A 60,948-nucleotide genomic window follows, 5' to 3' on the forward strand; every position below is an offset into this window, starting at 1 on the left:
CAGAGGATCCTAGAGAAGGGTTTTGTTTTGTCTTTTTGTCCTGAGAAATTAGAAAGCTTTTCCTCCCTAGACGATTTAGTTGGTCTGGAACCTAAACTACGAGAGTAAACCAGAACCTTAACTTGCAAGCCTCTGACACACTTCCACTTTCCACCCACCTTCCTTCCCACTGGTCAGTTTCCTGGGAAACATCCACATTTGGAGCACAAAATACCAATAACATGTCATTAGAATGACATCAACATGACAAGAACATTTTGTTAAAATAACTCCAAGTCCTGAAGTACGCGTGACAATTATTTTTAAATGGCATTAGCTCCACAAAAGGGAAGCACTAGTGAGACGCTTTCTTTTTTTAATACAAAAAAATATTTGACTTCTTAGGATGCTTATCCTCTGGATCAGAACGGTGGCTGAGGTTTAATATTAACTTTGGAACCATTTAAGTAAATTGTGTTACTCAGAAAGGATTAGTGGAGCCTCTGGGAGTTTGTGCGGAGACGGAATACTGGGGTAGCAGGACCTCATTTTTAACTTTTCTCCGAGAAAGAAAAAATGGGATGTCGCTGCTTTGGGAGATTTGGGTCCCTCGGTCTTGAGTCAAAGGGGAAGCTAGAGAGCACATAATATTCTTGCTCCTGGTACTGGCTCTGATCTCTGATTCACACGTGTGTTCCTGACTCTGCCCTTGGAGACGTCAGGTGCAAGCTGGAAATCGGGGATGGTGAGCAAGCTTCCACCTCGGAAGCCAGCAAAAGAGGTTCCCCCCACCCACGCACCCCCCACCCAAGACGTCCCACCAGCCGGCCGCTGGGCTGGCAGCTCTACACTTACTTGTATTAGAAAGTTCCGGCTCATCCCCGAGGCTCTGAAATAGACTTGTTTCTGCTCCCAGGAACTGCACCTCAGTGGTGAGCGATGAGGTTACTGTAATTCATGATACAAGGTGGAGCCCTTTTCTCCTGTTTAAAAATACACCAATCGGGTGTCAGTGGCCCCCAAACGTGGGTTATCGTAGCTTGCTTAGGAAGGAGAATCTGTGAAAGAGGCAATTTTCCACTTCTGGCAAGAAACCCCTGCTGGGCTCCCTGTAAGGGATTAAATATCAGGCAAGTACATTCTTGCAGTGTCCTTCTAGATTCAACTAGGAAGAAAACCTGGCCATCACTGAAAAGTTTAGAGAAACATAACAAATCGCTTCTCAGAACTGGTCTAGGGGAACTCTCGATCCAAGAATATACCCAGAGCAAAGTGCCTCAAAAACAGAGGCAGGGGTGATTTTCCTTCTTTTTCTTTCTTTCTTTCTTTCTTTCTTTCTTTCTTTCTTTCTTTCTTTCTTTCTTTCTTTCTTTCTTTCTTTCTTCCTTCCTTCCTTCCTTCCTTCCTTCCTTCCTTCCTTCCTTCCTTCCTTTCTTCCTTTCTTTCTTTTCTTTCTTCCTTCCTTCCTTCCTTCCTTCCTTCCTTCCTTCCTTCCTTCCTTCCTTCCTTCCTTTCCTTCTTTCCTCCCTCCCTCCCTCCCTTCCTTCCTTCCTTTTCCTCTTCAGGGAGTTGTGTTTACCACATGGTCTGTTTCCATGGATTGGGAGCATATTTTACCCTCTCTGCAAATAGAATATTTAAGATTTCTGAAATATTTCGACTTTCCTAGAGAATTTTACCCTCCATCGACTATACCTTGGTGGCTGAGTTTCAGTCTTAGAAAAGTCACATGGCGGTGACATCACATGTTGCATACTTGAGATAATCGGCACCTTGCCTGCTTATAAAGTGAAGTCTCACGAGGAAAATCGACTTACTAATTGTGACCCGGCCAGGACGCCTGAAAATTCAAGGAAACACACCTCTGGGAGAAGAAATGTATCCATACAGTATGCCTCTTACCGGTCTAGCTATGTGCAATTATTCATGTGTAACCTCCGACAGTAAAACCAAGGTAGGCTCAGGAAAAGAGGCTTATTTTGGCTTGAAGGTCAAGCACGGTTTTCAAATAGTTTCAAGTTCTAGAGAAGTTTTATTTCATCAGGACTTCTGAAGAAAAGGCTTGCCTTAAAAGAAAACCCCAAACCCTATTTTTCTAAGTCTCTCTTTCTGAATGTGAACTAGCAGAATCACAGATAGAATGCCTGATAGGAAGCGGGGGGCGAGGGGGAGTTGGTGGAAAACATAATCAGTGCAAAACACCTCTTGCGAGCGGGGCTCTGAGGGTTAGGTGTGGTTTCTTTTTCTTCGTGTACTCTCCTTTTTGGAAACATTCTGTTCAAAAATTTAATCAAGGAGTTCTCCGAAAAGTTCAACACAGAATTACCAAGTGACCAGCAAGTCTATTCCTAGATGGAACCCAAAAGAATTGAAAACAAGTACGCAGACAGGCAACTTGCAGACCCTTGTGTATTTCAGCACTAGTCACGGTAACAGAAAGTAGAAACAACTTAAGTGTGTCCATCCACAGAATGGATGAGCAGGATATGAGGTGTCCGTGGACAAATAAAATGTGGCTTGTACCCACAAGGGAGTACGAGTCAGCCTTCAAGAGGAATAAAGCTCCTATATATGCAATGAGATGAACTTTGAAAGCATGAAGCTGAGTGAAAGAAACCAGACACTAAAGAAACAAATAGGGTACGATTCTACTTACCAGAAATATCTAGACTAGTCAAATTCATAGATACAGAAAGGAGCTGTGGGAATGGGGACTTACTGTTTAATGAGAACAGAGTTGCTGTCTGGGGTAATGACAGATTCTGGAAATAGAGGTGATAGTTGCTCAGCATGGTTCACGTAATCAGCGGCACTGAATTGTACGTACCAAAATGGTTAACGTGGCTAACTTTATGTTATTTGTCTTTTACCATAATAAAAAGCATTAACAATTTTTTTATGCTTTATTTATTTTTGAGACAGAGAGCACAAGCAGGGGAGGGGCAGAGAGAGAGGGAGACACAGAATCTGAAACAGGCACTAGGCTCTGAGCTGTCAGCACAGAGCCCCACGCGAGGCTTGAACCCATGAACCGTGAGATCATGACCTGACCTGAAGTTGGACGCTTAACCAACTGAGCCTCCCAGGTGCCCTTAAAAAACATTTTTAAAAAAGATGCTATAAAAATTAAACCTGTTATCATTCTATGTAAAAACAGGTGATACTCATAGTATTGGGTATTTCAGCTTGCTTCCACTCACCTTCGGTTCTCAAATTTCAACTAAACTTTTATTATCTACTGTCTGGTATTGTATCCACAGACCTGCTCCTTAGTCAAGAAAGCAAGCCTAAGGGGGTGTCTGGCTGGCCCAGTCAGAAGAGCAAGTGATTCTTGATCTTGAGCTCATGAGTTTGAGTCACATGTTGGGTGCAGAGATTACTAAAAGTATATAAAGAAAAGAAAGTGAGCCCAAGGAATTTGACTCCTACATGTTGGTTTGAATGTGTTGAATCATGGTTGGTTGGCAAGCCCTAGGCACAAATGGTCTCCCAGGAAAGCCGGTAGCACTGGGTGTGCTTGAGAGACCTGGTGATGATGTCACAGGTGTGCAGCCTTGCAGACAGGTAGGGGTCATGGCTGAGAGTCTGGGCTCTGGGCCAGACTACCAGACTTGGTGACCTTAGACAAGTGTCTTAACCTCTCTGGGCCTTCCTTTCCTTATCTATAAAAGGGAGATAAGCAATGGCCACCAGGTTTCAGAGATGTTTTGAGAATCCATGAGTTGGTACATGAACACTGCCTGGCACGCGGTCACAGGTAGCTCTTTGGTAAAACACGCTATTCATAGCATCACCTTCAGCTTAGAATAATTTTGTGGAGGGGCGCCTGAGTGGCTCTGTGGGTTAAGCATTCGACTTCGGCTCAGGTCATGATCTCACAGTTCGTGGGTTTGAGCCCCGCATTGGGCTCTGTGCTGACAGCTCAGAGCCTGGAACCTGCTTCAGATTCTGTGTCTCCCTCTCTCTCTGACCCTCCCTGCCTCTCAAGAATAAATAATAAACATTAAAAAAAAATGAATGATTTTGTGGTGACTTAAATAATACACTACTACTAATATAATATGACATTTATAATATTATATATAGTACGATGTGGAAAGCTACTCAGCGGTGAAAAGGAATACATCATTGATGCACACAACAACTGGGATAAATCTCAAGATTTCATGCTGAGTGGAAAATAGCCCGTTTCAAAAGGTCACAATGTCTGCTTCCATTTATAGAACATTCTCAAAATGACAAAATTATAAAGACAGAGAAGAGGTCAGCGGTTGCCAGGGGTTAGGATGGTGGCAAGTGGGGTGACAAAGCGCGGAGAGGCCCTCATGGCACCGGGATAGCGGTGGCGGTTACCCACATGGCAGTGGCACGGAGCTTTCCACGCACGCAGGGTGTCACCTGCAACAGTCTGGCTTTGACATTGTCCCACAGTTAGGGAAGACGAAGGGTACCCGGGACCTCTCCCTGCTGTCTTTCCTACTTCCTGTGATACTATAATTACTTCAAAATAAAAAGGGTGTTGGGGGCACCTGGGCAGCTCGGTCGGTTAAGTGTCTCCGACTTTTGATTTCAGCTCAGCTCATAATCTCACATTTTAGTGAGTTAGAACCCCATATCGGGCTCTGTGTTGACTCTACAGAGCCTGCTTGGGATTCTGCCTCTCTCTCTGCCCCTCCCTTGCTTGCACTCTCTCTGTCTCTCTCAAAATAAATAAACTTTAAAATAGTAAATAAATACATAAAAGGTTTTTAAAAACCAATACTATGTAGGCAACGAGAACAAGTCAGTAGACTGAGTCCATTAAAAGGAGGACTAGCTACTTAAGAGTCGTCTTTTTTTAAGATTTTTTTAAAATTATCATTTCCAGTTTTATTGAGATATAATTGACACATAACATAAGGTGTACAACAGGGGCACCTGGGTGGCTCGGTCACTTGAGCATCTAACTTCGGCTCAGGTCATGATCTCAGGGCTCGTGAGTCCAAGCCCCACATCAGGCTCTGTGTTGACAGCTCAGGGCCAGGAGCCTGCTTGGGATTCTGTGTCTCCCTCTCTCTCTCCGCCCCTCCCTTACTCGTGTTCTGTCTCTGTCTCTCAAAAAGAAATAAATTGTTTAAAAATAAATAAATAATGTTTTTAAAAAAATAAAATGGTTACATTTTGGGGGTTTGACCCTGAGATTTCCTAGAGCCAAGCCATGAAGAGGAGAAATCTGGTAACAGACAGAACAAAGTCGGAGCCCAGGGAGGTAAGGAAAGGCTTTACTTGTCAGATGCTAAATTCTAAAAGATACTTCATAGGAGATATTTTACAGTGGAGTCATCATGGGAAAATATTCTGAAAAGCAATTTCCACATGCCCAGAATTGCTTTCTATGCCCACTTCTTATAGCGATTCTCAATCACAGTCTAAAAAGAGGGAACTAAAATTTATCGTGCAGTTACCAGGTGCTTGGGGGGCAGGGTGTGTGTGCATGTACCATTTCCTTTAATTACCCCCATTTTCTACATAAGAAACCTGAAGTGAGGTGCTCACTTGTACAGAGAAGTCAAGTGTCTCTTCAACTCAGAAACCCCTTTTCTCACAATGCCCCGATTTTCACCTACATACATAGTTTTTATCGTGGGCCTGGGTTTCCATAATCTGAGAAGCTTGGTTCTCCAAACTTAACTGTGCATAAAACGTCTCTGGAGAAATGCACAATCATGGGCCCCCATCCCAGGAAACCCTCTGTTCGTCAGTCTGAGGGGGAAGCAGTGTGTGCTTTGGGCATGCCAAGGTTTGCTTGCTCTTAGTCTGCTCTTGAAGACCACTGGCCTAGATTCTCTGGACTCTACCGTCAGAATGTTCTGGAATTCCCAAGCCTTGGGGGCAATCTGCTAAGGTGACCAACCATCCTGGCTTGCTAAGGACTGAGGGGTTTCCCGGGAAGTGGAAATTTTAGTGCGAAAACTGGGGAAGTCCTGGGCCAGCCAGAACCAGCTGGTCACCCTATGAGCTCAGGACGCCATAGAAGGGCCAGGGTCGCTCCTTCGTTTGCAGAAATGTCAGTAGGCCTTCGGGTTCTCCTCTGGGTGATTCCCCAGGTGAGGCTGGCTGAGCAGAGTGAGTTCCCCACTGTGGGAGCCCCAGCTTCATGCTCATTTCACGTGTAGTAGGGCAGGCAGAAGGGGCCATCCAGAGCCATGCAGAGAGCGCTTTCTGTCAAAGTCCTACCAAAGACAAATGGTTAGCATCTGAGAGCTCTTATAGGCTAAACCCTCTGAAGGTAAGAAATTAGGTTCCGGGGGTACCTGGTTGGCTCAGTTGGAGGAGTGTGTGACCCTTGATCTTGGGATTGTGGGCTCAAGCCCACATTGGGTGTAGAGATTATTTTAAACAATTAAAATCTTAAGGGGCGCCTGGGTGGCTCAGTCAGTTGAGTATCTGACTCTTGATTTCAGCTCAGGTCATGATCTCACAGTTCATGGGATTGAGCCCTGATCCCATGCTTGGAATTCTTTCTCTGCCCTTTCCCATGCTGGCACTCTCTCTCTCTCTCTCTCTCTCCTTCTCTCTCTCAAAATAAATAAATAAACATTTAAAAAATTAAAATCTTGAAAGAAAGGAGAGAAGGAAGAAAGGAAGGAAGGAAGGAAGGAAGGAAGGAAGGAAGGAAGGAAGGAAGGAAGGAAGGAAGGAAGGAAGGAAGGAAGGAATCAAGCTCTAGAATCTATTGAGATCCATGGGGCCCCTGGGTGGCTCAGTCAGTTAAGCGTCCGACTTTGGCTCAGGTCATGATCTCATGGTTCATGGGTTCGAGCCCCGCATCAGGCTCTGTGCTGACAGCCCGGAGCATGTTTCGGATTCTGTATCTCCCTTCTCTCTCTGCCCCTCCCCTGCTCACGCTGGCTCTCTCTCTCTGTCTCAGAAATAAATAAAACATTAAAAAAATTTAGAACCTAAAGAGATCCAGATTCAAGTCTCAGTTCTTCCTGCCCTTGCTAACTGTCAGGTTTGGACACATTATTTTAATCTTTTCAAGCGTCAGCTTCCTCATCTGTGAAATGATCAAATCTTCCCCCCTTCCCTTTTTGGTTCCTATGTCATCTATGTTTACATTTGACTTTGTCCATTCCTGCCTTTTATTCTTTGAAATTATTCTGTTATTCTTTCCAAGTTTCTTCAGTTCATATGTTTATCACCAATCTTTTTCCCCTAGGAAATGCATTTGAAAGGAGCGTGTTCGCCTCTGCGTACTGCTTTGTCCTCGTCCCACGGGATTTCATGTAGGGCGCTGTTCAGTTCTAGTCGGACTGTACTCTCCATTTGGACTTTTTCTTTAACTGGAGAATTCATCTGCAACATGTAGGTAGTAACTGCATCTGGCTCACAGACCTTGTGAGGTTCAATTGCGGTGGTGACAGTAAAACATTTAGCACAACGCCTGGCATAGAATAAGTGCTCCAAACATTGCCGTGTTGACCCCGCTACCTGTGCCGAGATGTACTGTATCCTGGGGCTCTTCCGCCTCTGATTCGAATCTTCCCGGCTTTCCTGCCCCTGGTGCCTTTCTCCCCATTTCCTGTAAACATGGCTGCCAGAGTCATGCTTCTGAAACCGAGGCCTAATCAAATCACTTTCTTGCTTAAAGAAAACCTTGCGTGGCTCCCTGTTGCCTAAGCAGGTGCATGGTCTTCGTGAGTCTCCTTAACCACCTCGGAGAGAAGCAGCAGGCCGGCTAAGACCTTTCTTTCTTCTTCTATTTTATTTTTAATTTTTTAATGTTTATTTTTGAGAGACAGAGCATGAGTGGCAGAGGGGCAAAGAGGGGGAGACACAGAATCGGAAGCAGGTTCCAGGCTCCAAGCTGTCAGTAAAAAGATTTTTTTAAAAAACTATTGGCTATTATACTGCTAAGAGCATTTATTGTTTTTAAATTCCCTCATGGACCACCTAAAATTATTACCACTGCTTACATTTTCTATACAGGTTTTTTTTTTTTCCAGTTTATTTCTTCATTTTGAGAGAGAGAGAGAGGGAGAGAGCGTGCAAGCAGGGGAAGGGCAGAGAGAAATAGAGAGAGAATCCCAAGCAGGCTCCGCACTGTCAGCGCAGAGCCCAGCCCGGGGCTTGAACTCATGAACCGTGAGATCGCGACCTGAGCCCAAATCAAGAGTCAGACGCTTAACCGACGGAGCCACCCAGGCGCTCCCGTTGCTTATTTTTAAAAATAGTTTTCCACTTTAAATCAATTTTTAGAAGGAAACCCTATGTCACTGCTAGGGGTGAAAAATCAAATCATATTCCATAAATAGAAGGTAACCATTTAAATACTTATTTATTTATTTATTTATTTATTTATTTATTTAATGCTAAATTCTGGCCCCATAGCATTGCCAGCTGCCGGCTCTGATGAGCCCTTGACCTGCTCTCAGCTCCAGAGGGAGATTTTCGAGTGTTAGAGAGGTGTTAAAGATATATTAGCGTCACACTGAGACTTTCTTCTTTGGCTAATCGTAAGGAGGGACCAGACAATGAGAAGGGTATTATGTTCTCACTTTGGGACTCTGTGTGATTAATGCCCTGTCCCTGTACCTCTCAAGTCCTCTCCCAGACCACAAACGGGGAAACACTTTATCATATCATCAAATCTCCATTCACACGGCCACAATCAGATTTTTGTCTAGCCGGGATCCCCACTTCCTTCGCCAGCCCCGGCCAGCACTCCGCACCAGCCCGCTGCCCGGCCCTCCCGAGCCAAGGTGTCTATAGAAAATGGTACGGCCACTTCAGAAAACACTCTGGCAGTTCCTCAAATGGATAAACGTAAGTTACCCTATGACCCGGCAACTCCATGCCTGGGTGTCTACTCAAGAGAATGGAAAGCGTACATTCAGAATAACCAAAAAGTGGAAATAAGCCCGACATCCGCCGGCGGATGAATGGATAAGTAAAACGAATATGTGGCAATAAAAAAGGGATAAATGTCTGGATGCCAGTACGACATGATGGCCCTCGAAAACGTGACGCTGAATAAAAGAAGCCGGTCACAAAGGATCACATATTGTATCCTGGTGACATGCAGAGCATGAATAAACCCATAGGGACAGACGGTAGCTTAGCGATTCCCGAGGATTAGAGGGAGGTGGACTGGAGGAAAAGAAAACGGAGTGCTAATGCGTAAGAGGGTGATGGAAATGTTCTGGAACTAGACAGAGGGACGGCTGCACAGCCCTGTGACTATACTAAAAGCCATTAAACTGTATTGTGTATTTTTTTAAATAGGTGAGTTGTATGGTATGTGAATTATATCTCAGTAAATCTATTTGAGATTTAAAAATCTATTTAAAAATCTATTTTTAGAATAGCTAACCTTGGGAGGGGCTGGATGACTAAGACGGTACCATTAAAGAATGTGGAACTGATCGATGCCCTGTCGGACTCATGGGCTAGGTGGGGGGCGGTCACCACGAGGTTTCTCCCCCAGCAGGGGTGAATTTGAATATGCTAAAAGCGTTACCTAGGAGAACAGTCTAGTACTATTCAGAGTGGCTGGGCCAATCCGTTCAATGAATCCATTTCAAAAAAACATTTTTGAGACCTACTAAGTGGCAAGTGTCATGAGAGCCTGGAGATACAGCAACGGAGGACACTGAAAAGGACACTGCCCTCAATGGGTGGCACCCAGCTGAGAGAGACAGCCAGAAGCAGTTAATACATACAACTATGTAAGATAATTTCAGAAAATGAGAGCAGGGCCAACAGAGTCATGCAGCTAACAGGAGACAGGGCCAGAGGAGGGGAGAGCCTTCAGCTGAGGTTCTACTTGGAGCTAAACTCGAATGAGGTGAAGAAGCCAGCCACGAGAAACTCCAAGGAAAGTGTGTTCCTGGCAGAGGGCACACAGCAAGTGCAAAGGCCCTGTGGCAGAGCCAGCCTTGGCACGGTGCAGGTTTAGAAAACAAAGCTGGTGTGGTTTGATTGCGAGCAAGGGTTGAGCAAGGCAAGAGACGGAAAGAGAGAGGCAGGAAGGGGTCCCGTTCACCTAGGCTCCCGAGGCTGTTGGAAAGGAGTGTGGATTTTGTCTCAAGTCAGTCGGGAAACAACTATAAAAGGTTTGAAGACAGAGGGACAGAATGCGATTTATTTTCTGAAAAGCACATTCTGAGTGTCGTGCAGAAAACGGATTGCGGGAGGGCAAGAGGGAGGCCAGAGACCAGTTGGGAGGCGATTGCATTTGCTTCCAGTTCTGTGCCGTCTTTATCGTCTCAAAAACAGGGCAAAGGGCCTTTATGTGTTGATACAGACGCCTAGCTATTTACAAACCTAATCGCTTTGAACAACAACGTAGAGGGGTGAGTTTGAAGTGCAGCCGGCCTCTGTGCCTAAATGTGTCCATGCGTGAATGTAAACTCAGTTTTTACTGTTTATTTATTTTTGAAGGAGGAGGGGTGCAGAGACAGAGTCCAAAGCCGGCTCCACGTGGTCAGCACAGGGCCCCACTCGAACTCCCAAACCGTGAGATCGTGACCTGAGCCGAAGTTGGACGCTTAACTGACTGAGCCCCCCAGTCGCACCTGAATGTAAATTCTTAATCTTTTTGTTTAAGAATTATTTTCTTAGAAGACGCCTGGGTGGCTCAGTCGGTGGAGCATCCGACTTCGGCTCAGGTCATGATCTCACAGTTCGTGGGTTCGAGCCCCGCGTCGGGCTCTGTGCTGACAGCTCAGAGCCTGGATCTGCTTCCAATTCTGTGTCTCCCTCTCTCTCTGCCCCTCCCCCACTCTCTCTCTCTCTCTCTCAAACATTAAAAAAAAATTAAGTTTAAAGGTTTTTTTTAAGTTTTTTAATTTATTTTGAGAGAAAGAATGCACAAGTGAGGAAGGAACAAAGAGAAGGGGAGGGGAGAGAATCGCAGTCAGGCTCCACACCACCAGTTCAGAGCCTGATGCTGGGCCCAAACTCACAAACTCTGAGACCATGACCTGAGCCAACGTAGGACACTTAATCGACTGAGCCACCCAGGCATCCCTGTAAATTCTTTTTTTATTTTAATGTTTATTTATTTTTGAGAGACAGAGAGAGACGGAGCACAAGTAAGGGAGGGGCAGAGAGAGAGGGAGACACAGAATCCGAAGCAGCTCCAGGCTCCAAGCTGTCAGCACAGAGCCCGACGCAGGGCTTGAACCCACAGACCGTAAGATCATGACCTGAGCCGAAGCTGGACGCTTAGCCGACTGAGCCCCCCGCAGGCACCCCAGCACCCCTGTAAATTCTTGATCTTGACCAGATGGATGCTTTTATGGGTGGATGACACCACTCACCAGGCTGCAACGTCTGACAGCGTGACCTTGGACAATGGCGGTGAATGTCGCTAACCTGCTCGCAGGTGTCAGAGGGTTTGAACAATCACTAAAGATTTGAAGATGATAAATTAAGGGAGAACACACACACACACACACACACACACACATATATATGTTATATAGATATAACATATGTAATGTTCATATCACACCCTTCATTTATAAATACATCAATATATAAATTAAAATTAAATAAACTTATATTTCTTATTTTAAATACAGTTTAAATAATGAATTAAATTATACATGAATGTAATTTATTTAAAATATTACATACATCTGCCCTTTATGTGCAATATCGTGTATTATAGTAATGATATGTTATATTAAGTATTGGTATATTATGTATTAACTACATGTGTGTATATATATATTCTTTGATCCTCTATACATGGAAATGTATCTAGTTTATAATTGCTGCATAAGCCCACCCATTCGGTTCCATTCAAATGCACTGGGGCTGACAGTTCTATAGTTAAGGATCAGCACTACCCTGGTCAGGTAGGAACATGGTTTTCTACCATCAACAAATCCAGGTCACTTTCTACATCTGCACTAAGTCCCGAAGTGTGCCTTATGGAACCGTTAAAATAGTATTTTTTTTCCTTTGGCTTTAATAATCCTACTTTGTTGATGCTGAAAAGCTTTACTATTCTCTTCTTGTGCTGCTGCTTCTAACCATTCACAGACCTGCTCCCTTCTGTCTAAGTGGACAGATCTGAGAGTATTTCATGTAGGATGTACTCACGATCACACTCTGCATGTGCATCAGCAAAACAATTGGGGCGGATGTCCTTCTGGAGTCTTCCTTTTCTCACGAGGCTTTCACCCTACAGCCAATCAGCTACTAAAACCTATTGATTTGTTTCCCTGCAATGCCCTGGGGATCCCTCTGCCAGTCCGACTCTCAAAGCCCGCATCTTCATGACCTCTTACCTAAATAACTGAGCCTCTTCCCTTCTTCCAGCCTCTCCTGCTTCCCCGGTTGAAAACACTATGAGTCAGTCTTGACAGCTTCCTCCTCACCCTCCCCTGTCCAAACCATCAGGTCCTACCAAATCCTGCTGCTTACAAATGTCCCAGGACTGACCACCCGTCTTCATCCGCCCACCGGCCTCATGCAATCTAGCTTCTTGGACTGGACAAATAAGTGCAGGAGCCTCCCAGCTGGTCCCCTGCTTCCATCTCTGTCCTTGTACAATCCGCTCTCCCTACTCCACAGCCTGAGTAGACTTTTAAAATTGAAGATCTGAGGGGCACCTGGGGGGCTCAGTCGGTTGGGTGTCAGACTTCAGCTCAGATCATGCTCTCCCGGTCCATGGGTTCGAGCCCCACATTGGGCTCTATGCTGACGGCTCAGAGCCTGGAGCCTGCTTCGGATTCTGTGTCTCCCCCTCTGTCTGCCCCTACCCTCCTCCCAATCTCTCTCAAAATTATACAAACATTAAAAAAATAAAAATTAAAAAAATAAAACGGAAGACCTGAGCATGCTGCGTCTCTGCTAGAATCCTTCTCATTGGGCCAAAAAGAAAGCCCAAACTCCTTGACATGACGTATGAAACCTAGGAGAGCTGGCCCCCGCTGCCTCCTCCAGCTGTATCCGGGCTCTGGCCTCAAGTATTTTTTCAGCCCTCCAAACACTTTAGGCTTCCTTCTTTCAGGAGAACGGGAATGTTCTTGTTCCTGCTGCCACAAATGCTCTTTCCACCCCCGAGTGCCCAGTTAAAGTGATGTGCTCTTCTGTCCCAGCTTTACCACCATTTCCCAGCAGAGGCCTCACCAGCCCCTCGGACACAGCATCAGGCTGCTACTGTAGCCATGTAAGTCCTCGCAGCTATCTTCCAGTGCACCCGTCGCCGCTGCAATGTATCACCTTTCACCCCCACTAGGCTGTAGGCCTCACAAGGACAGTGACTGTATTGCTGCAAAACAAATTATCCCCAAACATAGCAGCCTAAAATGCAATGATCGCATTGGTATTGCAGTGAGTCCAAATCTGGATGTGGCTTAAGTGGATGCATCCAGCTCAAGGTGCCATCAAAGTGCTGGCTGGGGATGCAGCCTCATGGGAAAGCTCAGCTGGGGAAGGAGCCCTTTCTGGCCCATTCACATGGATTCACTCTTCACAGGCCGTTGGACTGAGGGACACAGTTCTTCCCTGGTTGTAGGCTAGAGACCTTGCTCAGTTCCTGCCAGGCGGGCCTCTCCATAGGGCGACTCACAATATGGCGGCTGGATTCCCTCAGAGCAAGCGCATGCATGAGAAAGAGCAACAGAGGAGGGTTAGCAAGACGGAAGTCTCAGTCTTTGTGTAACTTAACCTTTGCATTCCCCCACTCTTGTCATATTCTGTGATTAAAACTGAGTCACTGGGTTCGGCCCACACCTAAGGGTACAAATCCTAGGAGGTGGGAATCATGGGGGCCATTTTAGACACTGCCTACCAAAGACATCATGTCTGTTTTGACTCATCATTATTTCCCCCAAATTATTTTCCTATGGGGCTCGCACATAGTAGATATGTAAATAGTCAATAGTAAACCCTAAGTGATTCTACCCAAAATACCAACTGAATCATGCTCCATCTGTGTTTTAAAAGGCCTTTAATGGATTCTTGCTTCCCAAACCTTGTTTTTATTTAACATCCTTTGTAGCCTGTTTATAAACTACTTTATAATTTCAGAAACTACTCTCCCTTAACTAGAAACATCTACTCAAGCTGACCTCCATGACTCTCCTCATAGACTCTTCTCTTCTGTATCTATTCATTCTGCATTTCATCTTCCAATTACTTCTTGCAAGTTCATTTATTTTTCACATTTCAACAAGTATAAAATTTTCAAAGTCAGAAATGTAGGACTTTTTATAAAGATATTTTATTTAGAAAACAGATGTGGTATGGAGGGAGAGGATTGCCAGAGCGGTGAAAATACCCTACCCGAGACTGCGATGTGTCATCACACACTTGTCCAAACCTGTAGAATGTGCACTGCCGAGAGTGAGCCCCAAGGTAAACTAGGGACACTGGGTGATAATGACGTGTCTGTGGGTGTTGGTCATTTGTAACAAAGGTACCAATCTCGTATTGATGGTGGGCAACACTGCATGGATGGGTGGATGGGAGATCTCTGAACCCTCCACTCAATTTTGCTGTGAACCGAAAACTGCTCTAAAAAAATAAAGTCTTTTTAAACAATAAAAATTAAAAATAAAATTGGGTGCACCTTGGTGGCTCAGTCCATTGAGCGTCCAGCTTGGGCTCAGGTCACGATCTCGTGGTTTGTGAGTTCGAGTCCTGCATCGGACTCTGTGCTGTCAGTGAGGAACCCACTTTGGATCCTCTGTCTCCCTCTCTCTCTGCCCCTCCTCTGTTTGTGTTCTCTTCCCCCTCCCCATCTCTCTCTTGCAAAAAAAATAAACTTAAACGAACAAACAAATAAATAAAATAAAAATGAAATTGATGTCCTAATTATTAAGTTTGTCAACTTTTTTAAATGTTTATTTTTGAGAGAGAGAGAGAGAGAAAAAGAGAGAGTGTGAAGGGAGAGGGGCAGAGAGAGGGAGACACAGAACCAAAGCAGGCTCCAGGCTCTGAGCTGTCAGCACGGAGCCCGACGCGGGGCTCAAAGTCACGACCTCAAGATCATGAGCTGAGCCAAAGTTGGACATTTAACTGACTGAGCCACCAAGGTACCCCTATTTACTAAAAGTTTTTTTTTTTAATGTTGTATTTATTTCTAGGAGAGAGGGAGAGAGAGACAGCGTGAGCAGGGGAGGGTCAGAGAGAGAGGGAATCACAGACTCTGAAACAGGCTCCAGGCTCTGAGCTGGCTGTCAGCACAAAGCCCGACGCGGGGCTCGAACCCACGAACCGTGAGATCATGACCTAAGTGAAAGTCGGACGCTTAACCGACTAAGCCACCCAGGCGCCCCTAAAAGTTTTTAAGAAAATAATAAAGATCTTCGGATGCCTGGGGGGCTCAGTTGGTTAAGTGTCCCACTCTTGATTTCGGCTCGGGTCATGATCTCACAGTTTGTGGGTTTGAACCTCACGTGGGATGCTCCACTGTCAGCACAGAGCCTGCTGCTTCGGGTCCTCTGTCTCCCTCTTTCTGCCCCTCCCCAGCTCACACTCTTTCTCCCTCTCTCAAAAAGAAATAAATATTTTTTAAAAATAATTTTAAAAAATTAAATAAAAAATAACAAAGTTCTTAGCACAGGACCTTAATAAATGTTAAGAATGAAGTAATCATGTTTCAAACTGAGTATTCATTGGCTCAGTGTTCACAGGGCTGATCACAGAACCTAGCGCTTGGGTGTTTAAAAACACATTTGGAAATAACAAACAAAAAACAACAAAAAGAAACAAAATTAAAAAACACACTTGGGAATTTATTTCAATTTCCAGTCTGCAAGTTATACTTCATACAGTCAAGCTCAATTATTGTGAGCTTCTTTTTTTTCTTTCTTTAAGTAAGTTCTGTGCCCAGCATGAGACTTGAACTCACAACTGCGAGATCAAGAGTCACATGCTCGATGGGGCTCCTGGGTGGCTCAGTCGGTTAAGCGTCCGACTTTGGCTCAGGTACCATGATCTCACGGTTCGTGGGTTTGAGCCCCGCGTCGGGCTCTGTGCTGACAGCCAGCTCAGAGACTGGAGCCTGTTTCAGATTCTATATCTCCCTCTCTCTCTCTGACCTTCCCCTGTTCATGCTCGCTCTCTCTCTCTCTCTCTCTCTTTCTCTCTCGAAAATAAATAAACAAAACATAAAAAAAAAAAGAGTCACATGCTTGAAACCAACTTGATAATAAACTATAAAAGAAAAAAAAAAGAAGAGTCACATGCTCTACCCACTGAGCCAGCCGGGGGCCACTAGATATATATTTTTAAATGCAGTGTATTACTATTATTAATGAGTTACTCATGAGAGGAAGCCAACTCATGCCCCAAATTATGGAGTAAACACATAACATACAAAAATGAGAAGCTACTTCCTCTATTTTAAAAGAAAGAGGAAAGAAAGAAAGAAAGAAAGAAAGAAAGAAAGAAAGAAAGAAAGAAAGAAAGAAGGCAAGCCACAGGGTTTCCCCCAGGGAAAGGGAAAAAAAACCTCCCAAACTGGCATAATGAGAAAGGTCAGAAGCCCCAAAGCCAATAGCATGGAATGATGAACTTAATCTTAATTCTCACATTACAATACTATAGTTTGCAAAACACTTCTTTCCTTCTTTATCAAATAGTGATGGGAACAGTCTACCATTTGGCACAGAGAAAGGTGAGAAGTACTTTATTAGGGAAGATTAATTAGAAAATGTAATATTTCAGCATATAACGACACCACGGATTTTCTTCTTCTTCTTCTTCTTCTTCTTTTTTTTTTTAGTACCAAAATAGAAGACTTTCAGTTCTCTTTTGAGTGAACAATCCATTTTGTTTTTAAATAATCTCAATACAGCAACGGATAGATCGAGCCTGGCCGTGAACTGGTTTGGGTAGAATAGCCTGCGAAGGTGAAATCCCAATTTCTGAATTGGGGCTCGACATACCAGCTTCTTCGCAGAACCTTCAAGGAGTCAGAGGTACCCCCAAGTTCAGCGGAATGAAGCCACCCTCACCCCCAGGCCACCTGCTTCCAGCTGTGAGAAACCAGCAACCATCCCCCAGCACCCCCTACCCCCCACAGCCGTCGCTGGTAGTCTGGAGACTAGTCTAAGCTCCATGTGGGGGATTCTAATCACGTCCATCATTACGGGGAGCTGGATTCTGACATGATCAATAGACGAATCGAGATCAGCAAGCCTCTTGAATTAGCGCCAGGACATGCAAGAGAGCCACTCAGTGTTTTCAGAAAGTATCTGCCCAGCTGGGCAAGGTCCCCAGAGAGTCAACTTTTTGTGTTTAAAATAGATGGGGAATTTAGACAAATTGGCACAATTCTAGACTCATTGCTCATTAATAAGCTCACTCATCACCAAACACCAGCCACTTGAAGGACTGACCGTATGGACAAAACGCTTCCCTTACCTGTGAAACTGGAATCTGTCCCACTGGGTGGCTGTGACAGTGGCACAAACTAGTAACTGCCCTGCAATTACTTATTTCCAAGTGTTGAGGCCTCGGGGGGCGGGGGGGGGCGGTACGGAGAGGTCTCGCGTGAGTGCCCCTCAATGTCTAAAAAGGACCAGCTACATAACTTACAGGGAGCTGTGTGACATGAAAATATGAGGCCCCTTGTTCAGAAATTATTAAGAATTTCAAGACAGCAGGGTGCCTGGGTGACTCAGTCCGTTGGGCGTCCGACTCTTAGTTTCAGGTCATGGGGTCACGGTTCTTGAGTTTGAGCCCCGCATGGGGCTCTGCACTGACAGTAGGGAGCCTGCTTGGGATTCTCTTTCTCTCTCTCTCCCTGCCTCTTCGTGTGATCTCTCTTTCTCAAAACAAATACATTAAAAAAAATTTCAAGACGGGAACAGCAGAGCATTAACTGTGGGTCCTTCTGACAGTGGGGGCCTGTGGACATCCACAGGGTACACACTGGTGAAGCCAGCCGTGTGTCTAATAATGCCATATATTCGCGATAGAATGCTGAGCCAAAATGTTCACTCACCCAGTGTAAGACGCTAAACAATGCCACAGCTAAGTCTCGCGCACAAACTAGATCATTCAGTGAGTCCATTGGGGCAAACATTGGGCGTTATGCTACAAGCTCACGTGTCCCTAGCTTGGGAGGTGAGGAGGTTCATAAATAAACTTGCAGCTGGGGGGGGGGGGGGGGTGTCTATGACACCCCTGAAATTGTGCCCCACGTGTTGTGTTTGCACGCTTTTTCCTGGGGAAACAGTCCTTAGAAAATCCATGACCATTAGGGCGTCTGGGTGGTTCAGTCTGTTAAGCGACCGACTTCAGCTCAGGTCACGATCTTGCGGTCTGTGAGTTCGAGCCCCGCATCAGGCTCTGTGCTGACAGCTCGGAGCCTGGAGCCTGCTTCCAGATTCTGTGTCTCCCTCTCTCTCCCTGTTCCTCTCCCGCTCATGCTCTGTCTCTGTCTCTCCCTACTCAAAAGTAAATAAACATTAAAAATTAAAAAAAAAAAAAATCCATGACCACAAAAACAGGCAGTGGGAACGCAGCCAGGCTTTACATCCACGAGACCTTTGTACTCGCCAATGCTCAGCACGGTGTCTAGCATCTCGTGGACGATCAGTAAATGCCACCCGGGGAAGGATGGCTAGAAGGAGAAGGCAGTGGGTAGGAATACACGGAGCTTCATTACGAAAGTGGCTCGTGTTCAAATCCCAAGTCCACTGTCACTAGATGTGTGACTTCATATGAGTCACTGCATCGCTCAGCCGCTCTGGAACTAAATGAGATCACTGGGCAGAGCCGCAGGTATGCTGTGAGCCTCCGTCTACGTTAGTGCTCATTTTACCCATCCTTGGACCTGCACATATTTCTTCTGCTTAATTTGCCCTACCTCCGAATCAGTCTAGAGAAGAAAACTAGAAGCTTCACAGCTTTTACACGGGTGTGGTATAGCTTCTGTCACATAACTTTATAGAGAAACAAACAATGATTTTTTAAGTTAACTTTTTTCCCTTAATTTTTCTTGAAGGCTAGAAACTAACTACTGACTGTAATTACCTAGTAGGAAAGCTATAGATTTTTCACTTTCTACTGTATCCCTTTCTACAGTGTATGCATTTTATTTGAAAGTAAGCAAAGGCTGGTTTGGCAAATAAAGCCCAGTAAAGATATGCATTTTATAGGTGTGTGGATCTCCAGGTGTGGATCCCAGAACCGGCAACATCAGCATTGCTCTAGAACTTGAGCGAGAGGCACAACGTCACCCCCACCCGGGCTTACTGAATCTGAAACTCTGAGCGTGAGGTCCAGCTACCTGAACCTTCATGAGCCTTCCGGAGGATTCCTTTTCTTTTTTTCTTTTTTCTAGTTTTTAGTGTTTGTTTATTTTTGAAAGAGAGAGAGAGAGAGCACGAGCAGAGGAGGGGCAGAGAGAGAGAGGGAGACACAGAATCTGAAGCAGGCTCCAGGCTCCGAACTGTCAGCACAGAGCCTGATGCAGGGCCTGAACCCACACACCGGGAAATCGCGACCTGAGCAGGAAGTCAGACGCTGACCTTGAATGACTGAGCCCCCAGGCGCCCCTAGGGGACTCTGATGCACGACTGGAGTTTGGAAACCTCTGCTCCAAATCCTGCAAGCTGCTGCAGAGGAAGCCTTAGCACCCCCTCAGATGTGTTCCTAGTGATGCGAAAAACTCGACCATCAGTCTCCTGCGGGGGTTTTTTATGGTTTTATTCTAGTTCCAGTTAGTGAACATACAGCGTTACATTAGTTTTAGGGGCACCATACAGTGACTCAGCACTTCCGTCCAAGACCCGGTGTTCCTGGGGGCAGGAGTAAATCTCTGTTACCAATTTCACCCATCCCCACACCCACCGCCCCTCTGGTAACCACCAGTATATGCCCTAGAGTGAGGAGTCTGTTTCCTGGTTTGCCTCGGTCTCTCTTTTCCACCCCCAATGCTCATTTGTTTCTTAAATTCCACATGAGAGTGAAATCATATGGCATTTGTCTTTCTCTGACTCAGTTCGCCTAGCATTATGCTCTCTATCGCCGTCCATGCCATTGCAAATGTAAGATTTCCTTCTTTTTTATGGCTGAATAATACAGTGTCGTCTCTGTTAACATCAATCACCTGCAAGGCAAGTATTATAGAAAGAAGTTAATTCAAGAGTCTGAAAAGCAAATGCCAAAGAATCTGGGAAGATCCTGAAGGATAATGGATCCTAGCAAAGTTCCTGCCAATCAAAGTCAAGTCTTGGTTACTTAGCTATTGTTGCCATTGGGGGGGTGGGGAGGGGAAGGGCGCGAGTCATAATGGCCAAGTTGCCTGATTTTCCTATTTTTCTAGGGAATGTCTGAATGTGTATATGACTTCGGCCCATTCCAAAAACGTTTAAATACTCAGCGAAATGAACCCAGGTCTGCAAATGCAGTGTGGCCCCTGGGTCACCAGATTGCAGCCTTCAATTCTAACATGGGAATGAGGACACCCTGCTCACTCGACCCAATGCATTCTCCAAAGTAGTTATGAACCCATGATGATATAAGCGGTGCTGGTATTGCTCATTCATCTTCTCATTTAACCTTTTCGTCACCCATTCGACAGATGCCATTATCACCCCATTTCACAGATCAGAAAACTAAGGCCCCCAAACCTTCCACACAGCTTTTTGCTCAAGGTCACACAACCTGTAAACTACCCTCCTCAGGACTCCTTTGCAGGGAGGGTGTATGTACAGTTCACACTCCTAACAGCTGCATGGCTGATAATATCATGGGTTCGTTCTCCTGACACTTTTGACCTTTCTTAGTCTTTCACAATCAGCCCTGTGCCTGCTGAATGGCCCCTCCCAGGCCTTATCTGTCCCTCTCAGCGCAGTGCCTTTTCATATCATCTGATATTCCAATTGCTTCTAGTTGACGGCTTCTGCAGCCATGTGCATGGCACAGACGGACAGGGTGACGCTCGTGTCCTTAAATGACACCAGAGTGCATTAGCAAGCAGATAAGTAGATGTTCAGGAAACGTGTTAGCTAGTTACTTCAAACAGCCAGAAGACGCTGACATTTCTGGGCGGAGGGCTGTGGAAAGTTCTTCCTGTTTTACTTGATGCTGGCGGCTGTACAAACTTCCTAGGTTTCTACTCTGAACTTATAGCGCCTTTATGGGTCAAAAGATAGAAAGCAAAAAGCAATGTCGTAAACTACATTTGGAAAGCTCTTTTCCCCTCTCGACGCCCCCAAAATAGATCGTGAAAAATTAGTGGAGGCTGTAAAACTGACACGCAGATCTGAGCCCTTAAGAAGCGTTACATCAGAAGGGTTAGGAAGCTGGGCTCCGAAAGCCCGTAGGTGCCATCATTTCTATTTCTATTGACTGTCTATGTTTGGACATATTTCCCTTTTTTTTGTTAAGTTTTATTTTTATTTATTTTTGAGAGAGAAAGAGAGAGTGCACGCAAGTGCGGGAGGGACAGAGAAAGAGAGAATCCCAAGCAGGCTCCACACTGTCAGTGCAGAGCTCGATGCAGGTCTCAAACTCACGAACCGGAAGATCATGGCCTGAGCCAAAGTCAGATGCTTAACCGACTGAGCCCCCCCCGGCACCTCCCCCCACCACCTTTTTTTTAAAGTAGCTCTTCACCCAATGTGGGGGCTTGAACTCACAACCCCAAGATCATGAGTTCCCTGTTCTAGCAACTGAGCCACGGAGGAGATCCCTCCCTCTTGTTTTACACACAAAAACCAATAGCAACTCACTATTACCAATCTAGCTTTATCCCTCCAAGCCCAAGTTAATTATGCTTTTCAAAAAATATTTTTCTGCATCTGCAAGGAAGAACATGTAACTCTACAGGTGTTTATGTTAGTAAGAATTAAGTCCAACTTCCAGACGCTGTGTTTTCTAAAGCATACATTTTCCAGGACATGGGTTTGCAGGCAAACCATTCTATTTTAAGTTATTACCAAACACACAAACGCTTACTCATCAAAATAGAAGCTAAGGAAATAATTTTAAGCATAATCGTGACCACACACTAGACAACTTCTGATAGCTGCCTTGAGCCAGGTGCTCACGGAAGCTCTGTGTACACTTCGCCTTGAATCCCCACAACAAATCCAGCTGTTCCTGAATAGCATAGCCTTGACCTGTGCGGGTCCACTATACGCGAATTTTTTAATATATATAAATATATACAGCACTATAAATATATTTTCTCTTTCTCATAACTTTTCTAACATTTTTTTCTAACTTACTGTATTTTAGAAACAGTATATAATACATATAACATACAAAACATGTGTTATCAGGCTTCTGGTCAATAGTAGCCTATTAGTAGTTAATTTTGGGGGGAGTCAAAAGTTATTCATGGGGAGCCTCGCTGGCTCAGTTGGTAGAGCCCATGACTTTTGGTGTCTGGGTTGTGAGTTCAAGCCCCAGGTCAGGCAGTGTAGAGTTTACTTAAGAAAAAAAAAAAGTTATTCATGGAATTTTGTCTGTGAGATCATTGGCTCTCCCACACCGTGCTATTCAAGGGTCAGCTGGAAATGGGATGAGTTATTATTAAATGAGTCTTATGGCTGAGGGAATGGAGGTGCAAAGCAAGTGCTTAATTTGCCCAAGGTCTTAAACAGTAGGGCAGGGCAAGTCAACAACTGAAGAGTTCGTTTTTCCTTTCAAAATTATTATCTTGTGTGAAATCACGGGAGCTTCGAGTCATGGACAATTCCTGGAAATGTGGTGACAAAGCAAAAGTTAGCTCTCCTCCCACATCCCAATTTCTTTGTCCCTTTTGTAGTATATATTTTTTTGGCTTAAAAATAATATTCTTCTACACGATCACAGAAGAATCCTCAAAATTGTGAAATGAGCACTGATACAGTGCCCTTATTTAATTTAAAAGTCTTAATCAGGGGCACCTGGGTGGCTCCATCAGTTAAGCATCTGATTTTGGCTCAGGTCATGATCTCAAGGTTCATGGGTTCAAGCCCCGCATCGGGCTCTGTGCTGACAGCTCAGAGCCTGGAGCCTGCTTCGGATTCTGAGTCTCCATTGCTCTTTGCCCCTCCCCACTCACACTCTGTCTCTCTCACTCTCTCAGAAAAATAAACATTAAAAATTTTTTTAATAGGGGCGCCTGGGTGACTCAGTCAGTTAAGTGTCCGACTTCAGCTCAGGTCATGATCTCACGGTTCGTGGGTTCGAGCCCCATGTCGGGCTCTGTGCTGACTGACAGCTCAGAGCCTGGAGCCTGTTTCAGATTCTGTGTCTCCCTTTCTCTCTGACCCTCCCCTGCTCACGCTGTCTCTGTCTCTCTCTCCAAAATAAGTAAAACATTCCAAAAATTTTTTAAATTTTTAATAAAATAAAAAAATAAAAGTTTTATTCAGTGCAGTGCCTGGCTGGCTCAACCGGTAGAGGGTGCAACTCCTGATCTTGGGGTTGTGAGTTCGAGCCCCACGTTGTGTGTAGAGATGACTTAAAAATAAAACCTTAAAAAAATAAAATAAAAACCTTATTCAATGTTGCCTATTGTCCGATTAACAGCCCTTAGAGGAAACACTTGAAAATCTGATCCAGGATCCTATTCGTATATCACGCCCAATTTTTTTTTTAAGCATAATCTATTACCTGTTTTTGACACATTAAACAAGACAGTGGTCCTTGGCATGGACACTCTCATGCCCTTTCTTTCCTTCCTCAAGAGGTTCTGTTTTTGTCCATTTTCCTCATACAGTCGCCCAGGCCCTGAGTGATAGGTGATTTATGTACGAAAATTCCACACACATTCCCTAAATACTCTGTGCCTTGCGTTCAGTGTTTTATCACTGTGAAGCACTGGTTATTCCTCTTTATGATTCAAACCTCTATGGTTATGATTAAATAGATCTTCCGTCTGTTTGTATTCTGCATTATCACCTGCGAAATAGATTCCAATGTGTGATTTGTTTTCTTTTCTGGTGCCACGAGCTTCCTCTACCACTTTGCTCCTACCTCAGGAATTTCCCAAATCAATCATGAAGACATGAAGACAACGGACGTGAAGAGCCCAGCCTCCAGAAAGAAGGAGTCGCCTGGGTAAACATTCCCTTCCCATCCCAATCCCATCATTTCTCCCCAAAAAAAAAAAAAAAACAAAACAAAAAAAACCCCCACAAAAAAACCCCACAAAAAACAAAAAACAGAAAACCCACACACAACACTTCATAGGAAAGCCTGATTTATTTTTGCCTCTGGAGGGGTTAGTTATCATCAGTCTCTGGATCGCTCTATCTCTGGCCTGCTAGTAGTTTCCAGATCAACCTGTGCTTCCCTCAAGATCCTTTCTCCGCCTCCTCGCAGACCTAATGGTATTTGGGAAGGGCCCTCGGTGGCTGAGCAGGTCCCTTTCTTCCTTCCCCTCCTTGAGGACACATGAAAAGCACCCGCAGCCTGATTTGAAGCTGCAATTCCACAAAGACCCAGAACCAGCCCCCAAGGTTACGACGGACCCCAGGCACAGGCTGCGTGTTTGGAAGAGCGGCTGGTGTCTAAGAATTTCAAGGTAAACAGCGCTTGGAGCACCAGTCTTTAAATTGGCCTTCGGGGAGCAAGTTAGAGTGACTACACATTTTTTTTTTTTTTTTTTGAGCATGTGGCAGGTGATTTTTCCCTTCTTCAGAACGAACATTCAAATCTGCTGTTGTATTGTTCAGCACTATAATCAGCATTATTTGAACAATGTAGCCATAACTAAGCTAGATTATTCTATCTGGACTTAATCTAGTCAGAACAAAGAAATCCATTCAGTGCGCCCTGAAATCCGATTTAATACATAAACATGAATGGGGAAAGTCAACATTCTGCGTAACTTGAATGCAATCCTATGGTTCTTAAAGTCCGGTGTGCCAGAGAAATGGCTAAGATGAAAAAAAAAAAAAGGCCACAAGCTCACACCTGCTGTTACCGTTTCTCACTTAAGGGCCTTCGTAATTCAGGAGGATGCCGTTGGAGCCCTTAGGAGCAGCGAGGATGAAAGGTATTTATAGGAAATTGCTTTCTGTATCACAGCTGTTTGCGTATTCCCACACCCCTCCCTCCCAGAAGCGATGCTCTCTAAACTGGTTTCTTTAATCAAGATAGAAACATAAACCAGTGTCCAATAAAAGAAAAAAAAAATAGAATACAGCCGGACACACAAAATAGCAAACTTCTAATAGCAGATAATGTTAGAAGCAAAATCAGAGCGCGTGATTAGAACATGCGTGTGCCTCGTTCCTAAGGCTGTCAGCGCAAGACTCACAAAAAGCGTGTCTGTGAAATAGACATGCACTTCTGCCTTCTCCCTCCCTGGTAAGTTGTTTCACTTAATAAGTCCAAGCATGTATCTTCCTTTCTGGGGTTTTTTTTTTTTCTTCTAACATTACAATCCAAGTTTTGGATTTGTTGATTATTATTATTTTTTAAATAGCCAATATGTTCCAGCCTCTCATGCAACCTTCGCTTTCTGCTTAGTGCTATTAATTATATTCTTGTTCAGTCTGCTGTAAGCTGCCCCTATCGGCAGAGATTCAAGGGAGATTTGAAAGAGCGAGCATATTTATCAAAGGAGAAAAAATGAAGAAAATAAAGACAGCACTAGAGCATATTGGATATATAAACTGTTCCTTCTGAAAAGATAAATGATTTGGTAATGAATAGATCCTTTAGGCCATAAAAAATCCATTTATTTTCTTTTGAATTTGAATAGAAGAGATTTGCATTTTTCCTGAGCAGTTACACTTAAATTAAAATGCAGAGCATGACGCTAGCATACAATCAAACTAAATAATAACCGGGGCATACTGTATTATTCATAAAAACAAAATTAATAGTTTGGGGGACAGGAAGCATTTTGGCTGAAAAAAATGTACATGGACACCAAACACCGACTGTCGGTGGAAAAAAATAAAGTTGATTTAGACTATGTACAAATTGGTGATGGAGTTTGGCATTTATTCTTAACGTTATTAGGGGAGGGGGGATGGGCAATGTGTTTATCTTGTAGGCAATGCCTAACATGTCTGCTTTTCTGAGAGCAAAATATTAAGAACGGTTCTCTGTATTTTGATATCTAATTATATAATAGTCAACAGTTTTTGGTTTTTTCCCTCACAGCAGAGAAGAATCATGATTCCCACCCCCCCCACCCCCAAAAATAAATATTTCAAGTAAGTCTGGCTGGGGTTAGTGTGACGACCAGGATTGGCCAAGAGCGGGAAGATTGAGCAATGACCCTCTATAATCTTGTGTCTTTTCCTTTCTCGGAATCTCCCCTCCCCCACTCCACGTGCCCGGGAGAAAGTATTCCAATGTCTTTGATTGTCACCATCCTAGGGTAGAGAGTTTGCCGAGAGACAGTCTCTCTAGAGAGTTGTCCCTGCTAGTCTGGTGAAGACAAAGAACAAAATACAAGCTGTAAGGGAAGGCTCAGAAAGAGTACGGTCTTAAAAATCAGAGGGGGAGAGAGAAAGAGAGAGCAAGTAAATTTCTTTGAATTGAGGTAATAGTCTAAGATAAGAGGGTCTCCAAGGTACATGTTCCAAACTTAAAGAGGAAAAAATAAAAAAAGGCATGGCAAAATCAAGACGCATATGGAGACCAGGCAGGGAGAGAGAGAGGCGGGCCAGGCAGCCAGGTGGGGGCCACGTAGCCAGGTGGGGGCCACGTCAGTCGGGAGGAGGGGCCGCCATTCCTTACCCCTGGCCCTCTATTGCCCTGGGGCTGTGAGTTCAGACTTGGTTTGGCCAAAGCTCCCATTTCGTTGAGAAAAGCCAGAAATCCAGATCTTTATGTAAAGGTTACTTGAGAGAAATGTTGGCAACTATTTCAAAATGTTTAAATACCACCTGAGCAGAACAAACCAAACCAAACCAAACCAAACACGTGTGTGGGCCCCCTTGGCCACGGCTTTGTTGTTGCTACTTCTGGAAAACATGAAGGATTGCTCAGAGCATATACTCACACCCTTCGGTTACCTATTAATAGCTCCTGAATAACTCTGGCTGATTAGACAGATCCTGACTGATAGCGCGGATTCTTTACTTTTTAACTTTGTCATATGCCATATATTCACCTGATTGGGGTTTTTTTTGAATATTTACTAGATGCCAGGAACTAGGCATTGTATGGCGTGCCCCTGTCGAAAGGGAAATCCAGTATTTGAAACCTATTCTTATGGACATACTCAGTCAGTAATTCCAGGAAAGTTCTATGAAGCAGGCTTGGAAGATGGCACTCACTCTCACATTAGCAACTTGTTCGTCGTTCGTGAAGTAATTAAATCTTTGATTCAATAGGCTGATTCATAGCTACTTAAAGACAGTCAGTGAGGATTCCCAAACCTTGGAAATCTTGGAAAAGATGAAACTCCATCTCATTTGTCTTTGTGTTACAGTACTGAGCTCAGATTTGATCTCTATGCTGCTTAAAACACTAGTAATTCCCCGAAAGGGACATTCATGTTTACCTTTTGGCATGATGTGGACAAGATGGGAAATTAACTGGTTTCTGTATTGTAGCCATTTTTCCCCATCTGGAAGTGATCCACTTTACAAAAAAACTAATCACTTTTTTTTTTAATGTTTGTATTTATTTCTGAGAGAGAGAGAGAGAGACAGCATGAGCAGGGCAGAGTCAGAGAGAGAGGGAGACACAGAATCTGAAACAGGCTCCAGGCTCCGAGCTGTCAGCACAGAGCCTGACGCAGGGCTTGAACCCACAAACCATGAGATCATGACCTGAGCGGAAGTCCGACTCTTAACCCACTGAGCCCCCCAGGCGCCCCGGGATAGTAATACTTTAAAGTGGAGATCGAGAGCAGTCTTATAAATGGTTTAAAAATTGCAGGTGTCAAAAGAAGCAATTTCTTGCACATTTGGAATGGGAGTCATTTGGTATAACCTTTCTGGAAGGCAACTGGCAAGATGAAGGCAAATATAAAATACAAGTACGCTTTGATACGGATTTCTTACCTTTAGAGATTTACCTTAAGGAAAACCTCTCTCAAGTGTGAGGCGCTACTTCCACACAAGCGTGTCTGAACAAGGCCCAATCTGGAATAATTACAAAATTGCAAACAACCCAAAGGTCCCCTCAAAGCAGACAAAGGCTTCCATAAACTATGACCAAGCCACACAATGGAATATTTGAAGCCATTGACAAAAATAATGTCTGCCTGTGCTTATTATTGCAGAAAAACGGGTCTATGACATACAGCACAGAATTCACGTAAAATCACTGCGTGTGTCAGAAAAGTCAAGAATGATGCTCACAAGATGCTGAGAGAGCCCTTTCCTATGTGGTGGAGCTTCACGATTTTTATTCTCTGTGTACTTTTCTCTAAAGCTGAGCACAGGTGGTTTAAACAACAACGAGAAATATCTCTTTTCCAAAGAATTGGGGACGCATGAAGCAGAGATGCGACACAGGGCAGCGTGGGGAAGAGAAAAAGCCAAGAAATAGAAATAAGAAAGCTGAATAAACAGCTTTCTCGATGAAAGAAGAGTGTTGACCCCAAATGGAGTGATCTCCGCTGTTGCAATTTCTTGAGGTTAGATTTCTTGAGGTGAGAATGGTTCACAGGTAGCATATACAGCCACCTCCCAGTACCACAGAGGCTGGCCTCTGCCCCTCCACCCTGGGGGGAGGATGGCATTTCCCTGAATGGGGACCCCCTAAAAGGACAGAGGGTCCTTGGTGCTTTTCTCACACCATACAAGCCACACACAGCACCTTTGTATTTTTTATCTTATAGATCGAATTCCTTTTCCAGGTCTTCTGCGTGTGGATCAACTTTTAAAGGCACCTCTGCACCCAGCCACAGGGATCAGTTGAAAAACCCCCGACATGGCCATTCGCCTGCCTGACCTGCTGGACTATAAACCTGCCCAGCTCGCAGGAAGGTGCTTTCTGGTTCAGGTGCACATATTCAATGTTTGTTTGAGTTCTTGCAGACACAGCAAATCAGCTAGAGGGTTCCAGACCATGTTAGCAGGGATAGAGTGAACTTCCAGCAACAATTGCTATGGTCAAGTCAGCAAAGGAAACATGCTGTGGATTCTCAAAGGGAGGAGATTGTGTTTCCTGAACCTATTTACCATGGAACTGGCCCCTCCCAAAGAAAAACTAAGTTTCTTCAAAAGGATAATAATGAATGAGTCATCCTTGCTTTAAAAAAAAAAAAAAAAAAAAACTTCCTGGGGCACCTGGGTGTCCAACTTCAGGTCAGGTTATGATCTCACGGCTGGTGAGTTCCAGCCCCTCTCGGGCTCTGTGTTGACAACCCAGAGCCTGGAGCCTGCTTCGGATTCCGTCTCCGTCTTTCTCTGCCCCTCCCTCGCTCACGCACACACACACTCTCTCTCTAATACAAATAAACATTTAAAAAATTTTTAATTTCTTATTTTTTATATTCCACTACTATTTCCTACTGATCCACAGCTATTTTATTTCTTCATCCCGCCATAACCTAGACCAGGGGCGTGCAAAGATTTTTGCATAAGGGACAATTCGGAAACACTGAAATTGTTTGTAAAGGTATATATAGTATGTCACTCAAAGTGAAATAGGTTTATTGCATTGGGTGGGAAATAGTTTTACGACAGGATTTACCTCCTTGATGAATTCTAGGGACAATGATTAGGGACGAGAACATGCCTGACATGTAATAAGTACCAATAAATATTACGCAAACACAACTATTCTTATAACTATAGTAACTCAGTGAGATGGGCCTTATTGGCTCACTCAGTTTACAGATGAGAACACAGAGATCTAGAACCATTAAACCAAGTCACACAAATTCCCACCGCAATAAACAGTGAATGAAATATTAAAACCCAGATCAACTGATCCAAGAGTTCAAACCAGAAAAAACTTTTTTAAAGATGTTTATTCATATAATGTATGTAATGTTTGTTTTGAGAGAGATTGAGCAGGGGAGGGGCAAAGAGAGAGGGAGAGACAGAATCCCAAGCAGGCTCTGTACTGTCAGCACAGAGGCCAAAGCAGGGCTGGAACTCAAGAATGGGGAGATCATGGCTGGATCCGAAATCAAGAGTCCAACACTTGAGCCTTTGAGCCGCCCAGGCGCCCCACAGGAAAAACTTTTAAGGAACATAGCCCTGGGCGGGGCAGAAAGCAAAATCCTCATTGGCTCCCTATTATTATGCTTATGTTGTGGTAAATGCTTTATTTGAGGGAGTGGTTCTCTGGGCTAGATTGGACTTCAGTCCCACAGATGAAGGCCTCTGAAGAACCAGCTCTGAATGGAGCACAGGTTTATAACAACCTGCAAAAGTGACATAAATTCTGTAAACGTGGACAGGCTCTTCTCCAATATAAAGCGGTCACACAGTCACTCATTCACTCATCCAACTGTATCTTTTTTTTTTTTAAGTAATCTCTATGCTCAAACGAGGGCTCAAACTCACAACCCAAGATCAAGAGTCGCATGCTCTACCAGCTGAGCCAGCCACGTGCCCCTCTATCTTGAGGATCTATTAAAACCTAGGTATTATGTCCAACATCATGAATAATACTATGCTCCGCCCACAAAGACAAGGTTCCATGATCCTTATTCAAACACAGTGACCGTCACCAAAATATTGTGAATTAAAAGAGGCTGGAATTTAAAATGAAGTCAGGTGTTTGTTTTTGACCATAAACTTGAAAATACCTGTAATGTATCCTCTTTGGGTCTGAACATGGATTTCTAGTATCCAGCCACAAAAACGCAACATCTTCCTAGGCAGAACCGATAATGTGTGAGTAGCACGGTGGGATTTAAAATAATGTGCTTGTCCATACAACGTTCATCTAGCTGGTGAATCTTAGAGGAAGGCATGATGTGAAGACCGAGGCTCTGGAAGGCTGAGTGACAGGCGTGAGGTCAAACAGTCAGTGATATTCACCAGGTATCAGTAGGATGTTATTGCTATCATTCTGACCCTCCATACCTCTAGGTAGCTGGGACATCATCTCTTTCTTACAAATTTGAAAGGTCAGATACACATTCCCAGGCAGCAGGAGGTATGCATGAAATTATATGTGCAGGACAACGTTCCGGATCTCTGCTGTAATGCTAAATTGAAATGGAAGTCCTGCTGTCCCGAGAAAGCCAGTTCTACGTACTTTGGATACCATTAGACATTAAAATATATATGTGAAGTTTGAATGTAATTTTAAGATTCCTCTGAAAAGAAGAGTTATGGGGCGCCTGGGTGGCTCAGTCGGTTTGACGGCCGACTTTGGTTCAGGTCATGATCTCACGGTTCCTGGGTTCGAGCCCCACATTGGGCTCTGTGCTGACAGCTCAGTCTGGAGCCTGCTTCAGATTCTGTGTCTCCCTCTCTCTGTGCCCCTCCCCTGCTCATGCACTCGCACTCTCTCTCAAAACAAATAAATAAATTCGGGGTGTCTGGGTGGCTTAGCTGGTTAAGGCTGGATTTTGGCTCAAATCATGATCTCACGGTTTGTGCTCAGTATGGGGCTCTGAGCCGACAATGCAGAGCCTGCTTGGGATTCTCTCGCCCTCTCTCTGCTCCTCCTCCACTCACGCATGCCCTCTCTCAAAATAAATAAATAAATAAATATTTAAAAAATAAACCTTAAAGAGCATTAAAAATAAAATAAAAATAAAGAGTTACAACACTTTTTCTTATAGAATTTGATCAACCATGATTGCCAGTAACAATGAGATTAACAATAATAATAATAATTAGTAATAACTAACGTTTAATGAGAACCTACTATGTGTCTGACACTCTAAGCACCTTGTATGTACTCTACATATGATCCTCACATGGCTTTATGAGATGAGTACTATTATTAGCTTTCTTTCATAGTTGAAACTGAGAAGCAGAAGATTTAAACATTTACTCCAAGTCATATGGCCTGTAAGAAGCTCATGATTAGGGGCGCATGGGGGGCTCAGTCGGTTAAGTGTCTGATTTCGGCTCAGGTCATGATCTCACAGTTGGTGAGTTCGAACCCCGCGTCGGGCTCTGTGCTGACAGCTAGCTCAGAGCCTGGAGCCTGCTTCAGATTCTGTATCTCCCTCTCTCTGACCCTCCCCTGCTCACGCTGTCTTTTTCTGACTCTCAAAAACAAATAAAAAACATTTAAAAAATTAAAAAAAAAAAAAAAAGAAGCTCATAATTAGCCCTGGAGATACAAAACCAGTAAGAAGTGATGCCTGCCCTTCAAGCTCAGAGTATACGGCGACCAAATAGAATGACATTTTGCCATTTGCAGCATGATGGATGGCACTGGAGTGTATGATGCGAAGCAAAATAAGTCAGTCAGAGAAGGACAAGTATCATATGACTTCACTCATATGTGGAATTTAAGATACAAAACAGATGAACATAAAGGAAGGGAAGCAAAAATAATATAAAAACAGGGAGGGAGACAAACCATAAGAGACTCTTAAATACAGAGAACATACTGAGGGCTGCTGGTGGGGTGTTGGCGGGGGATGGGCTATAAGGGTGATGGGGCATTAAGTAGGACACCTGTTGGGATGAACGCTGGGTATTATATGCAAGTGATGAATCACTAATTTCTATTCCTGAAATCATTATTCCACTATATGTTAACTAACTTGGGTGTAAATTAAAATAATAATATTAAATAATAATAATAATATTATTAATAATAATAATAATAAAAGTTTAAAAAGAAAAAAGGGGGCGCCTGGGTGGCTCAGTTGGTTAAACAGCCGACTTTGGCTCAGGTCATGATCTCACGGTTCGTGGGTTCGAGCCCCGTGTCGGGCTCTGTGCTGACAACTCAGAGCCGGGAGCCTGTTTCGGATTCTGTGTCTCCCTCTCTCCCTGACCCTCCCCTGCTCATGCTGTCTCTATCTCTCTCTTTAAAATAAATAAAACATTTTTTAAAAATTAAAAAAAAAAACTCAGAGTATAGACTGTTTCCAAAGTGGACAGGGTGGTTGGTGCCAGGCGATCCCCTGGGTGGCAAAGGAAAATATTAAAACTGCCATTTCTATTTCCTTATATAAAAATAATAAGAAAGACCTTAGGTTTTTATTTAAATTTGACTTGCAGATAAACAAGTCCTTTTTTAGTGTAAGTATGGCCCAGCTATTGTATGCTAATAGTCTTTGCTAAATCTGGAGAGCCTATCTGCTCTCCTATGTTTACATTCGGTGGTTGATGTCCCTTCGCTGATTGACTGATTTGTATTATTTAGTTTTGCCTAAACCAGTTTTCCCCACTGGTAAGACTTTGTTAGCATTATCTTCAGGCCCCGGTGATATGGAGCAGGTACTGAGCCCAGGTCCAAGACACTTTGTATATTTCACTCTCATTGATTGCCCTTTGGGACTTTGAGAGCATCAGGTGAAGAACTTTGGGCTACTATCCTGGGAGATGAGTGACCACCAGAAGGGAGACAAGCCGTCCCAGCTGAAGACGCCTAGACTCCCCAGCTGGACAGACAGCAGTCACGTGAGGGAAGCCATCCAGCAGCATGTGGCAGCTGGCCGGCTGGCCACAGGTGCTGGATGGAGCCCCACTGTGATCACCTGTCTGGCTTCACCTAGAAGAATGTGACCTAGAAACTGAATGGCTAGGGAAAGTCTGTGCCTAGGTTGGGGGGAAGGGTGTGCATATATGGGAGCAGAAGATACACGGAAAATCTCTATACCTTCCTCTGAATTTTGCTCTGAACCTAAAACGGCTCTCATACTGTTTTTAATTATTAAAAATTAAAATAGGGGCACCTGGGGGACTCAATCAGTTGAGCATCCGACCAGTCATGATCTCGCAGTTCGTGGGTTCGAGCCCCGCATCTAGTTCTGTGCTGACAGCTCAGAGCCTGGAGCCTGCTTCGGATTCTGTGTCTCCCTCTCTCTCTGCCCCTCCCCTGCTCATGCTCTGTCTCTCTCTCTCAAATAAATAAACATTTAAAAAAAATTTTAATAAATAAACTAAATTAAAGTAATTTTTGTTTTTATTACTTTTTAATGTTTTTATTCATTTTTGAGAGACAGAGTGTGAGAGGGGAAGGGGCAGAGAGAGAAGGGGCAGACAGAATCTGAAGCAGGCTCCAGGCTCTGAGCTGTCAGCACAGAGCCTGACATGGGGCTTGAACTCATGGACTGTGAGACCGTGATCTGAGATGAAGTCAGAGGTTTAATCAACTAAGCCACCCAGGCGCCCCAAAAATTAGAATAATTTTTTTTAACAGTTGGTTGCTTTAAGGTACTACGTTTTGGCATGGTTCATTACACAGAAAGAGCTAACCAATACACTAAGTAAAGATAGTTAGGTGGCTTGACCTTGCATTGGCCTTAATGGTTTGTTTGTTTTTTTTGTTTTTTTTGTTTTTTTTGCCAAGGCCCAGATTCTCAGAGGCTTTATGCTCTAAGGAAATTAAAAAAATAAAAAAAAATATATATAATTGCATTAATTTTTGCATTAATTTTTTTCTATTGTTCACAGAAAAAAAAGATTTTTTTCTATTGTTTTTCACTCCTGGGATTTTTTTAATGTTCACCTCTCTCCCACAGGTATATGAATTTCCTTGTTGTTTCTTCTATTACAGAAAACCTGGTGTATTTCACACACATGGTTAATTACAGGGGCAATATGTACACAGGCAAAACTGTGGTTGGAAACTTTTAATTGGGCATACAAGTGGCCACCTAGATGTTCAAATTAAATGGTTAGCCATCCAACCACTACTTTGTAAAAAGCAGGGGAAATTTCTCCCACAGCTGTTCATGATCTCAAATGATGTCTAAAGTTCAATCTATACAACAGTCGCTGAGATCAACTCTTCATTCCCTCACTCATTTGTTCATTCAACAAGTTCTTCTTTTTAAGATTTTATTTTTAAGTAATCTCTACGCCCAACGCGGTGCCTGAACTTACAACCCTGAGTCCAAGAGTCACGTGCTCCACCGACTGAACCAGTCAGGCGCCCTCATCAACAGAGTTCTTGATCGCCTATTGTGCGCCAGGCACTTGGCCAGGGGTATGGGATGCAGCAGAGAACACGAGCTAGCTGGTCCCTGAGATCATGGAGCACGTGGTCTACACACTGAAGGCTCTGAATCTTTGAATTTTCTTGGTTAAGGTCAACTCTAGAAAATTTTATTAGCCACCTACACTTTGAAGACTGTCAGATGAAATGAGACCAAAGAAAGAATTGTTAAAAGTTGTCTTGGCAATTCTTTAGGATACAAAATAATGAATTTTCCTGATAGCTTTTCTTTTTTAAGCAATTACCTGATTTTTGAATAAACAAAGAATATGTTGTTTTGAGCACTGAAGGTACATCCAGCCACATGATGCACTGTGTGGGGGTCTGAAGCTAAACACATTCAGTGCAGCTGGAGAATTGTTAACAACCATCCACATAACTGAGGCCTCTTGAACACTAACTCAAAAGAAAGTAAACTTTAAAAAACATTTTTTGGAGGGGTGCCTGGGTGGCTCAGTCAGGCCCTGTGCTGACAGCTCGGAGCCAGAAGCCTGCTTCGGATCCTGTGTCTCCCTCTCTCTCTGCCCCTCCCCTGTTCATGCTCTATCTGTCTCTCTCAAAAATAAATAAACATAAAAATTACTTTAAAAATTTTTTTGAGATATAACTGAGATATTACATTATGTTAATTCCAGGCATACAACATGATGATTCAGTATTTATATGTATTGTGAAATGATCACCACACTAAGTCTACTTAACATCCATCACCACACACAGTTACACATTTTTGTCTTGTGACAAAAACTTCTTTAAGATCTGCTCTGAGCAACTTTCCAATAGGCAATATGGTATTATTAGCTAATAGTCACCACATCCCCAGGACTTATTATTAGTAATTTTTGGTTGGAATGAGTTGGATGGCTTTCTCAGTTTTCCCCCCATCATCATGACGGGAAGCGGGCAAAACGGTGTCTAGATCCTTCACTCAACAAATAATTTTGGAGCTATGGCCATTGTTTGGGGGTTGTTCTCATAGCTGGGGACACAGCAGTGAAGAAAACGAGACATAAACTGTGCCCTCTTGGAGCAGACATTTTAAGCTGAGGCAATGCCTTAATGCAGTAAATATGGAAAATCCCTATCATTCGAGATCATAGTAAGTGCTGTCTAGGGGGATCGTGTAGCCCATCTGTGATGTTGGACACATGTTATTTTTTTTTTATTTTTTAAAATGTTTATTTATTTTTGAGAGAGAGAGAGAGAGAGAGAGAGCGAGTGGGAGGGGCAGACAGAGAGGGAGACACAGAATCTGGAAGCAGGCTCCAGGCTCCCAGCTGTCAGCACCAAGCCCGACGCGGGACTTGAACCCATGAACCATGAGATCATGACCTGAGCCTAAGTCGGACACTCAACCGACTGAGCCACCCAGACGCCCTCTGACACAGGTTGTTTACTGTGTGACTGCCAAATACTCCCGATACAATCCTAATCGTCTTTTTTGTTCTTAACAATTTATGTTTTAAATATGAATTTCACTGTTTGATCTTTTTTGTTTTTTTTCATGTTTATTTATTTTTGAGAGACAGAGCATGAGCAGGGGAGGGGGCAGAGAGAGAGACACAGAATCTGAAGCAGGCTCCAGGCTCTGAGCTGTCAGCACAGAGCCCAACGCGGGGCTCGAACCCACAAACCATGAGATCATGACCTGAGCTGAAGTCAGCCACTTAACCGACTGAGCCACCCAGGTGCCCCTTGTCTTTTTTATTTTATAGCGAAGCAGATGCTGACCACAACTTCTGTCTTTGTTCAGTTCGGACTGACAGCTATGTGTTGAGCTCTGACAGGCACAGGGAGGGGAGAGAGACAGTGGTGAAGAACACATTTCCTGCCCCTAAGGAGTAGCAGGCCCATAAGTAAATAAATTCAGTATAACTTGGTCGGCCCTTCCTGGACATAACTGTAACACCCATGTGTTCTGGAAACTGCTGAGGTTCCTCTTGAAGTAGAGGAGGGAGTGTCCAGTGAAGAGGCATGGAAAGGACACTCCAGGTGGCTAAAAACAGCAGAGCAAAGGCCAGGGGGCTGCCATCTGCTCCAGAGGAACGCCAGGAGTAGAGATGGGTAGCTCTCTGATATTCACAGATCACAAAATGTGAAGTGGATATCGCCACAGTACGGGAAGCTACGATGGCAAAAGCTTTTCTATAGTAAATCCAAAATTCAGTATGCCACAGTTTCTACTTTCATAGAATTCTTCGACAGAGAAGTATAATGGAAAAATAAAACCATCTTTTTTTTTTATTGTAAGGGACTTTATTTTTTTAATGCTTTTTATTTTTATTTATTTTGGAGAGAGAGAGAGCCCATGTTGGGGAGGAACAGAGAGAGAGACAGAGAATTCTAGAAGGCTCTGCACTGGCAAAGCAGAGCCCAAGGTGGGGGTGGAGTGGGGAGGGGGGGCTCGAACCTATGAACCTTGAGATCATGACCTTAACCCAAATGACGCTCAACCAACTGAGCCACCCAGGCACCCCTAAACCATGTCTTCTTCACTCCCATTGAAGTTTTTTCCCTTTCAAAATCTTTTAAATAAAATCCCTCTTTACCATGGAATCCATGCTATTGATTTGTTTTAAGAAAAGATCTCTCCTAAAGAAAGAAAAACCATCTTTGATCTCACTTGACAAAAAGAACTAATCAAACAATACAGTCTAGGAGGGGCGGGGGGGGGGGGAATAAGCAAGCTTCTTTGAGCCACATCAAATATATGACAGAGAAAATGCTTAATTTAAATGCTGAAAACTAACACAAAACAGCTTGAAATGTAATAACCTCTGCTGAATAAGTGAAACCACATGTTGATTTGACATGATTTTCCAAGACACAATTAAAGGTCACCTCGTGTGCACACATCTATTCTGCACTGAGCCGCTTGAGTTTGTTTTCGGCCACAGCGGGGCAGGTGCCGCAAGCCGGCCCGGTCCGCGGAGGTGCCCCCAAACCCGGGGTGAAGGTCATAAGCGCTCCACGGCCCCCGAAGCCTGAAATCTAACCGGCCCGGGAAACCCCAGCCCCGGATTTCGGCCGTCCCTGCCCTCAAGTCCTCGGAGACAAGAACTAAATGCATTTGGCAATCCTTGCTAATTCAGAGCCAAGAGCCCTCCCACGGAAGTGGCCTCACTCAAAACTGAAAACCCAGCTTCCTCTCGCCCCTGCCCACCTTTACCTTCTCCAGGCTCCTGGGCCCACGGAGAGAAGTGTGGGTGCTCCCCTGGGGACCCAGGGGCGTCCCAGCCCCCCCCCCCCACTCCGGAGGTGCATTTGAAATGATCGCCAGGCAGCTGGCAGGTTTCCGTTCAAGAGTCTTGCGTGGAAAGACAGGGTATTTGGAAAGTGACTTTTTTAAACGCTCTTCCCACCCCCACCCCCACCCCCACCCCCACCCCCGGCTTGTCTCCTCTTTCCACGTCCCTTTAAGAAAGGATGTGCGCAAGGAAGACTTCAAAGTGGTTTCTTTCAAAAGGGAAATCGCATCTAGAAAGCTTTTTTTTTTTTCTTTTCAGAATGAGAAACAAATTATTTGATTTGAAAGAGAAGTAAATCTTCAGAGCAACGAGGGAGGATCAAAGAGTAAGTTCGTGTGAACTTAAGAAGTGACCCTTTCCAGGGGAACGTGACTGGACTCTTTCCACGCACTCAACGCATCTTGGAGGTAGTGAGTTTGCTAGAGAATCGGAATAAAGAAGCTAGTCTGCGTTCCAGAAAGTCACGTGATCTCTCTCTCTCTCTCTCTCTCTCTCTCTCTCCCCCCCCCTCCCTCCAGCCAGGCTCTGTGCCTCAACTTCTACAGTCACTCTGGCCCCTGCAGCGTGTTGCAAGGTGAAGGTCTTTGCACACTTGGGGGAAATTCGTGGGTGGGGGGGGGAGGCAGAAAACGGCTGAGAACCAGGCCACCCGAGAGGGAGCCGCTGAGTCTCCGGGTCCCCCCGCCCCCGCCCTCCGCGCCGCAGCCCTGCGCTCTCCCCGCCTCCTGCTCTCTGGACCCGGCAGGTGAGCCCACCCCGCAGCAGATGGTTGAGGAATCTTGGCGTGTTTTCCTTGTATTTTTAATTATTCAAGCTATACCTAAATATCTCCCTCTTTAAAAAAATAAAAAATAAAGTCTCAAAGCCAAGCACCCCCCTTCCCCCCCCCCCCGGAAAACCTCCTTTCCCTTAGGGGTGAAATCACCTAAGTGTATTTTTCTTTCCTACGTTCTAGCTCCCTCGTTGCCCGTCCACACCAAGTGCGATTCTCCATATACCTTAAGACGATATAAATGTATGCAGATATTCTCTATCAATATAAATAGAAGAAGGAAATAGCACACTTAAAAGCAGAACATTTTCACATAAATAAAAAACAACCGAAAAAACCCCCGATATCAATTCCTGGTCCTTCTAAAAAAGTCCAGTAAAATTAAGACACATCTTTGGCTGGATGGGTAAGAAAAGGGAGAAGGAAAGTACTCACAACAACATCAAGAATAGCAAGAAATGTAATTACACGCAGAGAGCAGATTTTTTACCTTTGTGGATATTACTATGTTCCATTTGGCTTGAAAAATCTACCGGGAAAAAAAATGAATTAACACATTAGCCCGGTAAGGTGTTCTGTTTACAGCTGGAAGTATTACTTTTCCTTACCTACCTGTTGAATGTAGTATCTGTGAAATGCTCAGTGTCGGAAATTGGGGGGGGGGGGGGTCAGGGAAAATACTTTCCTCATGAACTTGGATATTCTTAGGAGACAAGAAGGGACCAAGAGTCTAGAATTTCATCTATAAAAATAATATCAAGCTTTCGGAAGTTTCTGTAGTAGGTAAGTCATGATATTGGTGAGATGAATTTTCTCAAGAATTAAACTGATATTTAATATATTTGGAGACACTTATGATTTAATCAGGTTCCAGACTGAAGAAAGTCACTACATTAGCATTACTGGCAGTTTCTTAACAGATAACCTGAAAGGGAGCGCCAAAACCATGGCCAGGGTTTACTGAGGGCTTAGTCTGTGCCAGATATGATATTAGAGTATCTGGCCCTCATAATGACGCTTAGGGCTTGATACCATCATTAGCCCCATTTTATGGATGGCAAAACTGAGGTATGAAAGGGTGCCCGAGGTCACACACACAGCTTTGAGTGGCTGAACGGGGATCCCGGTAGAGAAAGCCTCCTACTGTTCAGGGAATGAAAAACTGTACATTATACCATAGGAGAATCCATAGATTTCTTCCTTTATCATATTTTAACTGGGAACCTCATAATTTCACCAGGATGCTGTGCCTGTTTTACATAGATGGCCCTTAGCAAGAATGGGTGTTTAAGGTAGGAAAACATCAAATGCCCTCAGGAAAGATGACTACAGGATTTTAGGAAACTCAGGGAGTGTCAGCGAGGGGAGGTTCACCTAACCGGAAGTTTAGGGAATAGGAATAGAAAGCCCTTACTCAGCCCAGAGCTGCCACTTCAGAAACGTCTCTACAAGTCACAGTCCATTATTGTTAACAATTATTCCACCTCTCCCCCCTCTTAATTAAAAGAAAATTCCTTTTCCTCTTTCTCTTTCTTTTCTCCGTCCCCTCCTCCCCCAACCAAAACTGGACTGACTACTGGTTAATCCACTCAGAAGACCCGATTGGGTGTGAATGCTACATTTGCATCCCAAAGGAGAAGAATTCTGTGTGCTGCAGCTATTCAGGGTAGGTGTGGAGAAAGGTTCTGGAGGCTCTGGATCCTTCCAAACTCATCCCCCACCCACCCCCATCCCTCTTCACCTCTGGCAGCTGTTTGCACAGCTCGGATCCCCACCCAGAGACACCAGGCAGAAGTCTGTGGGGCCCTGGGCCCAGAATCCCTGAGATTTACTTCAGTGAATATCCTAAAAGGGCAGAATTCTACTTCTCCAAGCTTTCTGTGTGGTTGTAAACCTCTCCAAGATGGGATCCAGGCCTTTTCTTTCATATAAAGACATTCATTAAATACCTGCTCCTCCATGAGGAATTTTTCCAATACCCTGGTAACAGAAAACAGAAAACACACTTGGAGAATGTCATTTCAAGTTTAATTTACAGACTGATTGAATTAACTATTTTTTCCCCTTCTTTTCTTTTCTTTTCTTTCCTTTTTTCCTTCTTTCTCTCATTTCTCCCTCCCTCCTTCCTTCCTTTCTTTTTTCTTTCTTTTTCTTTCTTCCTTTCTTCGTTTCTTTCTAATTCTTCTCTTCTCTTCCCTTCCTTTCCCTTGTTTCTTTCCCATTTTGGTCCTGCAAGGTGCTAGGTGTGTGTATTACCTGATTCAGAACCAACTGCCCTTGGCTGCAGGGAGGCTCATTCTTTGAAAGGCCCCTAATTGCTTTCTGTTAAAGGGCGTGTATGTCCCTTTTGATGTGATAAGAAAAACACGAACCATTTTCCTTTCTTGAAACCATACCTCCCGTGCCTCTTTAAAATAAACTTTTCTGTGAGCGGGGAGAGAAAAAAAAAAAGAACCCACCTGCACTTAGTTCATAAGTTCTATAGAGTTTGAAAGCCAGACATGTCGTACTCGCTCAGATAAAGTTTTCTCTTATTTTGTTGTTTTGAGTGAATTTGGTGCTTTCAGCTACTTCAGAAATCCTACCATGGTAGTAAGATGCTTCCCGTCAACCTTTCCAAATCTTTATAATAATGTGAGCTTTGTTGTAAATGTGAAATCAATCTAGAAGCAGGAATACATTAGCTTACCGCCTGTTTTATAGTTTCCTCTTCTCAGCCTTGTTATTTTCAGAGCACACACATTGAGCAACTTGTTTCTGAATTAAAGTATTGCTCAATCTGCTTGCTTTCTTAAGAATTACATTAAACCACTAAACTAGGTACGAATGGGATCCCGGTTTTGAACCAGGCAGTCGTGAACTTTTAAAGTTTAGTCTGCCAAGATGAGTCAGTGTGATGGATTTATTAATTAGTGAAAGCCATCCTCTGAAATTACCCCGCATTAATCACAATTCATGAAAAATATATTCAATTAGTTTGAAGATACAGATTTGACGAACTGTCCTTTCTTCAGAGAGCACAGTTGATTTTATGAACTCTTGCTGGATAAATCATTCATGTTCAGCCTGAAATGATGAGTGGTTGGGGGAATTCCCAAAAGGACAAGGGACTCGTTCTAGCAAAGCTGAAAGCCGATGCAGTACAGAGACGGGGAGGCCCAGAGAAGCAGGAAACGGGATCCTGACAGTTCTGGATCTGCTGGTATCTGCTGCCACTTGTATTAAAGGAATCGACTTGCATTGGGTTTTTCTGAGTCAAAGGCTGGTGAAAATATACAAACCCACACAGGCAGGAAACCCCAGCTGCCAGAACTCCACCTTTTGGTTAAGGGTGGCTAATGCCTGTCCAGGGCCAAAATAAACAGATCCACTGGTGAAAAGGTGGACTGACGAGTCACCTGGCGTCTGGAATGTCCTCCTGTGTGTGACCCAAATCCTATGCCTGCAAAAACTGTATACATTATATAACTTAAAAAAATCCCGTCTCCCAATGGACCCACTTTACAGATGAGGAAACAGAAGGTCCTATAGGATCAGTGCAAAATAATATGGCAAATTCAAGACCAGAATCAGAAGACCCCAAGGCAAGCGAAATAGCTTTCCTCAGCCTGAATTTCCCTTCATATAATGAAAGAGTTGGAATAAACAAAATTGTATGATTTCCAGTTCTCAAGTGCTGTGGTTTTAGTATTTTGATTTCAGGTCGACTTTCTCAAGAACTTCACTGAGCCTGAGTATTTATATGTGTATAAACATATCTGAATATACATATATATATATACATGAAAATATTACACTTCAACTTCAAGTTCTATAGAAACAAAGCTTAAATGATTTGCATATGACAGAATTTTTAAAACATATTTCTGATGTGTCCACTTCCTATTACTACATGTGGGTTTTTTGACCTACTGACTATAGAAGAAAAAAAAGGGAAGCCGGATGTTTCTGCAGAATTTTAATTCTCCATTTTTTAGATAAAATGAAAACGAGAGAAGTATGGGAAAAGAGTGAGTCTTCTAAAACCCTCCTCATTCTTGTAGGGCCAAGATCGAAATATCTAGGTCTTCTTAGAAAAGAAAATGCTGCCACGCGGATCTGCCCGAATAGCAGAACAGTGAATTTTGGTGAATTCATCTCCTAAAGATAGTTCACTGTCGGTGGCGTGTGGTTCCTGAGTTAACTTGTGAGCCAAGAGATTAATCAGAAATGCAGTGAGGAGTAGGATTCAGGGAGACTTTAAAAAAGAGGCAGACAATGCCCATCGGTAATATTATTGGAGGAACTCTTTCCCTTTCTTGACATGCTAGACATTTTATAAAGTAAAGTGCAAAACCCTCTCGAGTATTAATGGGCTCTCAAGTACTTTGGATTATTAAGAGATGGAGAGAGAGAGAGAGTGCTGTGTCACACACTGGGAAAATCGTACATGCACAGGCACCGAAAAACAAAGGAAGCTTCCATATTTAGAAGCAAGAGTAGTTTGGAAAGACAACTGTGGGAGATGAATTTACTGCTTCCTTAACTTTGAACCCCTGAGCTCTCGATCACTCCCCCACCCGTAGCAGGCTTCAGTTCTGCACCTGAGGAAGTTAAATCGGAGGCTGAACCATCCCTGGGCTGAGCCCGCCCTCCGCCCAAGCTGCCCTTGCATCAAGAATCCTCACTCCGCTTCAAAAAGGAAAGTGTGTTTTGTGATCGTTCAAATGCCGCCTTGCGAGCAAAATGCATAGCGAGGAATGCTACCTTTGGGGATGAATTTACAGAGCAACTGAACTGAGCTGAACTTTTTCTTTTTTTCTTTCATTCTGAAGGCCTCTGGGGAAGTTGATAAAGTTATGATTTATCGCTTAGCGAGGGACATTCCAAAACAGCACTTTGTTTAATTTTGCTTTTTTTTTTTTTTTTTAAAGACAAGTAAAGGTCATAGAGACCAACTCAACGTTTAATCTCACTTCAGGAGGACTGTTTTGAAAAGAGGGGTATTTAGGGGGTGCCTGGCTGGCTCAGTCGGTAGAGCATATATAACTCTTGATCTTGGGGTGGTGTGGGGCATAGAGATTACCAAAGGAAGGAAGGGAGGAAAGACGGAAAGAAAGAACAGGGGTATTTAGAGAAATCTGGAGCCTTTTATTTGTGAAGAATAATTTCAAAAATAATTTCAACTCTATGATAATATCGCCATGCATTCCAAGTGTTACAAAAAAGTCACTATGTAGTACAAGGGTTAAGAAAGAAAAATGGATTTCATAAGGCACATCCAAAACTAATCAGTGGGGATCAGCATCAAACAGATGTAAAGGCAGATTAAGGAAACAGGGTGGTAAGTTTCCAAGTAGAAAAACCAGAATCCTAAAACCAAATTCTCAATTCTGGTCCACAGTTTCCTATATGCCTGAGCTCCACTTTTTTTTTTTAATTGAATTTTTAGCAACCAGCTGAGGCCTCTGTTTCCTTCAAGTATGGGACAATCCTCGTTACTTCCTACTACTTCTTCCCTTCCGTGGGCCCAGAGGGCAAAAAAAAAATTTCCCCCGTATAAACACTGATACCGTGTGAGAGCCACTGCTTTTTCCCCAAGCTTGGGCAGGACTTTTCTCAATTTTAATATGTATCAGTTCCTCCATCCCTCACTGCTACTAAAGCCAGTGTTCGTTCCTAACTGTGGCTTTGCAAACCCTTGCTTGGCTGGAAAGATCTACCTTCTGCAAAACAGAAATGGCATTTTAAGAATTTTACTTTGCAGATAAACACATCTAAAGGCAGTGATAGCTCTTGAGATTCTCATTCCCAACTTAATCTTAAATAGAAAGTTCCAGAAGTGCAGTAAACCTGAAATGCTCTTAAAAAACAAAAAATTAAGACCCGAAAGCTTTAAAGGCGCCCAAGTTACCCTAGAAAGAATCCCTTAAAAATAAAACATTCGGAGATTCATCACAGGGAATCTATGGAGAGCTATCTAACCTTGGCATGAGTGATCCTGACCACAGAAGTGAATTTGCCTCCGTTTGAGAACTCACAGTTAAAGAAGCAAACGGAAAAAGAAAAAAAAAAAAATCTGTGTGAGAAAAGTGTTTAAACATCGGCTGCGCTGAAAAGAGGTATAAAAATAAAACCAAAGAGATGGAAGAATTGTTTGCTGCGTGCAGTGGGAAAGTTTACCCAAATGACAAGTTGTCATGTGGGATGCTCTAGTGACACTCTCCGGCCTATTTCCTTAGATCAAAAGGGACAGATAGAAGCCCAACACTTATATCTATGCTGGTTGGTCATGCTCCCCTTTCCTGGAGTAATTATATGCTGCATCCATGAAGCAATGTGGCTAATACCTTAATGCTCTGAGTACAAAGAGGAGTGGAGTCATATGACACTGCTAAATTTAGAAAAGGGCTCTGTTTTCTGTTTTGCTCAACGCTTACGATTTTCTGCTCTGAAGAAAGAGGAGTTTCAAATGCACACTGATCTTTCTCATATCGTGAATGAACCCCACGAGCACCTGTTTTCAACTGCCGAAATATACTTTTTTTAAAAAGGGAAAGAGAAGCCTGGGTCCTCTCAATTCATCAGAGGAGGTATACTTCCCCCCACCCCCCACCCCGCCCCACGTTCTTCAAAAGAACATACCCAGAAAGGTACAGTGAGGATATTTACAAAAGGTTATAAATGCCAAGGCACAAGTTTAACTCAACAAAACAACAATGGAGAATGGTGATAATAATCCAAGGCAATTCAGATGAAAATCTTCCCCAAAAATACACCCCAAAAACTAATGAATCTTGGGAAAAGCTAGCTCATGTAACTATGCAAAGTGACTGTCAAAGAAAATTAACTCTAACTGGGAAGAGAGTTATTAGTTACAGGAATGTGTGCAACTCCTTTTTCATAAAATGTCTCGAAACACTGGTTTTAAAAGTGGACAGTTTTTCTTGCAAATTAAATGTCAACAACCTCAATTGAGTACAATAAGCCCAATCTCTTCAGACGGTCGCTTGCTGACTATGAATGTTCTCTCTGTGAGCGTACTCCGAACATTTCCCGCAAGTCGAAAATTGGACTGATTGTGGGGTGCCTGGGTGGCTCAGTCATAATGTCTGACTTTGGCTCAGGTCATGATCTCACGGTCTATGGGTTTGAGTCCCGCGTCAGGCTCTGTGCTGACAGCTCAGAGCCTGGAGCCTGCTTGGGATTCGGTCTCCCTCTCTCTCTTCCCCTCCCTTCCTTGTGCTGTCTCTCACTGCTTCTCAAAAATAAATAAACATTAAAAAAATTTTTTTAGGGGCGCCTGGGTGGCTTAGTCGGTTAAGCGTCCGACTTTCGCTTAGGTCATGATCTCGCGAATCGTGGGTTCGAGCCCCGCGTCGGGCTCTGTGCTGACTGCCAGCTGGGAGCCTGGAGCCTGTTTCAGAGTCTGTGTCTCCCTCTCTCTCTGACCCTCCCTTGTTCACGCTGTCTATCTCTCTCTCTCCTAGAAATAAATAAAAATTTAAAAAAAAATTAAAAAAAATTTTTTTAAAAAAATTGGACTGATTGAATTTGTGGACTGTATCATATTTGGTCTGAAAATTAGGTTCAGCCTCCCATATGCACAGAATTCATTCATTTATTTATTCAGTGTTTATGAAGATCCACCTCCTAAAAATGATAACTGCCAATTTACATATTCAGGATAGAGACGGGACAGGGGCTCAGGAGTTAGGTGGATTTTAACATAGCATAGTTGTGACAAGATGATGTAGAGTTAAAAAAAAATAACACTGCAGGTTAACCATGGCTGTATTACACTGACATTGCTATTTTAATTAAGAAAACACCTATGCAAGTTTCCCTTGTTGTATGATTATAGTCTTTCATTTAACTTTCTTAGAGCATTCGTTGTTGTTTCATGGAATTTTTAAAAGTGTTTTCCTTTTTTAAATTAAGTAATCTCTACACCTCATGGGGCTCAAACTCGCAATTCCAAGATCAAGAGTCGCATGATTGACAATAAACTATTTGTAAAAAAAAAAATAATAATAAAATAAAATAAAATGTAGAGATCAAAAAAAAAAAAAAAGAGTCGCATGCTCTTCCCGCTGAGCCAGCCATGTGTCCCTGTTTTATAGAATTTCTTAAAAAAAATTTTTTTACATATTTATTTATTATTGAGAGACAGAGCATGAGCAGGGGAGGAGCAGAGAGAAGGGGAGACACAGAATCCGAAGCAGACTCCAGGCTCTGAGCTGTCAGCAGAGCCCGATGCAGAGCTAGAAGTCATAAACCGTGACATCATGATCTGAGCTGAAGTCGGACGCTTAACTGACTGCGCCACCCAGGCACCCCTAGAATTTCTATTGCTGTTTATGAGCAGAGACTCTTTTTATTGTACCTTTAATTCTTTCATTTATTCATCTTTTGTTCAACAATTATTATTCAATGATATTGGTCCAGATGCCCAGGGATCCTAGAATTTCAATTACATGAACTAGTCAAAATTTCCAAAAAAATATTTATTTAGACACTCAATCTTTTGGAAATAGATAATATTTAAGACACACCTTTCCATTGCCATGGAATCGGGGTGCCGGCACCATAGTTAATCTAAAGTTCACGTTAGTTTTTAACACTTTAACTTAACTGAAATCGGTGTGTGTTTTGCCATCGATGGCATCTTGCAATTTGTTTTTTTTTTTCCTCAGTTCTATACATTTTATATTTGTTTGTGAATTCCACTTCAAACCATTAAATAGAGAGTGTGTGCTTTTAAATTTCTATATGGTTTAAGAATACATTTTTAATGTTGATTTCTTATATAATTGCCCAAAGACATGAAATATACAATGTTGATTCTTTAATGTTCATTGAGATTGCCTTGTCATTTAATATGTAGTCACGTCTTTCAGCTGTCCCTTTTGTGCTGGAAAGAAATGTGTTTTTTCTATTTCCTGGATCCAGGAGTTCTATTGATCAAGATTATTAATTATGTCACTGAGCTCTTACATATAGGTGTTAATTTTTATCTGCTTCTGCTTTATTTCTGCGTATTTCTATTTTTTTTGTTTTTTTTTTGTTTGTGTTTTTACAAATAGTTTATTGTCAAATTAGTTTCCACATAACACCCAGTGCTCATCCCCACGAGTGCCCTCGTCCATGCCCCTCCCCCCCCCACATCCATCAGTCCTCAATTTTTGTCAGCATTCAAGAGTCTCTCATGGTTTGCCTCTCTCCCTTTCCCCCACCATTTCCCCCTTCTTCTCCCCCTTGTTCCTCCGTCAAGTTCCTCCTAATCCTCCTATACGTGCAAACATATGGTATTTGTCCTTCTCTGCCTGACTTATTTAGCTCAGCATAACACCCTCAAGGTCCATCCATGATGCTACACATGGCCAGATTTCATTGTTTCTCATTGCCGTGTAGTATTCCATGGTATAGATAAACCACATCTTCTTGATCCATTCATCTGTTGATGGACACTTAGGCTCTTTCCATGTTTTAGCTATTGTGGAGAGTGCTGCTATGAACATTGGGGTCCATGTGCTCCCATGCCTCAGCACTCCTGTATCCCTCGGGTAAATTCCTAGCAGTGCTATTGCTGGGTCATAGGGGAGTTCTATTGTTAGTTTCCTGAGGAACCTCCACACTGTTTTCCAGAGGGGCTGTACCAGTTTACATTCCCACCAACAGTGTAGGAGGGTGCCCGTGTCTCCACATCCTCGCCAGCATCTAGAGTTCTCTGATTTGCTCATTTTAGCCACTCTGACTGGCGTGAGGTGGTATCTCAGTGTGGTTTTGATTTGTATTTCCCTGATGGGGAGGGATGCTGAGCATCGTTTCATGTGTCTGTTGGCAGTTTGAACGGGAAGCATCTCGTTCTTCCTTAAGTGTTCGTAGAATAACAGAGCATCTTATGAGCTGATGTTTAAAGTTTGACAAAATATGGTAACCAGCCCCTTTAGTTTTCTGAATTCTTTTGACATTATTGCTTAAGTATTTCTTCAAGCATGATGGGCTTCCATAGGCTTAATAACACTGATGGAAATAATACAATACTAATCACTACCGTTTACTGGGCCCCTCCTGCGTATCAGCAGCTGTGCAAATTCCCCGATATTTACTCCTCACAGAGCCCTAAAAGGGTTAATGTTGTCATCCTGTTTGTAGAATTGGAGATACAGGAACCTCAACGCCGCCCACACTTGCCTCACCCTAGCCCTGGCTCTGGGTCAGGAACCACAATTCAGACCCAAGTAGTCTGGCATCAGACCCGGGAATGGAAACGGGACACCCCGTTGCCTTGAGAGCGTTTGGTACAATTCGTAAAAATGAACTTGTGGGGCGCCTGGGTGGCTTAGTCGGTTAAGCGTCAGGCTTTCGCTTAGGTCATGATCTCGCAGTTGGTGGGTTCGAGCCCCGCGTTGGGCTCTGTGCTGACTGCCAGCTCGGAGCCTGGAGCCTATTTCAGAGTCTGTATCTCCCTCTCTCTCTGACCCTCCCCTGCTCACGCTGTCTCTCTCTCTCTCTTTCTCTCTCTCTCTCCTAGAAATAAAATTAAAAAAAATATATATATATATATACATATATATATATATAAATGAACTTGTTGGCTCTTCGATGAGTGTCAGCCTCTCCTTAGTGTGTCAGCCCCAGAAGGGCAGATACACAGTTCTCTCGCTCACTGCTGTATCCCCATGACCTGGGCCAGAGCCGGCTCATACTCCCTTTCAGCGGAGAGCCCCGCATACACACTCCCTGTCAGATGCTGGTGAGATGCTGGTGACCCAGCTGTGCACCAGCGTCTGTCTTCATGGGCGACAGTCTTTGCATAAACACGTAAAAAATTAAAGCGAGCGGGGCCACCTTGCTTGAATGAGCGCTGCGAAAGCCTGCTTTCTGGCACTGAGTGAAGGAAAAGTGGCTAATACAAAACTGGCTAGTTCCCAAGCTACTTGGTGTTTGGCTTTTAAAGTACTTTGTTTGGGCTAAGCGTCTTGGTTCCTTTTGTCTTACATCAATAGTAAAAATGAGTGTAAGGACCCACTAATGGGCAGCAAGACAGGGCGGCCCACAGCTGTATGCAGCCTGCGAGGGGCAACCCACCTGCCATTCCCACCTCATCGCGGGGAAGCCACCGAGCTGACAGTTGTCCTGGGAAGCCTGGAGTTAGGTTCCGCTTGGAAATTAACATTCCTCCCTTTAAAACAAAATGCCCACCGGGATGCCTGGATGGCGATCAGTTAAGCTTCCCACTTTGGCTCAGGTCATGATCTCACAGTCTGTGGGTTCAAGCCCCACATCAGGCTCTGTGGTGACAGCTCAGATCCTGGAGCTTGCTTCGGATTCTGGGTCTCCTCCTCTCTCTGCCCCTCCCCTGCTGATGCTCTGTCTCTCACTAATAAATAAAAACATTAAAAATTAAAAACAGGGGCTCCTGGGTGGCTCAGTCTGTTAAGCGTCCGACTTCAGCTCAGGTCATGATCTCGCGGTTCATGGGTTCAAGCCCCACATAGGGCTCTGTGCTGACAGCCAGCTCAGAGCCTGGAGCCTGTTTCGGATTCTGGGTCTCCCTCTCTCTCTGACCCTCCCTTGCTCCTGCTGTCTCTCTCTCAGAAATAAATAAAACATTAAAAATTTTTTTTGATAAAAAAAGTAAATTAAAAATTAAAAACAAACAAAACACCCCCCCAAAAAACCCAGAATGCCCCCCAAGTGTACTTAGAAGCTCCTGTACTGGATCCTGGTGTGGGCTGCATCCTACTGACCTGCAGCTGGGGTGGTGAGCTCATGATACTCGCTCTCATTCTTTTTCTGACTTCTCTCCTACCCTGTCTCCATTGTGTCGTCTCTGCATCAACCACTGTTCAGTACCTTATACTATTTTGTGTCTGCTCTAAAAGCTAACTTTTGTAGGGGTGTAAGGCATTAAAACACACAATTTGATGGGGCGCCTGGGTGGCTCAGTCAGTTAAGCGTCTGACTCTTGGTTTCAACTCAGGTCATGATCTCACGGTTTGTGAGTTCGAGCCCCACATCGGGCTCCACACTGACAGCTGAGAGCCTGCTTGGGATTCCTTCTCTCTCGTCCTCTCTTTCTCTGCCCCCCACTGCTTGTGCTTGTGCATACTCTCTCTCTCTCAAAATAAATAAACAGCAACAGTGAAAAAAGAATGATTTAAAACGCACAATTTGAAAATTTGCAGAATACATGCACCTTTCACCTTATGGTCAGTATCACTTGAAAAATAATAAAAGGCAGCAAAGTTGATCTTCTACATTAGCCAATCCTCCTCTGTGTAGGTGGAAGCCAGCTGAGTGATATTCCAATGTTACATGATTATTTGTGTTCTAACCAAAAATGCAGAATACTGAAAAGGTAAATTGGGGTCATTTTAAGTTAGAAACGTGCCTGAAGTTTTATTATTAACTAATTTCTTCTGAATGTTGTGTCATAACTATTACATTTCACTATCCCTAATTACTCTAAATTTACTTTTTATAATGCACCTAACATGTGTAAGGACTTTGCTGGAAAGAATGATAAATGGGACCTGATATCTGCTTTCGACTTTATATTAAATATAAGTATTAGGTATCTTCCAGCTGCAAAAGACTGTCCTGAGTGCTTTAGCTCAAGAGTTAGCAAACTTATTCTTAACGGTCAGATAGCACGTGTGTTAGTCTTTGAGAGTCATTCATTCTGTCTCAACCACCACCACCAAGTCATGAAAAAGCAACCATAGGTAATCCGTAAACAAATGGGCACAACTGTGTTCCAATAAAACTTTATTCATAAAAACAGGCACCTGCTCAGATTCGCCTCTGGTGGTAGATTGCCAAGACCTGTGTTAGATGTACTTGGTCATGGGGTGCCTGGGTGGCTCAGTCGGTTGAGCGTCCGACTTCAGCTCAGGTCATGATCTCACGGTTTGTGGGTTCAAGCCCCACGTCGGGCTCTGTGCTGACAGCCAGCTCAGAGCCTGTTTCAGATTCTGTGTCTCCCTCTCTCTCTGACCCTCCCCTGCTCACACTGTCTCTCTCTCTCTCAGAAATTAAAAAAAAAAAAAAAAAAAAGATGTACTTGGTCACTCAGGGGTCACAGCCCACATTGAGGGTTAGCAGCATTGTCCCATTTTAGAAGGGGAAGCTTAAGCTGGACAGAAGGTGAGCCGCTTAGCCAGTGACTATGGAAACAGACGTCTGAATGGCCATTTTCCCTGTTACAGAAAGGAGTGCTGCCTGCTAACTCTACTGCCAGCGATGCAGGCTCTAGAGCCGGAGTGGTGGGGTTCAGCTGCTGACCCCTTTATTCTCTTCGTCTATGAGGCAGGATCAGCGTGGTGCCTCTTCTTAGTAAGGCGTAAGGGAGGCAACGGGAAGGAGCCTGGTGCAAAGCCGTTGAATGACTGCTCCCTCTTATGATTACAAGGCACATATGGATGCATTATGGGGAGTGCTTGTGTGTCCTGTAGTATATCTATTTTGGGGGGATTTGTGTGGCTGTTTCTGCATTCTCTGGGATTTGGGATGTTAAAAAGTAATTCATAAAAAGTGAAACCAGACACACACACACACACACACACACGAAGTCCCTGTGAGGACCAATGGCCTCCATCAGCGAGCCGTATTCAGTCACCAGCACCCACCCTGCAATGTTAGGCCTGATTTCCTACAGCAGGAATACAAAGCCACTGAGAAATTCCAAGGAGGTAAGTGTTCTAGAAGAATGACTTTAGGGCACCTGGGGGGCTCAGTCGGTTAAGCATCAACTTCATTTCAGGTCATGATCTCAAGGTCCATGAGTTCAAGCCCCGTGTCGGGCTCTGTGCTGACAGCTCAGAGCCTGGAGCCTGCTTTGGGGATTCTGTGTCTCACTCTCTCTCTGCCCCTGCCCCGCTCATGCTCTGTCTCTCTGTCTCTCTTGCTCTCTCTCAAAAATAAAATAAAAACATTAAAAATTTTTATAGAAACATAACTTTTGTGGCAAGAAGGGAATAGGAGAGATTGATGGGGACCATGGGTCTGGGTAGGTGACGAGTTAGGAGGCCAGCATAGTGCTCCAGCATGACCTGAGGCACAGCGACCCAGAGCATAGTGCTCCAGCATGACCTGAGGCACAGCGACCCAGAGCATGAACTCTGGGCACAGAACGCCTGGGTTCAAAGCTCCAACTCACCGCTTAGCTCTGTGAGCATGGGAAAGGCGCTAGAGCTCTGCGCCTACCTGTGTGAGACAGGAACATAGCCTCTAACTCGCAAAGTAGCTCAGAGGGCTCAGTGAGCAAATGGCTGTAAAGTAGTACGTAGTACGGTGCTCAGCACACAGTAGGTTCTGTGTAGGTGTTTGCTGTGATCATTTTGCTCCAGCTTAACTGAGGGACAATTGACAAATAAAATGGTAATATGCTCAAGATGTGCAAAGGGATGGTTTGCTGTTGTATACCCTGTTAAATGATTACCATAATCAAGATGGCACCTTCATCAATCAAGATGGTTACCTATTATGTGTATATGAGAAGCCTTAAGATCTACTCTCTTAGTGAGGCACCTGGGTGGCCTGAAGTTCAGCATCCAACTTCAGCTGAGGTCATGATCTCGAGGTTCATGAGTTCGAGCCCCACATCAGGCTCTGTGCTGACAGCATGGAGCCTGCTTGGGATTCTCTTTCTCTCTGCCCTTCCCCCATTTGGGCGCACGCTCTCTCTCTCTCTCTCTCTCTCTCTCAAGATAAATATAATAAACTTAAAAAAAAACCTACCCTTCCAGTACATTTCAAGGGTAGACAGTAATATGGTATTATTAACTATAGTCACCATGCTGGACCTTAGATCCTTGGAACTTACTCATCTTCTAGCTGAAAGATGTAACCTTTGACGTGCATCTCCTCATCCTGCTTCCACTCTAAAGACCCCCTCCCCCGCCCCTGGTAACTGTCATTCTACTCTCTGCTTCTATGAGTTCAACTTAAAAAAAGAATCTCCATGCAAGTGACACCAAATAGTATTTATCTCCCTCTGTCTGGCATCTTTCACTTAACACAAAGCCTTCCAGTTTTACCCACGCTGTTGCAAATGGCAGGATTTCCTTCTTCTTTATGACTGAATGGTATTTCAGAGCCTGAATATCCCAGAATATCCCATTATAATATATAGTGGAAATCTATATATTCCATGATATATATTCCAATATGATATTTCCATTATGTATCATATACTTTCCCTTTATCCATTTCTTCCCTGATGGTTACTTAGGTGTTTGCATATCTTGTCTTTCGTGAACATGGGAGTACAGATATTTCTTTGAGACAATGATTCCATTTCCTATGGGCGCTATTGTGATCGTGACAGACAAACAACTCACCCGGGTCCATGTGCCTAACTGGGTCTAGAAGCCAGACTTTCTGACTCCTGTTTACTCCTCTTTTCATTCAAGGCTATATATGGAAAATAAAATTACCCAAAGCAAAAAAAAAAAAAAAAAATGAAGAAACAAACTGAATATTTGTATCAACTTAACTCAGTTTCAGCTGTAATCTGGGACATCAAGATTTTGTCAGATATATTCAGGTTTCGTAGAAGCATTCACTTGTCTTTAAATTTCATCCACCAACTTGAGAAAATGGCAGCATCACGGAAAAAAAAAAAAACACCTCAAGAACTATATTCTTGCCAGATTTTTATTTCAGTTGTAAATTTAACAGAAATATTTTCATATTTTTTTTCTAACGATACAAGTAAGGCATGATCATTTCAGAAAATGTTTAAAATATGAAGCAGTGCAAAACCAGAAAATAAACCTTCTCACCTCTACCCTTCCTCAGCTAAGGACCTGAATGGTGTGGGTGCACACCCTTTCAGTATTTTACGTACGTATGAAAATATTCTTTGTTTTATATTGTTCTCTGGTTGTGGCTGATGTGTTTACACCACACAGTGACTGTTCTGTTCCTTCTTATTTGCAGCCCATGACTGTCTTTGGGTATTTTACTTCAGAGTGAAGGCTGGGCCCACCCTTGTCCCAGAAGGTAAAATTTGATTCATCTAACACACAAATCTGGATGTCTCACTATCCTTGCCGTGATCAGTTTTAGAATAACATTTCTCAACCTCAGGACTTTCAACATTTGGGGCCGGGTCGTTCTGTTGCAGGGCTGTCTTGTGCTTATAGGATGTCTGACAGTGTTCCTGGCCTCTACCCTTTAGATGACGTAGCACTTATTCCCACATGCTCCCAGCTGGGACAACAAAAAATATCTCCAGACATTGCAAATGTCCCCTGGAGACCAAAAACCCACCTGACTGAGAACCAGTAACTTAGAAATAAGCAGGTGATACAATCCAGGTCAGTGGGCCATGTCTGACGTTATCTGCGTTACTCTTCTTAATGACTTCATAGTATTCCATAGTGAAAACAGACCATCGTTTATATAACCATTTATATAACCACTAGTGACGGTTAATTTCCTCTTTGGTTCTCTACTGTTCTAGTTAGTCATACATAGGACTTTATATATTTGCACACTTGTGGAAATGAAGTTACAGAATAAATGCCTGGAAGTGGAATTTGTGACTCGGGGCCCGTACACAAGTTGACATTTTAATAGATATCACCAACGTGTCTTCCAAAACGTTCCAAAAAGTCAATGCTGGGTACCCATTAAATGACTGAGTATTTATTTCCACAGACACTCACTAATTCTAGAGAGAAAACCTACTAAAAAATGGATTAAACCCATTAGAAAATTTTTTTGCCTTTCAAATATATTAAAAAATGTTTATCTATTGAAAACTGATTTTCTTAGTGATGGAATAATATTCCATGGAGGTACCAAAATGTATTTATATTCCGCCCCTGTATGAGCAGTCAGTTGGTTTTTATTTTGTATTGAAGGGCTGTTTTTTTAAACGAATATAAATGTTTTTTTGTGCTTGTGACAATTCACTGACAGACTTTTTAAAAATATTTTTTAAACATCTGTCTTCTGTCACTGGTTTTATGATGATTTAATCTATGTTTCTATAAAATGACATTCCTCCAAGGCAGACTTCCCCATTAGGCCCCGCAGGCCCACAAAATGGTTTTATGGTTTATTGTTTTGTTTTGCTTTTTATTTTTTTAAGTAATCTCTCTGCCCACCTTTGGGGCTCAAACTCAGGACCCGAAGATCAAGAGTCTCATGTTCCACCGACAGAGCCAGCCAGGTGTCCTAGTTTTAGTATCTATTAAAATCAGAAGTATCTATTTAAAATCTATTGCAATCTAGTAAAATCATGACCTTTTTGATTGAAGAAAATGTCTTAACCTTTAATAGTAATATATTTGTTTTAATACCAATGCAGCTATGTAATATAATTTTTTTTATAAAGGATAGAACTCATGGAAGTCATATGTCAGCCCTGCCCAATTTTAGCATGTTTGTTCACAGCACATGGATCAAATCAAACACATGGTCATTTCCATGTGGGATAAGAAGAATTAAAGCAGCAACTTGAATCTCAGTGTGTAAAATACTTAGATAATTTTCCATCAACAGTGACCAATTTGCTTAAAATTTTTGTTTATGTTTATTTATTTTTGAGAGAGAGACAGGGACAGAGCGTAACCAGGGAAGGGGCACAGAGAGAGAGACAGAGAGAGGGAGACACAGAATCCGAAGGAGGCTCAGGCTCTGAGCTGTCAGCACAGAGCCCGATGTGGGGCTCTAACTCATAAGCAGGGAGTTCACGACCTGCGCTAAAGTCTGACATTTTACCGGTGGAGCCACCCAGGCGCCTCAATAGCGATCAATTTTCAATTTTGAAATGTAAGTAAAAGAAGAGGAGAAATAGTTCACATCACTTTTCATAAAGAATGACAACCCTCTGGGTAGGTCTGTGATCTACCTTCATCAACTCATTGAGAGGGAAATAAAATATACATTTTTCATTTTTTACTTTCCCCCTCATTTTGATTTTATTGTTTGACATCTTTTTATCAGAAATAGATGTGTTCAGCCCTCACCTCTCCCACACGTTGCTTTGGTGTGTGTTCTTTTGTTTACATCAAAATTTATTTTATTTATTTCATTTTATTTTATTTATTTTAATTTTTTTAATGTTTATTTTTGAGAGAGAGACAGAGTGTGAATGGGGGAGGGGCAGAGAGAGACACACACACAGAATCCGAAGCAGCTCCAGGCTCTGAGCTGTCAGCACTGAGCCCGACACCTGGCTCAAACTCGCAAACTGTGAGATCATCACCTGAGCCAAAGTCGGACACTCAAGCCACCCAGGCGCCCCTATTTACTTTATTTTTTAATAGATATGTTGCATTTTTACAACTCTGGATTTATTCTGGACATTTTTGGTTTTATTCATTTCTTCACCCAACAGATTTAAATACAAAATTAGAAGAGAGTAACTTGTGGGGCGCCTGGGTGGTTTAGTCAAGGAGCCTGAGAACCCTTGATCTGGGGGTTGTGAGTTCAAGCCCCACGTTGGGTGTAGAGTTTACTTCAATAAATTAAAAAATGCTTAAAAAAGAAAGTATAAAAAAAAGGAGAAGAGAGTAGACTGAGAAGGACCTTTGGAAGCAGATGAATGGATGTAAATAAAAATCACAAAGTTGTAGGTTTCTTTTAAAAATTAAAAATGGAGTTCCCAGCATCAGTGTTTTTGTATTTGGGCAAAGGAACCAGAGAACAAGAACAGAGCTGATGCGAAAGGCCAGGCTGAGGCGGCTCTGGTGCCCCGATAGCTGCTCTGTGCAGGTGACACGGTTAATGACCTACCTCCTTCCCTGGTATTAGAACACTTTCGGTTACAGTATTGTGGTGAATCATTTCCTTCCAAGGCTCAGGATGATCTATCACATGGGTGCCTCGTCTAGATTTTAACAATATGAGTAAAAAAGGTTCCTCATTCCAGAAATACAAAACAAATTACATAAGATATGTATTCTTTAAAAAAAATCCACATAAAAGTGTAATAACTGGGAAGGAAAATTAATGCCTTGGAAAACACATCTGTAAAAACGAAAAAGGGATAAAAATGCTTGTCGAAAAAATGAGGAGTTTTCTCTTCCCTTATCTAACTTGTAAGAGTGAAATTCTTTTCTGAAGGCTGGAACTGGGCTGGGGGTGGGTAAGCGAGGGAGTCTGGGTGGATTTGCCTTTTCTGAGCCTTGCAGGATTTCACTAGGGACCGACTGAGTAAAGAAAGGGGATGGTTTAGAAACACTGGCCCTGGTATATTACTGCATGATTTTTTGGTGCCAAATCAATACCTCGGTTGTCCTTGAGAAACTCTATAGGTCTGTTCTTAATAGCTGGCTACATGGCTGAAATTACACTGATTACTTAGCAAAGCCTCACCTTTGATCCACTGATCTAGTTAGGGACGTGTGACAGAAGAGAGATCATTAACAAATTAAAAGAAGGAAGGGAAAAGTACAAGTTACAGAAATACAGGAAGTCTGAGGTTTGTCCGTTGTTGAAACATTTGATACTGTCTTTTAAGAGTCACAGCGCTCTGTGGGCTTTCTTTGGATGACAGAATTCTAAGACCAACAGCCACAAAAGCAAACTCACATACAGTTCAAACTCCAGAGCAGTGGATCAATTCCAAATTAAGGAATGACGTTGTTTTCCACCTCATTCTCCCGAGAGAGAGAGAGAGAGAGAGAGAGAGAGAGAAAGATGCCTTAAACGCTTTCTATTTCCCATCTGTATGACAGTGAAACCAAGGAGTATCTTTACAAGTTTTGCTCTTCTTAAAAAGTGTGCCCTTGAAACTTCTATCAGCTATAATTAATAGACCTTACTGTTTAGAGGGGTTGTAGGTATATGGGAAAATATAGTAGAAAATCCAGAAGGTTGCCATATGCACCCCCACCCCCGCCGTGTAATTTCCTCTTTATTAACCTCTTGCATTCATGGTGGTACATTTGATACAACTGATGAACCTATACTGATACCTGATTGTTAACTAACATCTATAGATTACAGTAAGGTTCACCCTTTACGTTGTACGCTGTTATAGATTTTGAAAAATGCATAATGATATGTATCCACCATATACTATCAGACAGAACAGTTTCACTGCCCTTAAAAATCCCCCTTTAGGTTTCAGCAAGCATCCGTTCTGAAGTCTGTACTTTTTTTTTTTTTTAACAAACAGAAGTCTCACATATTTGTTACTGAACAAACCTACTAGTGCAGAAGCACAGTAACAGAGAAAAATCATTTCCCTGATAAAATATGTGTATTGTTCAGGTAGCAGTCATGTTTGCAGGGAAATAGGATATGAGCATGTGACTTTCATGCAGCATAAATATGTGTCTCATCTCACGTGGCAGCTCTTCAGGCCCAGCTGGGTGCTTCTCCAGTGCTTTCTCTTAGAGTTGTACTTTTATTTTACTTTATTTTATTATTTGTTTTTAAATGTTTATTTTTGAGAGAGAGAGAGATTCAGAGTGTGAGCAGAGGAGGGACAGAGAGAGAGGGAGACACAGAATCCGAAGCAGGCTCCAGGCTCCGAGCTGTCGGCACAGAGCCCGACGCGGGGCTCGAACTCACAAACCACGAGATCATGACCTGAGCCAAAGTCGGATGCTTAACTGACCGAGCCACCCAGGCGCCCCTGTATTTGTACTTGATGTTGTTATTGGTTTTCATCTGAATCCACTGGGAAATGGGACAATTCTGTTTTTGTTTCCTGGCCAGGAATGGCTTGATCCTAAAAGTCTTGCGAGAAGACAGGGTAAGGGGCGCCTGGGTGGCTCAGTGGGTTGAGCATCTGACTTTTGATTTCGGCTCAGGTCATGATCCCCGGGGTCGTGGGATCGACCCCCCATTGGGCTCTGCGCTGAGTGTGGAGCCTGCATAAGATTCTCTCTCCCTTCCTCTGCCCCTCTCCCCCACTCACATTCTCTCTCTAAAATTAAAAATTTTTTAAAAGGTAAAGAAAAAGACAGAGCGAGTAACAGTCAACCACTCACACCACAATGGCAGAGAAAAGGCTAAATTCTGTACTTTCAATATAATTGCTATTCCCCTCCCCCTCTTTTCCTTCTCCAAGGGACTTTTATTTTAGGAAGAGATGACAGCTGATCCTCCTTTTTGGCAGAGACCCACAGAAAGCCACTCTGTTTGGCTGTGACTCACATATCCCTGAAAGAGCTCCTCTCCTGGTGTATTTTCGCCCATGCAGGAAAATACCAAAACTTGCTTTGCCAAACACCAGAGACAGAGCCCCGTTCCCCCAGAATGACAGAGCAAACAAGCTAGCAACTGGAAGGAGTATGTCCAGTGAGCAACTGCCCCTCACCTGCTTTCATAGTTGCACATCCTGATGATCTTTTTTTAAGTTTATTTATTTATTTATTAGTCAGTTTCTAAGTAATCTCAACACCCAACATGGGCCTTGAACATATGACCCCAAAATCAAGAGTCACATGCTCCCCTGACTGAGCCAGCCAGGTGCCCCCGATCATTTTATTAAGCTGCACAGACACAAAATTGTTTCTTGCTAAGTCTGAAGATGTGACATCTTGCTCACAATCCCCTTCAATGTTGCACACGTGCCCGGGGTTGAGCTCCTAAGCCTACAATTGTGACCAAAGACTTCTCAACTGAGGGTGTAGGTGTTAGAGGGGTTAAAGGGTTTTGGTTAGAGAATGCAGGATGTGAAAAGTAGAAAATCAGGGGCGCCAGGGTGGCTCTGTTGGTTAAGCAACTGATTCTTGATTTTGGCTCAGGTCATGATCTCACGGTTTGTGGGACTGAGCCCCGTGCTGGGCTCGGCACTGACAGTGTGGAGCCTGCTTAGGGTTCTCTGTCGCCTTCTCTCTCTGCCCCTCCCCTTTCCCTTCTCTCTCTCTCTTTCTCTCTCAAAAATAAATAAACATTAAAAAAAAAAAGAATTCTATCAGATAGGGGCACCTGGCTGGCTCAGTTGATAGAGCATCATGTTGGGGTTGTGAGTTCAAGCCCCATGTTGGGTGTAGAGATTAGTTAGAAAATTAAAAATCTTGAGAA

General features: G+C 43.4%; 1 long non-coding RNA gene across 1 annotated transcript; it reads left to right on the forward strand.

The window, feature by feature from the left end:
- The first annotated feature begins 38,204 nt into the window (after positions 1-38,204).
- On the forward strand, positions 38,205-38,864 carry LOC120230455. Its single transcript, XR_005528024.1, has 3 exons — positions 38,205-38,269; positions 38,451-38,599; positions 38,711-38,864. It is a non-coding gene; the product is annotated as an uncharacterized LOC120230455 (long non-coding RNA).
- Positions 38,865-60,948: the final 22,084 nt, after the last annotated feature.

This window comes from Hyaena hyaena, unplaced genomic scaffold, assembly GCF_003009895.1.
Source record: "Hyaena hyaena isolate Hyena2069 unplaced genomic scaffold, ASM300989v1 scaffold_42, whole genome shotgun sequence".
NCBI classification, from domain to species: domain Eukaryota; kingdom Metazoa; phylum Chordata; class Mammalia; order Carnivora; family Hyaenidae; genus Hyaena; species Hyaena hyaena.